This window comes from Cyprinodon tularosa, unplaced genomic scaffold, assembly GCF_016077235.1.
Source record: "Cyprinodon tularosa strain WSP-4 unplaced genomic scaffold, ASM1607723v1 ctg582, whole genome shotgun sequence".
NCBI classification, from domain to species: domain Eukaryota; kingdom Metazoa; phylum Chordata; class Actinopteri; order Cyprinodontiformes; family Cyprinodontidae; genus Cyprinodon; species Cyprinodon tularosa.
Window position 1 is genome coordinate 926358 of NW_024039321.1, and position 71615 is coordinate 997972.

Sequence of the window (71615 nt, forward strand, 5' to 3'; positions counted from 1 at the left end):
AGCCTGATGATTCCTAGAGACTGGTCCCACGAGTCTGATTCCATGTGACTGGTCCCACGAGTCTGATTCCAACTGACTGGTCTCACGAGTCTGACTCCAAGAGACTGGATTCAAAGTGACTGGTGCCTTGAGTCTGATTCCAAGTGACTGGTGCCATGAGCCAGATTCCAAGTGACTGGTGCCATGACACACATTCCAAGTGACTGGTGCCATGAGACTGATTCCAAGTGACTGGTGCCATGAGACTGATTCCAAGTGACTGGTGCCATGAGACTGATTCCAAGTGACTGGTGCCATGAGACTGATTCCAAGTGACTGGTGCCATGAGACTGATTCCAAGTGACTGGTGCCATGAGACTGATTCCAAGTGACTGGTGCCATGAGACTGATTCCAAGTGACTGGTGCCATGAGCCAGATTCCAAGTGACTGGTGCCATGAGCCAGATTCCAAGTGACTGGTGCCATGAGCCAGATTCCAAGTGACTGGTGCCATGAGCCAGATTCCAAGTGACTGGTGCCATGAGCCAGATTCCAAGTGACTGGTGCCATGAGCCAGATTCCAAGTGACTGGTGCCATGAGCCAGATTCCAAGTGACTGGTGCCATGAGACACATTCCAAGTGACTGGTGCCATGAGACACATTCCAAGTGACTGGTCAAATAAGAAGGATTCTAAGAGGCTGGTCCATTGAGAAATTTCCAGTTACTGGTCCAATGTGTGAAATTCCCAGTTATTGATCCAATGTGTGAGATTCCAAATTATTTAAAGTGTCTGGTCCCATGAGTGCAATTCCAAGTGATGGTCCAATTAGCCCCCAGTGAGTGGTTCAATGACCACCATTCCTGAGCCTGGTGCAATAACGGTTAATCCAAGGTTTTGTTCCAACGAGAGATCCATGGTGACCGGTCAAATGACATCAATCCACGGTGACTGGTCCAATGAGAATGAATGCAAATAAGTAGCCATGTTAAACCAATCAAAAGCAACTAGTGCAATAAACTGATCCCAATTACCTGGTGTAAAATGACAGATAAATGAGTCTTATCCTGAGGGACAGAATCAAACACTTATCTAGAGTGACTGCTCCAGAGAAACAGATCCAAGGTAGCAGGTCCAATGAAACAGATTCCATGTTAATGTTCCCAGGAATCCAGAGTGCCTGATCCAAAGAGACTGATCCAAATTAAATGGTCTAAATTGGACTACTCCCAAGGAAATTCCCCCAGGGAGTATGTACAAAAAGCATGAAGAAAAATGGCTGACCCCAAAAGTCTGAAGATTCCTAGAGACTGGTCCCGTGAGCCTGATTCAATGACAATGATCTAAAGTAAAATGTGCAATAAGACTGACCCAGAATATGTGGTCCAGAGAGATTAATTCAGGGTAACTTGTCCATTGGTCCAAATTAAGTTGTCCATTGAGATTATTCCAGAGTGACAGATGCCATGAGCCAGTTTCCAAGTGACTGGTCCGATGAGACGGATTCCAAGTGACTGGTCCGATGAGACGGATTCCAAGTGACTGGTCCCAAGGAGACCATGTGATTTGAATTAAGTGCACCAATGAGACTAATGAAGAGTGAATGATGCCATGACACTAATCCAAAGTACCTGGTCCAAAAGACATAACAATGAGACAGATCCAGACGGACAGATGTAAAGAGCATGATTCCAAGTCAACAGTCCAATTAGACTAATCCATGGTTAGTGGTTAAATGAGATTGATCCAGCATGACTGATCCAATGAGACAGATTCGAAGTTACTGGTGGGCGAGATTCCGAGTCATTAGTCCAATGTGAGAGATTCCAGATTATTTGAAGTGTCTGGTCCCATGAGCCCAATTCCGAGTGATGTTCCCATTAGCCCGAGTCCAAGTTATTAGTCCAATGAGACTACTCGTCAGCCAGGACCCAGTGAGTGTTTCAAAGACAGCGATTCCTAGTGAATGGTGCCATGAAATTGGATCAAAATCTCTAGTTGAATGAAAGTAACTGATTGTCACTTGTCAGGAGACTGATCCAAATTGAGAAGTCATACTGGACTGATCCAGAGTTATTAATCCAATGAGATACCAAACCAATGAGAAAGATACAAATTACCTGGACCAAAATAAAAGGTTCAGAAAGACTCAACCAGATGGACAGATCCCAAGACTCATCCAAAGCGAATGGCTATAATAGAGATGGAGGGCTACTGTTTAAACAAGAATGATTGGAAATGAAGTGGTAATCAAAGGTTTTGTTGCAATGAGAGAGATCCACAGTGACAGGTCAAATGACACCAATCCACAGTGACTGGTCCAATGAGAATGATTGCAAATAAGTAGCCATGTTAAACCAATCAAAAGCGACTAGTGCAATTAGACTGATCCCGATTACCTGGTCCAAAATAACAGATAAATGAGTCATATCCAGAGGGACAGAATCAAAGAAACTTATCTAGAGTGACTGGTCTAGAGAAACAGATCCAAGGTAGCTGGTCCAATGAAACAGTTTCCATGTTTATGTTCCCAGGTATCCAGAGAGCCTGATCCAAAGAGACTAATCCAAATGAAATTGTCTAAATTGGACTACTCCCAAGGAGATTTCTCAGGGAGTATCTACAAAAAACATGAAGAAAAATGGCTGATCCCAAAAGTCTGATGATTACTAGAGACTGGTCCCATAAGCCTGATTCAATGACAATGATCAAAGTAAGAAGTGCCATAAGACTGACCCAGAATATGTGGTCCAAAGACATTAATCCAGAGTAACTTTTCTATTTATCCAAGTTAAGTTGGCCAATGAGATTAATCAAGAGTGACAGATGCCATGAGCCAGTTTCCAAGTGACTGGTGCCATGAGACTGGTGCCATCAGTCTGATTCCAAGTGAATGACACAATGACACTGATCCAAATTAATGGGCTTAATCACACTGATCCATAGTAAGCTTTCCATTTAGAATGATCCAGATTGACTAGTACCGTTGAGCCCAAGTCACTGGTCCAGTGAGACCGAACCAGTTAAAATGATCCAAATCACCTGGTCAAAAGTGTTCAAAATCACTCATCCAGGTGGAAAAATCCAAAGAAACTTAGCCAGAGAGGCAGATCCAAAGATACTCATCAAGAGGGACAGCCCCGAAGAGACTCATCCAGAGTGACTGCTTAAATGAGAGTGATAAAGAGATACTGATCAAAAGAAATGAGCCACATTAAGAAGTTAAGAGACTGTTCCCAGACAACTGGTCCATTGAGACTAATCTAGTTACTGGTCCCATGAGCGGATTCAAATTGTGAGGTCCAATGAGACAGATTCCAGATTACTGATCCAATTAGACACATTCAAGTGACTGGTCCCAAGTGGCCAATTTAAAGGAACTGGTCCAATGAATCTGATTCAATGAGAATGATGCAAAGTGAGATGTGCAATAAGACTGACCCAGAGTATTTCGTCCAAAGAGATTAATCCAGGGTAACTTGTCCATTGATCCATTTAAGTTGTCCAATGAGATTAATCAAGAGGGATGGATGCCATGATCCGGACTCCGAGTGACTGGTTCAATGAGACAGATTCAATGAGAAACCAAGAAAGCGTGTCCTACAGTGATCCAAGAATGAGATTCATCCATAGGTACATATCAAATGAGACTTGTCCAGAGGGACTGGTTAATGAGCGTATTGAAGAGTTACTTTTCAAAAGAGAATGATCAAAATTAAGAGGTTAATTTTGAATGTTTCAAACTAAGTAGTCCAATGGGACAAATTCCAAGAGGCTGGTCCAATGTGTGAGATTCCCAGTTACTGGTCCAATGTGTGAGATTCCCAGTTATCGGTCCAATGGGCAGATTCCAAATTATTTGAAGTAAAGTGTCTGGTCCCATAAATGCAATTCCAAGTGATGGTCCAATCAGCCCCAAGTTATTGGTCGAATGAGACCAGTCATCCAGGACCCAGCGAGTGGTCCATAAAGGGTGATTCACAGTGAGTGGTCCAATGACCGTGATTCCTGACCCTGCTGCAATAACAGTTAATCCAAGGTTTTGCTCCAATTAGACTGATCCACGCTGACTGGTCCAATGAGACCGATTCACAGTGACTGGTCCAATGAGAATGATTGAAAATAAGTAGCCCTGTAAAACCAATAAAAAGCGACTAGTGCAATTAGACTGATCCCAATTACCTGGTCCAAACGATAGATAAATTAGGCTTATTCCAGTAGGAAAGAATCAAAGACACTGAGCCAGAGTGACTGTTCCAAAGAAACAGATCCAAGGTAGCTGGTCCAATGAAACAGATTCCATGCTACTGTGACCAGGAGGTTGCTCAGAAGTGCCTGATCCAAAGAGAATTATCCAAATTAAATGGTCTAATTAGACTGCTCCCAAGGAAATTTTCCAGTGAGTATGTATAATGAGCATGAAGAAAAATTACTGATCCCAAAAGTCTGATGATTCCTAGAGGCTGGTACCGTGAGCCTGATTCAATGACAATGATCCAAAGTAAGATGTGCAATAACTCTGACCCAGAATATGTGGTCCAAAGAGATTAATCCAGGGTAACTTGTCCATTGGTCCAAATTAAGTTGTCCAATGAGATCAATCAAGACTGACTGGTGCCACGAGACAGATTCCAAGTGACTGGTGCCACGAGACTGATACCAAGTGACTGGTGCCATGAGACTGACTCCAAGTGACTGGTGCCATGAGACTGACTCCAAGTGACTTGTCAAGACTGATGCAGAAATTCAGATCCAAAAGACAGATCAGATGACTCAAAAGAGACTGATCCAGAGGGACAGATCCAAAGAGACCATCCTCGAGGGACAGATCCAAATGAACTGATCTAAAGGGTCAGATGCAAAGACACTCTTCCAGAGTGAATGACAAAATGACACTGATCCAAATCAATGGGCTTAATCACACTGATCCAAAGTAAGTTTTCGATTGAGAACAATCCAGATTGACCATTGAGCCCAAGTCACTGGTCCAGTGAGACCGAACCAGTGAGAATGATCAAAATCACCTGGTCATAAATAAAGTGTTAAAAATCACTTATCTAGGCAGAAAGATCCAGAGAAACCCAGCCAGAGAGGCAGTTCCAAATACACTCAGAGTGACTGCTTAAATGAGAGTCATAAAGAGTTACTGATCAAAAGAATTGAGCCACATTAAGAAGTTAAAAGGGACTGTTCCTAGACAACTGGTCCATTGAGACTAATCTAGTTACTGGTCCCATGAGCGGATTCAAATTGTGAGGTCCAATGAGACAGATTCCAGATTACTGATCCAATTAGACACATTCAAGTGACTGGTCCCAAGTGGCCGATGCAAAGGGACTTGTAGAATGAATCTGATTCAATGAGACAAAGGGCATTTCGTCCAAAGAGATTAATCCAGGGTAACTTGTCCATTGATCCATTTAAATTGTCCAATGAGATTAATCAAGAGGGATGGATGCCTTGAGCCAGACTCCGAGTGACTGGTTCAATGAGACAGATTCAATGAGAAACCAAGAAAGAGTGTCCTACAGTGATCCAAGAATGAGATTCAGCCAGAGGTAAATATCAAATGAGAATAGTCCAGAGGGACTGGTTAATGAGCGTGTTGAAGAGTTACTTTTCAAAAGAGAATGATCAAAATTAAAAGGTTAATTTGGACTGTTTCAAAGTAACTAGTCCAATGGGACAAGTTCCAAGAGAGTGGTCAAATAAGAAGGATTCTAAGAGGCTGGTCCAATGTGCGAGATTCACAGTTACTGGTCCATTGTGTGAGATTCCCAGTTATTGGTCCAATGGGCAGATCCCAAAATATTTGAAGTGAAGTGTCTGGTCCCATGAATTCAATTCCAAGTGATGGTCCAATTAGCTCCAAGTTATTGGTCGAATGAGACCAGTCATCCAGGACCCAGCGAGTGGTCCAAAAAGGGTGATTCACAGTGAGTGGTCCAATGACCGTGATTCCTGAGCCTGGTGCAATAACAGTTAATCCAAGGTTTTGCTCCAATGAGATCGATCCACGGTGACTGGTCCAATGAGAATGATTGAAAAATAAGTAGCCCTGTAAAACCAATCAAAAGTAACTAGTGCAATTAGACTGATCCCAATTACCTGGTCCAAAATGATAAATAAATGAGGCTTATTCCAGAAGGACAGAATCAAAGACACTGATCCAGAGTGACTGTTCCAAAGAAGCAGATCAAAAGTAGCTGGTCCAATGAAACAGATTCCATGCTACTGTTACCAGGAGGTTGCTCAGGAGTGCCTGATCCAAAGAGAATGGTCCAAATTAAATGGTCTAATTAGACTGCTCCCAAGGAAATTTTCCAGTGAGTATGTACAATGAGCATGAAGGAAAATTACTGATCCCAAAAGTCTGATGATTCCTAGAGGCTGGGCCCATGAGCCTGATTCAAGGACAATCTAAAATAAGATGTGCAATAAGACTGACACAGAATATGTGGTCCAAAGAGATTAATCCAGGGTAAATTGTCCATTGGTCCAAATTAAGTTGTCCAATGAGATCAATCAAGACTGACAGGTGCCATGAGCCGGATATCAAGTGAGAGGTGCCATGAGACAGATTCCAAGTGAGAGATGCCATGAGACAGATTCCAAGTGACAGGTGCCATGAGACAGATTCCAAGTGACTGGTGCCATGAGACAGATTCCAAGTGACTGGTGCCATGAGACTAATTCCAAGTGACTTGTCAAATAAGAAGGATTCTAAGAGGCTGGTCCATTGAGAGATTTCCAGTTAATTGTCCAATGTGAGATTCCCAGTTATTGGTCCAATGCGTGAGATTCCAAATTATTTGAAGTGGCTGGTCCCATGAGTGCAATTCCAAGTGATGGTCCAATTAGCCCCAAGTTATTGGTCGAATGAGACCAGTCATCCAGGACCCAGTGAGTGGTTCAAAAAGGGTGATTCCCAGTGAGTGGTTCAATGACCATCATTCCTGAGCCTGGTGCAATAACGGTTAATCCAAGGTTTTGTTCCAACGAGACAGATCCATGGTGACCAGTCCAATGACACCAATCCACGGTGACTGGTCCAATGAGAATGATTGCAAATAAGTAGCCATGTTAAACCAATCAAAAGCGACTAGTGCAAGTAGTGCAAGACTGATCCCAATTACCTGGTCAAAAATAACAGATCAATGAGTCTTATTCAGAGGGACAGAATCAAAGACACTTATCTAGAGTGACTGGTCTAGAGAAACGGATCCAAGGTAGCTGGTCCAATGAAACAGTTTCCATGTTAATGTTCCCAGGTATCCAGAGAGCCTGATCCAAAGAGACTGATCCAAATTAAATGGTCTAAATTGGACTACTCCCAAGGAAATCCCCCCAGGGAGTATGTACAAAAGGCATGAAGAAAAATGGCTGACCCCAAAAGTCTGATGATTACTAGAGACTGGTCCCGTGTGCCTGATTCAATGACAATGATCCAAAGTAAGATGTGCCATAAGACTGACCCAGAATATGTGGTCCAAAGAGATTAATCCAGGGTAACTTTTCTATTTATCCAAATTAAGTTGGCCAATGAGATTAATGAAGAGTGACAGATGCCATGCGCCAGTTTCCAAGTGACAGATGCCATGCGCCAGTTTCCAAGTGACAGATGCCATGCGCCAGTTTCCAAGTGACTGGTCCCATGCGCCTGATTCCAAGTGACTGGTCCCATGAGCCTGATTCCAAGTGACTGGTCAATTAAGATTGATGTAGAAATTCAGATCCAAAAGACAGATCAGATGGATCAAAAGAGACTGATCCAGAGGGACAGATCCAAAGAGACCATTCTAGGAGGGACAGATCCAAAGGAACTGATCAAAAGGGTCAGATGTAAAGAGATGTTCCAGAGTGAATGGCACAATGACACTGATCCAAATTAATGGGCTTAGTCACACTGATCTAAAGTAAGTTTTCCAAATGAGAATGATCCAGATTGACCAGTACAGTTGAGCCCAAGACACTGGTCCAGTGAGACAGAATCGGTGAGAATGATCAATATCACCTGGTCATAAATATAGTGTTCAAAATCACTCATCCAGGCGGAAAGATCCAAAGAAACCCAGCCAGAGAGGCAGATCCAAAGATACTCATCCAGAGTGACTGTTTAAATGAGAGTCATAAAGAGTTACTGATTAAAAGAAATTAGCCACATTAAGAGGTTAAATGGGACTGTTCCTAGGCGACTGGCCCATTGAGACTAATCTAGTTACTGGTCCCATGAGCGGATTCAAATTGTGAGGTCCAATGAGACAGATTCCAGATGTCTGATCCAGAGTCAAGTGTCTGGTCAAAAGTGGCCGATTCAAAGGGACTTGTACAATGAATCTGATTCAATGAGAATGACCCAAAGTGAGATGTGCAATAAGACTGACCCAGAGTATTTCATCCAAAGAGATTAATCCAGGGTAACTTGTCCATTGATCCATTTAAGTTGTCCAATGAGATTAATCAAGAGGGATGGATGCCATGAGCCGGACTCCGAGTTACTGGTTCAATGAGACAGATTCAATGAGAAAACCAAGAAAGCATGTCCTACAGTGATCCAAGAATGAGATTCATCCAGAGGTACATATCAAATGAGACTCGTCCAGAGGGACAGAATCAAAGAAACAGATTCCATGCTACTGTTACTAGGAGGTTGCTCAGGAGTGTCTGATCCAAAGAGACTGATCCAAATTACATGGTCTAATTAGACTGCTCACAAGGATATTTTCCAATGAGTATGTACAATGAGCATGAAGAAAAATGACTGATCCCAAAAGTCTGATGATTCCTAGAGGCTGGTCCCTTGAGCCTGATTCAATGACAATGATCCAAAGTAAGATGTGCAATAAGACTGACCCAGAATATGTGGTCCAAAGAGATTAATCCAGGGTAACTTGTCCATTGGTCCAAACTAAGTTGTCCAAGGAGATCAATCAAGAGTGACAGGTGCCATCAGACAGATTCCAAGTGACTGGTGCCATGGAGACCATGTGATTGACATTAAGTACACCTATTAGACTAATGAAGAGTGAATGATGTCATGACAAAAATCCAAAGTACCTGGCCCAAAAGACATAACAATGAGATGGATCCAGACGGACTGATCTGATGATCATGATTCCAAGTCAACAGTCCAATTAGACTAATCCATGGTTAGTGGTCAAATGAGATTGATCCAGCATGACTGATCCAATGAGACAGATTCGAAGTTACTGGTGGGTGAGATTCCGAGTTATTAGTCCAATGTGAGAGATTACAGATTATTTGAAGTGTCTGGTCCCATGAGCCCAATTCCAAGCAAGGGTCCCATTAGCCCGAGTCCAAGTTATTGCGCCGACGAGACTAGTCAGCCAGGACCCAGTGAGTGTTTCAAAAACAGCGATTCCTAGTGGATGGTGCCATGAAATTGATCAAAATCTCTGGTTGAATGGGTGCAACCGATTGTCACTTGTCAAGAGACTGATCCAAATTGAGAAGTCATACTGGACTGATCCAGAGTTATTAATCCTATGAGATCAAGAGCGGCTGGTCCACTGAGACCAAACCAATGAGAAGGATACATATTACCTGGACCAGGTAATATGGATCACAGAGGTTCACAGAGACTCAACCAGATGCACAGATCCAAAGAGAGTCATCCAAAGTGAATGGCTAAAATAGAGATGGAGGGTTACTGTTTAAACGAGAATGGTCCAAATGAAGGGGTCCAATGAGACAGGTTCCAAGTTATTGGTCCAATGAGATTGCTGCATATTAAGTGGTGGTTTAATCCGACTGCTCCAGAGGAACTTATCCAAGGAGAACCAGAGTGACTGGTCCAATGAGACAGATTCCATGTTACCATTCCCAGGAGGTGGATCCAGAGTGCCTAATCCTAAGAGACTGATCCAAAATTAGTGGTCTAATTAGACTACTCCCAAGGAAATTTTCCAATGAGTCTGTACAATGAGCATGCGGAAAATTGGCTGATCCCAAAAACCTGCTGATTCCAAGTGACTAGTCCCATGAGCCCGATTCCAAGTGACTGTTCCATGAGCCCGATTCCAAGTGACTGGTAAAATGAGATTGATGCAGAAATTCAGAAGCAAAAGACAGATCAGATGGATCAAAAGAGACTGATCCAGAGGGACAGATCCAAAGAGACCAACCTAGAGGGACAGATCCAAATGAACTGATCTAAAGGGTCAGATGCAAAGAGACCAAATTAATGGGCTTAATCACACTGATCCAAAGTAAGTTTTCCAATGAGAATGATTCAGATTGACTAGTACCGTTGAGACCAAGTTCTGGTCCAGTGACACAGAACCAGTGAGAATGATCCATATCATTTGGTCATAACTGTTCAAAATTACTCATCCAGCTGGAAAAATCCAAAGAAACTCAGAGAGGCAGATCCAAAGATACTCATCCAGAGTGACTGCTTAAATGAGAGTCAAAGAGTTACTGATCAAAGAAATGAGCCACATTAAGAGGTTAAACGGGACTGTTCCAAAATGAGTAGTCCAATGGGACAGATTCCAGTAGAAGCGGTCAAAGAAGGATTCTAAGAGGTTGGTCCAATGAGATAGATTCCAAGTGTATGGTACCAATATGCCCACAGGAATGATGCCATGAAACTAAGGTAAAGTACCTGGTCCAAAAGACAAATGAGATGAAACCAGACTGAAAGATCAAAAGGGCCTGATCCAGTGGGGAAAGATCCAAAGAGCATGATTCCCACAGAACAGTCCCAGCTAGACTAATACAGGTTTAGTTGTCCAATGAGATGGATGCAGTATGATTGGTCCAATGAGTTAATGAGCGTGTTAGAGAGTTACTTTTCAAAAGAGAATGATCAAAATTAAGAGGTTAATTTGGACTGTTCCGAAGTAAGTATTCAAATAAGACAAAATACAAGAGACTGGTCAAATAAGAATGATTCTAAGAGGCTGGTCCAATATGACAGATTTCAAGAAGCTGGTCCATTGAGAGATTCCCAATTACCGGTCCAATGTGTGAGATTCCCAATTACCGGTCCAATGGGTGACAATCCCAGTTATTGGTCTAATGGGACAGATTCCAAATTATTTGAAGCCCAATTCCATGAGCCCAATTCTAAGTGATGGTCCCATTAGCCCGATTCCAAGTTATTTGTCCGATGAGACCAGTCATCCAGGACCCAGTGATTGGTCTGATGAAACAGATTCCATGCATCCAAGAGATGCATCCAGAGTGCCTGATCCAAAGAGACTGATCCAAATTAAGTGGTCCTATTAGACTACGCACAAGGAAATTTTCCACTGAGTTTGTACAATGAGCATGAAGAAAATTGGCTGATCCCAAAAGCCCGATGATTGCTAGAAACTGGTCCCATAAGCCTGATTCCTAGAGACTGGTCCCATAAGCCTGATTCCTAGAGACTGGTCCCATGAGTCCGATTCCAAGTGACTGGTCCAATGAGTCCGATACCAAGTGACTGGTCCAATGAGTCCGATTCCAAGTGACTGGTCCAATTCCAAGTGACTGGTCCAATGAGTCCGATTCCAAGTGACTGGTCCAATGAGATTGATCCAGAAATTCAGATCCAAATTCCAAGCCCAATTCCAAGTGATGGTCCCATTAGCCCGATTCAAAGTTATTGGTACAGTTACTCCATGAGAGTAACTTATTGTCACTTGTCAGGAGACTGATCCAAATTGAGAAGTCATACTGGACTGGTCCAGAGTTATTAATCCAATGAGATCAAGAGTGACTGGTCCATTGAGACCAAACCAATGAGAAGGATCCAAATTACCTGAACCAAAATAAAAGGTTCAGAGAGACTCAACCAGATGGACAGATCCACAGAGACTCATCCAAAGTGAATGGCTAAAATAGAGATGGAGAGTTATTGTTTAAACAAGAATGATCCAAATTAAGAGGTCCAATGAGACAGATTCCAAGTGACTGGTCCAATGACACAGCCCTGTGACTGATCAAAATGATCTGGTCTACAGTGATAGGTACAATTTGAGTGATGCAAAATTAAGGATCCAAATAGACTGATCCAGACTGACTAAGTGAGAGTAAATTAGTGGTACTGGTGAAATTGGACCCAGTCACACAGAGGTCAAATAGAGTGGTCCAATGGGACAGATCCCAAGTTAGTGGTGCAGTGAGACTGATCCAAATTTAAAATACATTGCAAGTATTTGGTTCCTCCTCCTTCCCCAGTATCTTTGGCAGATAAAGAGCAAATCTCTTCATTTTCACAGGACATGTCCACAATGGGAGGAATAAACATAAAAGACTTGGTGGTAAATCAACTTGTTGCCATATTATGGAGGGGGAACAGTGTATTTTAATGGATTGACATATTTGGTACCCCCATGTAACAATATACATGTAAAAATGCCTCTAATATCACAAGGATGTACAGTGAATAGATGTGGGTGTAAACAAGCCAAATATAAAAGTTGGTCAATCCCTTCCACATCGGGTGACAAAACATTACCATATGTGAATTTGAAACCGAAATATGTCCAGAATTTCCCCCCCTCTCTCTGTTTCAAAGAAACCTATGTTCTCATATGTTAAAGAATGTTTTTTGGGGCACTTATTTCCTCCAGCCAGTTTTGATTATTTTAGACCAAAAAACACTGACCAAATACAAATAGCTACTGGAAATACAATACTCCAGCGATGTGTCAAATTACTTCAGTGACTGTCCAGCGATCAGTGGAGCTTTCATCTTTTATTATAAACAAAAATTTAACATTTAAAATTAATGACTTGGACAACTTTTGTTGTAATTTTGTATACCCAGAGTATGTTTTGTACAGCTTTTAGAACCCTTTGATTTATAAAGTGCAGAAGTGATCAAATTACAGTGTTTACAAATTACATGGTAGATAACTGAATAGGCTACAGAATATTAAAGCTAGCCTACATCTGTTTTGTGTTGCGGATCTGCTGTGCCGCAAAAAGAAATCACTTCACATATTTATCCATGGTTCCCTGGATCAGAGTGTTGTCCAACACAGAGTTCATTTCTTTTTCAAAATGATGTAAAAGGTCAAAGTTTTTTAAACCAACATGCAGGATACATCTCATTAAGGGACTCCAATCTCAAAATGATGACTTAATGATATGGAGTCTGGCGTGCTATTGTTTGGCTGGAAATAAAAACCTGCAGCCACACGGCCTTTTCTGGAACCAGTTTGACACCTGTGGATTCATATATTCTCAAACTAAGCAGGTGATGCGTTTTTGGCAATGCACATTTTTAGGCTGCTGAATCTTGTGTTTAAATCTTTTTAAAGTCAGTTATTGAGTGATATACAATAATGATCATTTTTGGTATTTTTGTATTTTAATTTTTAACCTCAACAATTTTGCAGTTTTTTCTATGTTCTAGAAACCCAAAAGAAATGATTTACACCAGAACCTTTACAAAGGTTTTATTTTAATATAAAAAGCAATTGTATGTAAAATTAACGTGATGAACTTCTTATCAGTGATATGAAGTCAAATTTCTTACTTTACAAAGCAATTACTTGCATAGCGTGATAAAAAGAAAAGTGTTTAGATAGTGAAATGCAAAATTCTAAAAAATTATTTTTAATAAAAGGAATTAGCAGAAGAGGGATAGATTAAACTACATAAGAGGTGTTACTATCAAAACATGGGAATTGCTTCATATTTCACAATTCATATTTCAATCCTTTTTCTCACTAATTTGCCCAAGTTAAGGGCGATGCACATTCCCATGTGAGGGAATGCATTTCTCTGCAGACATGAGAAATTGTGTTCCACTGTGAAGGTTTGCATCCAGAGAGGCACATCATTCAGTTTGTACAGCACTTTAAAGTTAAAAGTTGATAATAATTTAACTTTATAGATCTCACATCGGAGAAATGTAGGCTACCTCTGCATTTAAGCCATCCCCTGGGGAAGCAGCGGCCTGCCACTCTGCTCAGGGACCCACTGTGGCAGTATGTGGGAGTAGGGCTCGAACTCAGAATTCCCAGCACTATGCCTCCACTCCCCGATTACAGCTCATTGTAAAAGTAACTCAGAAAAAATAGACCAAAACGTAGTTTTATTTGCTTTTTTCCCCCTGTACAGTTTCGTGTGTTTTGTAACTCGTCGGGAAATAAAGTCTTTCCCAGCTAAATGTGTTTTGACACACCTTTTTGACAACCTGACCAATATAAGTCAGTTACTTAACAGTTTTCCAGTGCTGCGTATCTTAAGTTTTAAGTTAAGGCGATGCAGTTTCATATATTTCGTTATTGGACCTACTGACTGCAGTAGGACTTCTCCATTTTTTCCTTCAGATTTATTGCCATGTGTAACCACTCTTATTTCCTACCAAAGGGTTTTCTCTTCATAGATTCGTCCTTCATCGTTGCTTACCCTACCGGTGCTGATGTCCCACGCTGCAGCGCGTGGAAATCCCTCAACGCCAACTTCCAGACGTCCAACAATGCTGTATATCTCGTTCTTCGTCCTCCACATTTCTTCTTCTTCTTCTTCTTCTTCTTATGGGATTTTATGGCGGTTGGCAGACTTGTGAATTGTGCATTACCGCCACCAACTGATATGGAGTAAAGCAAGAAAACAGGAAACGATTCACCCCCCCAAAAAAAAAAAAAAAAAAAAAAAAAAAAAAAAAAAAAAAAACCTGTGTAACTTAAACCAACATAATACTAAATCACATTTGCCCATATAATTTTAATTTACTCTAGGTCATCTTAACTCTGCCAGTTTCTGATGGTCCCATCGGTCCTCCCATCATACTTCCAACCATCTCCCAGTTCAAATCTTTAATGTCCAGATATTTTTCTGCAGCCTTCACTATTATTTTGATTTTTTCCGTTTTTTTTGTTGTCTGTGCAGTACAATTAATAACTTCTACCATGAAAAGAACAAAATTTGTCTTTTTAACAATAAGTGAGTCTTCATCAATTTTTAGAGATTTCTCTAGAGGTTTGGAATTTGCTGTGTGTTGAACTGTAGGTTTGGGTTTTTCTGACTGAGATGGGATCCTTTTTGCAGCTTCAGCGTAGGTTATTCCGAGCTCAAATTTCATTTTTTTAATTTCCTCAGACCTTTTGCTTGCTTCACAGCCGCGATAGGCAGCAGTATGTTCTCCACCACAATTACAGCATTTTATTTTAGCTTCTTTTCCACATTTTCCGTACTCATGTTCTCCTGCACACCTTCCACACCTCTGTTTCCCTTTACAAACTGCTGCAATGTGACCGAATTTTTGGCATTTGAAACATCTCAATGGTGGAGGATTGTAGATTTTGACATTATAGCTTATGTAACCGATGAATACTTTGCTTGGTAATTGCTCTTCTTCGAATTTAATTAGCACAGATAAACTGTCAGATCTTTCTCCGTTTCTTGTTGTTTTTAACCGTTTTACTTCTTTTACTTTTGCACCTCTTATGTTTTCCAGAATCTCTTTTTCAGAAATTTTTAGAGGAACTCCTCCAATGACTCCCCTGCTGAACTTTTTGTTCTCCATTAAGCTGCACTGAACTCTTATCCCGTCAATTTTGTTGATCCGTATTGCTTTGCCTTGCTGGGCGCTGTCTCTGCAGATAATTAGCAGGTCTCCACTGTACAGAATTCTGGCACCTCTGACTTCTCCGACAAGTTTATTGATGGTTTTTGTTAAGTGAACCGGATTCCAATTTGTAAAAGAGTCTGCCTGATTAACGACTTTGAATATGACTTTGAATTCATTTTGTTGTGCTGTGGAATGTATGGAATGATCATCACTGGATTGTTCTGAACTAGATTCCCCTTGAACTGATCTCTGTTTTTTCCGCTTTTTCTCATTTTTTGATGTTGCTATCTTCCAACCTTCATTGTCACTATTTCCCTCTTCCATCCCACAAGAATCGCTTCCTGTTTCCTCACTACTCACGGCCCAAGACATTTCTCCATAAGCAGCTTCAAAACACGCGCCATGCACCAAACGACCATCCACATGCACTCCACATTTCTTCTCCTACTTTCATGTTTCTTAACAATCAATGATATTTTCGTGACCGCTACCATCCCTACTTCACCTGCAGACCAGCAGCCACACCTGAAATCAATCGGACTAATGGTGGGTTAATGAGGCGTCTTGAAGCGTTTCGACACATTGCAACGATGTGTTATTTCATATTAATGTTTAAATTGAAAATATCTTTGACGTCTTTTAAACATATGTGAAATTCAGGGGGGAAATGTGAATTTTGTGGACTAGGATATTAAATTATATTTTTAAAACAATAAGTAAAGACAAAAAATGTAAATAGGGAAACAGGGAAATAGGGAAATATGATGATTCAACGAGGAAATTAACGGATGAAACGTTCCTATTCCTTTTAGGCTGCTACAAAGTTATAGATAATTTGAATGATAAACCGCAAAAAATAGATGTTTTTAGCAGATGCATCATGTTGACAGGTACATTTTTAAACACAGTTAGTTGAATGCAAAAATATATGTGAGACTAAAAAAAAAAAAACATTTGAACACTGCTTTTCTATGATTGAAAATGTTTTATTTGATAGAAGTGCAGTCTTTTTTGTTAAAAGCAAATTTTTTAATTGAAGTAACATTGTTTTTAGAAAAAAAATCAGTCAAAGAGCAAACCGTGCAAATGCAAAAAAAAAAAAAAAAAAAAAAAAAAATTACCCCATGAATAAAATGTTTTTTTTTTTTTTTTGAAGTGAAAAAAATATATATAATTTATTCATGGGGTATATATATATATATATATTTTGCATTTGCATGTGCACAGTTTGTTCTTTGATTTATTTTTTTTATTTATTTTTTTTTTTTTATTGAAACAACTTTTGGGGAATTGAATGATTAAGACAAAAATGTCCTACCCATGTATGGCCCAAACAAAATAGATCCCTTCAACCAAAGAGAACAATAAATAAAATGTTCAAATGCAATTTTTTGAGTCTCAAATATTTTATTTGCAATTCAAAAACTATTTTCTATGATTGAAGACGTTTATCTTTTCATTTAAGTTACTTTTTTTTATTGATTCTGTTGTTTGTTTGTTTGAAGCAACTTCTTTTTTGATTGAAGACACAAATGTCCTACCCATTATATGGTCCAATCAAAAACAATGTTACTTCAATTAAAAAAGTAGCTTTAAACAAAAAAGACTACACTTCTATCATTGACATTTTTAATCAAAGAAAAGCAGTGTTCAAATGTATTTTTTGAGTCTCAAATATATTTTTTCATTCATATACTTTTATTCTTTGATTGAAAAAATGTTCTTTTCATTGAAGTGAAGGTTTTTTTTATTGAAAAATATTTTTTGATTGAAGCAACCTTTTTTTTTTTGAGTGAAGAATAAAGAAACAAGTCTACCTTCATACACAGACCGATGGCTCTGTTTGAATTTATGGGCTGCGTCTTCCAAGGACGCGACTGGATCCTTTGAAGTCTTTGAAATTAAGGAGACCTGAAGAGTTGTGGCTCTGAATTCAAACAGGTCTACCCTTCAGCGGCTTTTACAGCAGTATGCTCTTTTCTGACGCCTTTTTTACCATGTGGCTTAAAGATCTGGACGTGAAACTAAAATAAATGGTCCCTGCTACAGCAACATATCAATGAATAACCTCAACCAATTACAAAAGACAGTCCGTTGCACACGATCTGTTCTTGAAACGTCAGTCATGGTCGTCTGCTTTTGGGGGGTTGGGGTGCTGCTGGGGCCGCTGAGTGGACCGGCCTTGGAACCCCGGCGGCCATGGACGGAGCAACCGGACCCGACCCGGTGATGGTAGCCTGGACCGTAGTCCATACTTTCCTGTGTTCTTCTCAAGAACATGCTTGGCAAGGACACAAGTCCATACTCGTTTTTGTGAATTGAAAAAACTGCCTGACTTTTTTTTTTAGAAGTTGTACATGCACAGTAGCTCCTCTGCAATAGAAGTAGAAGTCCTGCACTTATACAAACAGAAGTAGGCTACAGGAGAGCTAGGAGCTAGGAATTGTCATCACATATCAAAATTGATCAGCAGTCCAAAAAGACGGAGATGGAACATTCTGTCTTTTTCCAGGACCTGGTTTAGCTTCACGGCTTGGGTAACTGCATGCAGGGAGGCTAATGCTTTATTCCGCTTTCCCTGCCTCCTTTTTCAAACGTCAGGATCAGCATGAATACGGACAGGCACTTTTTTATAAAAGGCAAAGAAGAATGATCAATCTGGGATTCACATGGAAAATAATATAATATAGTGTACTTTTTCTAGATGTTGGTTAATTTGCATTGTTGCTCTTAAATAAGCACATTATCAGAAAATGCTTAGTTTTTATATATTAATAAAGTACAAAGCTGACTAATAGCTTCTCCATTATTAAACTTGTACATAATTATTGGTGTCACATGTTAAATGAGAAAGCACAAGGAAAGTATGGAGAATATTAGCATAGGATATAACAGTATAATGAGTAGAAGAGAGGAAATATGGATAAACAGGTTAAGGATTGGGCATACTAGTTTAAATGCAGGTCTAAAAATAATAGGGAAACATCCAACGGGTAATTGTTGTTATTGCGGAGAAATCGAAGGAGTAGAACATGTGTTGATCTATTGTAGCAAATATACAAAAGAGAGGAAAGAACTGGAAAGGGTAATGGGGAGTTCAGTAAAGATGGCAGATTTATTAGGGAAGCATCAATCAGATAAGATAATTAAAGCACTTATTAAATATTTAAAAGATACAGAATTAGCTGGGAGAATTTAGTGTGTATGTGCGTGTGTGTAAGTATAGATAGAATTTAGTTTCATGAAGATATAAAGATATACAGACATTATATTTCTGAATTACATCTCCGTCCAGTTGATGGCGGTAATGCACACAGGATGCAAACTGCCAGAAAACTCAATAGAAGAAGAAGAAGAAGTATGGAGAAGCGGCGATTCGAATTCACCTCAAGGGGGAAGCAGCGTAGCAAAAGTGAGCAGCGTCCGTCCCCTGGTCGGTCGGATGTGGATGGTCGTTTGGTGCATGGCGCGTGTTTTGAAGCTGCTTATGGAGAAATGTCTTGGGCCGTGAGTAGTGAGGAAACAGGAAGCGATTCTTGTGGGATGGAAGAGGGAAATAGTGACAATGAAGGGTGGAAGATAGCAACATCAAAAAATGAGAAAAAGCGGAAAAAACAGAGATCAGTTCAAGGGGAATCTAGTTCAGAACAATCCAGTGATGATCATTCCATACATTCCACAGCACAACAAAATGAATTCAAAGTCATATTCAAAGTCGTTAATCAGGCAGACTCTTTTACAAATTGGAATCCGGTTCACTTAACAAAAACCATCAATAAACTTGTCGGAGAAGTCAGAGGTGCCAGAATTCTGTACAGTGGAGACCTGCTAATTAACTGCAGAGACAGCGCCCAGCAAGGCAAAGCAATACGGATCAACAAAATTGACGGGATAAGAGTTCAGTGCAGCCTAATGGAGAACAAAAAGATCAGCAGGGGAGTCATTGGAGGAGTTCCTCTAAAAATTTCTGAAAAAGAGATTCTGGAAAACATAAGCGGTGCAAAAGTAAAAGAAGTAAAACGGTTAAAAACAACAAGAAACGGAGAAAGATCTGACAGTTTATCAGTGCTAATTAAATTTGAGGAAGAGCAATTACCAAGCAAAGTATTCATCGGTTACATAAGCTATAATGTCAAAATCTACAATCCTCCACCATTGAGATGTTTCAAATGCCAAAAATTCGGTCACATTGCAGCAGTTTGTAAAGGGAAACAGAGGTGTGGAAGGTGTGCAGGAGAACACGAATATGGTAAATGTGGAAAAGAAGCTATAATAAAATGCTGTAATTGTGGTGGAGAACATACTGCTGCTTATCGCGGCTGTGAAGCAAGCAAAAGGTCTGAGGAAATTAAAAAAATGAAATTTGAGCTCGGAATAACCTACGCTGAAGCTGCAAAAAGGATCCCATCTCAGTCAGAAAAACCCAAACCTACAGTTCAACACACGGCAAATTCCAAACCTCTAGAGAATCAAAAAATTGATGAAGACTCACTTATTGTTAAAAAGACAAATTTTGTTCTTTTCATGGTAGAAGTAATTAATTGTACTGCACAGACAACAAAAAAAACGGAAAAAATCAAAATAATAGTGAAGGCTGCAGAAAAATATCTGGATATTAAAGATTTGAACTGGGAGATGGTTGGAAGTATGATGGGAGGACCGATGGGACCATCAGAAACTGGCAGAGTTAAGATGACCTAGAGTAAATTAAAAATTATATGGGCAAATGTGATTTAGTATTATGTTGGTTTAAGTTACACAGGTTTTTTTTTTTTTTTTTTTTTTTTTTTTTTTTTTTGGGGGGGGGGGGGGGTGAATCGTTTTCTGTTTTCTTGCTTTACTCCATATCAGTTGGTGGCGGTAATGCACAATTCACAAGTCTGCCAACCGCCATAAAACCCCATAAGAAGAAGAAGAAGAAGAAAGTGAGCAGCCCAACCGGAAGTGAACCTCGCAGAGAGAGCAAAGGCTGGCAGTGAGTGGAGAGATGGCAGCCGCGGCTGTGGCTGAGTTTCAGAGAGCTCGGTCTCTTATTGGAACCGACCGTAACGCTTCTATTGATATTTTACACTCTATAGGTAAGTGGAATGAACACTTCCCGGCCGTACGGGTAGTTTACATTTTTGTTTCGACGCAAATTCTGCACTTTTGCCCAACTGTCGTAAGCTGTTTAGTTAGCAGGAAAGCTAAGCTACACACGTTAGCACGATGTAGACCGTCACACTTTCTGCGCTGTTTGGACAGTGAGTCAGCAGCACCTGGCTAGCCGGTTAGCAGCATGCCGGCTAGCTTTGTGTGTACGCTAATGCTAGCTAGCCGGTTTCATTGATTTAGCTGTAAGTTGGATGACAGCTAATGTTGTTAGCGTCTACCTCTCCCGTTTCTATCAGCTGGCAGGGCCGTCAGGGAAATTACAAACACTCATTGTCAGCCATCAAGATAATCCAGACTAAATTACTTTTAGTTTTTGTCAGCGTTTAATCTTATAATATGTTGCTTCTTATCTCGTAGCGAATGATATTTCTATTGCTTTCATATCTTCTGTGATAATTTGCAGCTTTGTTAGCCTTTGGCTCTTTGCCATTTATATCTGCCACTCCGGGATTCAATGCTTTCATTTTACTCTGCTGTGTCATAAACTGCGATTTCAGCTTCAGGACGTGTTGGTGCATAGCCATGAAACGGGACGCTTTACATCATTGGTGTGTTTGTGTGTTTTAGTGAAGCGGGACATCCAGGACAACGATGAGGAGGCGGTGCGTGTTAAGGAGCAGAGCATCCTGGAGCTGGGCGGGCTGCTGGCGAAGACCGGACAGGCAGCAGGTAACCAGAGCAGGATTGTCAGAACACAGAACATTTCCTCATTCAGTCACACTGAAGAACCGAAAGCAGCATAGAGGCTTTCCTACATTGCTGATTGGTTCAGTTCAGCTGTTTTCATTATGTCCAACTAGAACACAAAGTGCCTTAGATTTTTGCATTTCAGATTATTTTATTAAAGTCGTGGGGAAATCTTATTTAAATGTCAAATCATTCTGGCTTAAACATGTATATAAATTTATTCTTTATCAGACCATTTTGTCCCAATAGTTAGAAAATTTCTATAAAAAAAAAAATCCTGTCTTAAAATCTGTGTTTTTTTTTTGTTTTTTTTTCCTTATCTTTTGCAGGCCAGTTAATTATACGTCAGCTTGTACACCTTAATTCGGCCAATCTGTAAATTTTTTTTCGGTCATAGCATCTTGATTCATTTGTCGCAGCTAATATACGCAACCGTTGAAATAAGAATAATTTCCTTTCCCATTGAGTTCCGTCCCAGTGTTCACAAGGATGGACGTCTGTGTCTTCAGCAGGCGTAGAGCTTACAGAACTGGCAGCGTTGCGAGGCAAGGGCTCAAAACATGTACGGCTGTAAGCCTTCTACACCAAACCACGAGAATGTTTCCCTAGGACTTGAAGTGTACTAAACATAATTACAAACTGTAAAAGGAAATCTCAGAATGGTGTAAAATATGGTGTATAGGAAAGACGATCCCAGACTACTTGTGTATTATGAAAATATACGAATTTTATATCTACCTAGTTTTTAAAAAATCCAATAGTTCTCAACCTTTGCTGAGGTTGTATATACTATATTTCTACAATTATATTTATTCTTCCTATAGATCATATATCCTTCTGTCATCCTTTTTGACATTTTGCTGTCTATCCATTCTTGCAGCCATTCATACGTTCATCTATCCTTTCTCTCTCAGCCATTTTTTGGTCGTCTATTTGTTCCCCCCAGATGGCTGATCATTTATCTGATTTCCTTCTCTATCTGTTCACCTTTTTTTTTTTTATAAATCTATCCATTTGTACACAATTTTGAATAAAACAAACATGCGAGAACCCTTTAATCATCTGTGTGCCAACTGTCTTTCCAGAGCTTGGAGGCCTCTTGAAGTATGTGCGCCCTTTCCTCAACTCCATCTCTAAGGCGAAAGCAGCTCGTCTGGTCCGCTCGCTGCTGGACTTGTTCCTGGATATGGAAGCGGCTACAGGGCAGGAAGTAGAGCTTTGTCTGGAGTGCATTGAGTGGGCGAAGGCAGAGAAAAGGACCTTCCTCCGCCAGGCGCTTGAGGTGAGACTCGGTACTCTGCGGCTCCAGCTGGTTTGTTCAGCTGCTTAATTGTAGTGTTTGGTGTTATGTACACATTCATTTTGTAAACTGTTTTTTTTTATTTTATTTTTTTTATTAATTTGTTAAAAGTTCTGTTAAACCTCAAACTCAACCCTATTCCTGACATTTTGAATTGAAAAAGCTTCCTGAATGGGAAGCGAAACATCTTCAAACTTGGAGAAAAAAAAAGTCCAGTGGACTGTTTTTAACTTTTTTGTTTTTTTTGGAATACAAGTTTGGAATACAAGTATTTTTGCTCCAAGCTGAACAAACTTTACACAAAACTAAGGTTATGAATTAAATCATCAAGCAAACAGCCTGTTTCTGTTGATTGAAACAAGGGGGATAAAAGGTTAGCAGTCGAAATATTTTGATACTAATTAGTTTCTTAAAGGGGATGAGGTGATTTTATCATTAATAAGAGGTAGTGTTTTGGACAAAAACAAAATGAGTTGACTTTAATGTTATTAGCATCTTACATGTAGAGTAACTAACCTTTCAAAAGTATGTTTCTATGTATCCTCCTTACTACAATCTCACATTTGGTCCGGGTACAAAACCATGATTATCAGTTGTTTCATTTTTGTCAGTTAGTTGAGCAGGAATAGGAAAACCGACTGTTAATAACAACTTGTTTTACATGCTCTTTTTATGCAATTTAAAGAAATTGTAAACAAAATCCAATATATTTTTCAACTCAAACTAAAACAAACAGTGGCCTTGATCAGTTTTTATCCACTGAGTAAAAAAAGACAAAAGCATTCAGGTTACTTTTTCTTTCTTTTTTTCCCCAGCTTTTATTTTCATTATACTGTTACAAATACAGAGCAACAAAATTCACACTCTGCATTTAACCCACCCCCTTGGGGAGAGCGTGGGCTGCCATTGTGCGGTGCCCGGGGAGCAGTGTGGGGTTAAGGGTCTTGCTCAGGGAGCCAGAGTGGCAGTCTGTGCAGGTGGGGCTTGAACTCAGTCCCTCAGGATTCCAAGGCCAATGCCCTAACCACTATTCCACACTCCCATTTGTGCCTGGCTGGCTGGATTTCTGATCTGACAAAGATGCATCATATTATCTAGTATTTAGTCAAAAGATAGTAAAAAAAACTTGCAGGCGCAATGCACCAGGTATTCAGTCACCAGGACAAATGAAATAGTGCTGAAATGTTTAATTTAGGAGATTAAAATTTTCAGACTGAGCAGAGTGATAATACAGAATAGCAGGACGAAGCATAAGAGCTTGAACTTTTATTTATTTTTTCACAGATTATCTGTGTCATATCAGGACATAGCAAAAGTTTCTATTTTTAAGACACATCCTGTAGCTTTAAGGAGACATTTGTTGTGAGACTCCACTTTCTGGTAGAGCTCGAACGTCGGAAATATTTATTCCCCTGCAGCGGTGCTGCTGCCATCAACACCTTTGTTTATAGATGTTGGAGATCGGCATGTTTTTCCAGTGTAGTCCTGTTTTTCTGACTGACGAACTGGATGTGCTCTCTTCATCCTCTGACATGGGAGCTGGCCCGGAGCTTGTCTGCCTGGCTGTGTGTTTCCTGGACGGGGCCGCCTTTTACAGCTGCCATTTGTGTCTCTGCTTCTGTCTCCTTGAACCCCAGTCGGCCTCAGCAGGTGGCCGCTCACACTGAGCCTGGTTCTGCTAGAGGTTTCCTCCTGGGAGTTTTTCCTCTCCACTGTCGCTACAAACATGCTTAGTGTGAGGGATTGCATTCAAGTCAATCAGTCGATGCAATCTGCTGGTTTTCCTTAGATAGAAAACTTTGAATCAATTTGACTGTATGATCTGCTGACTTGTAAAGTGCCTTGAGATGACATGTGTTGTGAATTGGGGCTATAGAAATAAACTGAATTGAAAGCGGTCCAACACACAGCAGTCGGTGGAACGCAGAGCCTTTCACTGCTGCTCCTTTACATCTCCGGTTTAAAAATAATGCACATTCACAACCCTGTACCCGCTCCCGAAAGGGAATGCCTTTTAAATGTGTACGAAAGTGTGCACAAGCCCATTTCTCCTTGTGCACGCACTGTTTAAAAGTTGCTGTTTGCATCTCTCATACAAGCTTACTTTCCCACTATGTCAAACTTCCCACCGGTAAGTGAAAATGGGGACGAGCACGTTGGAAGGCCTTACGTAAACATATAACCAGAATGATTAACAATTAGGAGGACCACTTATTTTGATGGTCCAGCCGGACAAAGAAAAGAACATCGTCCACCTTTAAATCATTTTTTTTTTTTTTTTACCATCATGCTAATCGGGGAGAGTTTTGGCAATTGTGTGTATTTCTTTCTACACTGCGCCTCAAAAAACACCATACTCCACCAAATGCTTGTTTTTAAACATAATTTTTTCGTCATATTGATGCATTTTGACATGCTTCACCTCAGAGGAATTTTTCTATTGCAAGATGAAATCTTCACTTTCAAAGCACAAATTTTCCACATGGCAGTGCTTAGCACTGTGTGGAAAGTTAGAAGAAAGAGGTGATTGTTTTTTGCGATTGGTAACTAAAGACCATGATCAGAGATTGTGTATTACATACTTCTTCATGAAAATCGGCCGATTGTGTTTGGTTTCCAATCGTTCGGCACACCACTAGTGCAAACGCGTAACGTGTAGAAATAATTGTCTAAAAGCTTTACTATGTTTTAGGTGACTTGTCAACAACAGATATAGACTAACTCAATTTCCTTCCTCCTCAGGCTCGACTCATCTCTCTGTATTTCGACACAAAGTGCTACCAGGAAGCACTACAACTAGGTAACTACCGCATCAATGTCTGAATCCTTCAGTCTATATTTTAAAGGAAAAGTCCGGTCAGCAAGGAATAATCAATGGATCATTATCTATACCTAAAACTAACATGTTTGCTGTGTTTTAATAAACTTAGCCTTAACCAGTAAAAACATTTTAAATAATCATTTTTGTCGCGATGGGAACTGCCATTTTGGCCAGAATATAGTAATGCCTCACTCCTGCCATCTTCCAGCAGTGATGTCACAGTGCGGTAAGCCTAGCTCCATTCTCCCCGCTTTACAAGCAGAGTCAGTGGGAACTACTAGACACATCTGCAATCAACAACAATTAATAAAGTTTTCCAGAAGACTTCACCATTGAAATTCACCAGAGCTATAGTGAAACTGACAATGCCCACGTGCATGGCAGCTGGATGTTGTAATACATTGGGTAAAAGTGAAAAAGAAATGAGTTATTTCACCTTTGCCAATTTGAAGAGGGAGGATTTGCCATTGAACTTCTGGACAGAGAAAAAACACGTAATGTGTAGCAAACATTTCGAAGAAGAATGTTTTCATGATGACTTCGATAATAGCGCATTGTGACAAACACCAGATACAGCACTGGGTCTTGATCAACAGCCGATACCGCACCATGATGTCACAAACCGGTAGGTGGCAGTAGTGTTCACTGACAAACATGGATGTGTCCGGTAAAGCACATTCAAATGAAAATTGCTCTTAATTTAAAAACACTTATCATTTTTTGAACAGCGTGTAATCATTTCGTATTTAAAGTACTTTCAGAAGTTTTAATTGTGAACATGACTGGACTTCTCCTTTAAGGGTAAAAGGAAACCTCTATGAAGTTTAAAGCCACCACTAAACTTTAGTTTCAAATTCCACCAAATATTTAAAAACTAAATTGACCTCAGTGTTTTCCTCTTTCGGTCTGCAGGCTCCCAGTTGCTGCAGGAGCTCAAGAAGATGGATGACAAGGCCCTGCTGGTGGAGGTCCAGCTGCTGGAGAGTAAGACGTACCACGCGCTCAGTAACCTGCCAAAGGCGCGTGCAGCGCTCACCTCTGCCAGGACGACTGCCAACGCCATCTACTGCCCACCCAAACTCCAAGCTGCTTTAGACATGCAGTCAGGTCTGCTGAGAAATTCCAAGGTCCTGATTTCACAACCTTGCTTTGAAACAGTGAGATGATTATCCATCTATTCATCATTCCAGGGATCATTCATGCAGCAGAGGAGAAAGACCGGAAAACGGCGTATTCATACTTTTATGAGGCCTTTGAGGGTTATGACTCGATCGACAGCCCGCGAGCCATCACAGCGCTCAAATACATGCTGCTCTGCAAAATAATGCTCAACACGTAAGTCCTACACTTTATGGCAGGTTCTTCAAGCTGTCATTTTTATTTTCAATGAATGATTTTAACTGATGAAGAACTTAAATTAGGTTTTAGTGGAAAATAAAAGATTTCTGCCTTTTAGCCCCGAGGATGTCCAGACCCTGATCAGTGGTAAACTTGCTCTGCGGTACGCAGGCAGACAGGTAGGACTAAGTTCACAATTTAAACTTTCCCTGATTACTTTGAAGGGTGTTACAAAGTATTATTACTGTTTCCCAACTCTTTAAATCCTAAATACAAATTTTAGGATCATTAGGAATTATTTGATAGACCAACACAAAAATCTTGTCTGTTGTTTTATTTCCTTTATCTCTGGGTTGTTTTAAGTGTTTTCTCTCATCCAGCTTTGCCTTTTTTTTAATTGTATCATGTCATTTATGAAGAAACGCATCCCCAAAGAATGATGCTGCCACCTCCATGTCAGAGGATCATGTGTGCTGTATCATGCTATTGTCTTTACTGCTCTTAGAGCTAAAAAAGATATCTTTTTTTTTTTTTTTAGAGAACTTTTCCATGAAAGTAAGATTTCCAAAGTGATTAGATGATTTTGACCAGTTAAAAAAAAAAGTCCGGTCAGCAAGGCATGATCAATGAATCATTATCTGTATCTAAAACTAATATGTTAGATGTGATTCATTTGAATTTAGCCTTTATCTGTGAAAAAATAAAATAATAATTTTACGTCTTGATCACAGAGTCTGGGAGTGGTAATTTTATCCCAAATATAGTAACACATCACTCCTAACATCTTCCGGCAGTTACGTCACATTGAGGTTAGCCTAGCCCCATTCTCCCCTCTTTACAGGCAAAATCAGAGGGAACTACTAGATTTTTTATGATTTCCAGAGGACTTCACCATTGAAATTCGTGAGAGCTATAGTTAAACTGACAATACCCGCGTGCATGGCAGTTGGATGTTGTAATACATCGAGTAAAAGTGAAGAAAAAAAGTTATTTTACCTTTCTTATTCATGAGCCTCCACGGACGCGTTCATCGCTGGATTGCCAACTTGAAGAGGGAGGATTTGCCATTGAACATCTGGCCAGAGAAAAAACACGCCATTAATCCGTTACTCTTTGCTTCGCATAGCGCACTGGTCTTCGCCATCTTGGCTAATGGCGCTTTGCGACAAACACCAGATACAGCACTGGGACTTACTCAACAGCCGATACTGCACCTTGACGTCACATACTGGCAGGCGGCAGTAGTGTTGTTTGACAAACATGGATGTCTCCAGTAAAGCATATTGAAATGAAAATTACTTTCAATTAAAAACGGTTTGTAATAATTTCATATTTAAAGTAAAGTTGTATTCTGCATATGACCGGACTTCCTTTAACAAACTCTTCCACGTGAACTGTGGATCTCTGCAGCTCCTCAAGAGTTACCGGGAGCCAATAGGCTGCCTCTCTTTTTAATGCTCTCCTCACGCTGCCTGACGGTTTTCAGGTATATGTTTGCTCTTTCATAGTTGACTCAGTGACATCTTTAAACCTTTGAATTTAGTTTTTTTTTTTTCCTAAAATTTGTTTCAAATTTCTAGTCGGTGTAAACCTGGACCAATTTTTTTTCAGTTTCTTGCCTTCCATGATGCATTTAGTTAAGTTAAAGGAATAGTACACCCAAAACATGATTAGCCTTCATTTTCTACTCACCCCCATGCTGAACAACACTCTGGAGTACTTTTTTGATATCTCAAATGCATCTGGAGATCTGGGAGGCTTCTTGCTGTCTGCTGACATTCAAATAATGGAGGTCTATGGTGACCGAGACAGAAAGGTCCATAAAAGTCCACAAAAAACGTTTCAATATTCCTCCATACTGCTCGTCCAATGTATTCCAAGTGTCCTGAGTGGGTAGCATCCAGAATTTACTCGAAACGAAGTCATTTAGAATGTTTTTAGAGCATAAACAGTAGTGTATAGGATTTCCTGAAAGCGCGCACATGCGCGCTCCCGACGCTACGGAAGCCGGCAGACCAAACCAGCGCATTCAGCTCGGCAAAGAACTCATGCTCTTCCTCAACACTGAAGTCCTCAGACATTTTTCTTTCGTTGTTTCTTTCTTTGCACAGGTAAACAGCACATTTCTTCTTCTACGCTTGCATTATTGGCAGAGCAGACGCTGAATGCGCACTTTCATCTGGCTTGGTCTGCCGGCTTCCGTAGCGTCATGAACGCGCCCGCGCGCGCTTTTAGGAAATCCTATACACTACTGTTTATGCTCTAAAAACATTCTAAATGACTTCGTTTCGAGTAAATTCTGGATGCTACCCACTCAGGACACTTGGAATACATTGGACGAGCAGTATGGAGGAATATTGACACGTTTTTTGTGGACTTTTATGGACCTTTCTGTCTCGGGCACCATAGACCTCCATTATTTGAATGTCAGCAGACAGCAAGAAGCCTCCCAGATCTCCAGATGCATTTGAGATATCAAAAAAGTACTCCAGAGTGTTGTTCAGCATGGGGGTGAGTAGAAAATGAAGGCTAATCATGTTTTGGGTGTACTATTCCTTTAAGGTTCGCGTTAATCTCGACTAAGTGGATTCTGCTTACTGATGAGATTATTCCTGAGAGAATTGGCTGTGTTGGTCTACGAGTGAAGGTTGTAGAATGCTGATGCACACCACACTTTTCAGTTTAAAAACTGATCTGTTTTCATCCTTCTTTCCCGTTAAACAGTTTGTGTTGGTCTATCACAAAATCTCAAAACAATTTTTGGCTGATGTCTTCTGGCCCATATTACTGTTTGGATGTATATTTTATTATATCTGTGAACGTGTTCATGTGTTTGCCGATTTATTAGTGCATTCAGCAGCCATGCCTTAAGATCACCCAAGGAGCATTCATTGCCTCTTGTTCAGTTTTCTATCCGTTGCTAATGTTTTATTTGATTTGTTAATAAAAATATTTTGTTTAAACTAGGAGGTGTGTAATTTTTTTCATTGTCATTTTAATCATGTAAATGGAGGAAGGAAAAACTATATCAGCTTAAAGCATTGGAGCAAAAATATCAGCAGCAAATATCAGTGATCAATTAGACTGATGTCAAATTAATCGGCACGGGCCTTAAAAAATAAAAGCATGGGTCGATCTCCAAAGTGTTTGTAGAGCAGTGATTTAAATCAAACATTCATTGCGGTGTATTTTGTGAATCTTGTCTGGAAGTTAGACATGCTTTTTCCTGTGGTTTGTTTTTGTGTATAGACTGCTTTGTTCCTAAATAAATTATTTCATATTTTTTTTCCTCTAAAGACAGACTCCCTCAAATGTGTAGCGCAAGCCAGTAAGAACCGGTCGCTGGCAGACTTTGAAAAGGTTACTTTGGAATTATTATTATTTTTTTGTCTGATTTCTTTGTTTAAGGAATGTTTCCCCCCATTTATGACTTTTCTTTCCTGACCTTTAAGGCACTAACAGAGTACAAAGCAGAGTTGAGGGATGACCCCATCATCAGCACCCATCTGACAAAGTTGTATGACAACCTGCTGGAGCAGAACCTCATCAGGGTCATCGAGCCTTTCTCCAGGGTGCAGGTAGTCATCAGAAATCAGACAGGACATGTTAACTGGTTACTTGACACATTTTTATGTAGTTATTGCTGCCAAATGTGGTGAAACTTTGTGGGGTTTGTCTTCTCTCTAAAAGATCACGCACATCTCCTCCCTCATCAAACTCCCTAAGGTAAACAACCTCTCCTGATTCCCAGATCTCTTCCATCTCCAAATATCAGCTTATTCTGTACTTCTTGTGGTTTTGTTTGAGAAATGCCCACATTGAGATTTTATGCTTTGCAGGGAGACGTAGAGAGGAAATTATCTCTGATGATTCTGGACCAGAAGTTTCATGGTATGATTTTTATTTTACAGCTGAATTATCTCTGAGAAACCAAACGTTTCGGTTTTTGTTGTAGAAATCCTCTCAGCTTGAATGAATTTTCTTTACGCATTTTTCCTCATGCTGTGTCTCCTCCATCTCACAGGTATTTTGGACCAAGGCGAAGGTGTGTTGATTGTCTTTGATGAGCCAGTGGTGGATAAGACGTACGAGGCAGCTCTGGACACCATTCAGAATATGAGCAAAGTGGTTGACTCGCTTTACAACAAAGCAAAGAAGCTCACATAAGGTAAGATTCATGGATTCATTGTTCACAAATATTTACATCCAGGGACATCTAGACGTTTTATCCTGTTGCAACCCCTAACTGACATAGATGATATTGTGGGAATAGGAAAAGGGTTTTTTGTAATGTTTCTTTGTCATCTATTACAGGGTTTCTGCGGATCATTAAAAGTCATCAAATTATAATTTTTTTTAAATGAAGGCCTTAATTGGCATTAAAATTCATTAAATGTGATTATCATGGTCTTTAAAATGCTTTATTAAAAAAAAAAACATTTTGTCAAATATATCAGATTGAACTGGTTCCACTTGTTTGCGTGGAACTGCTACTGGTTGATCCTAAAGCTATATGTTCGGAACAGAAGCTCGAGGCACAGAAAAAGCTAGAGAATGGGAAAATGCAAATTTTAACATAAGTGGCTGGAAAACAAGAAATTCGGGACATGGTTGCAATGTTTTTATATATATATATATATATATATATATATATATATATGAGAGTAATGGGTACTTATTGATGGCATTAAAATTATTTCTAAGAGCATTAAAGAGCATTAAATTAGAGTTCATCCTTCCTGTATAAACCCTGTATTAAGTCTTTTACTCTGTACAGAAATGTGATACTACAAATGACCTTCTTTTGGTAATTAAGCCCTGTATAGCCTATTTCTGAACGAAAATGCAGTGTTTACGCATGTTTTTCAAACATGGATCAACACATTGACAATCGGCATTTGGCTCATTTCCCACTGTCAAAAAAGCTGGGGAAAGCTGTGTTGCCCGTCCCACCCCAGCTACTATGTCAGGTGTTTTAGCGTGGATGATGTCAACAGTGCAACAGAAATCACTAAAGTAATCAATGGAGAGCAACATGGGAAGCCAGGGCTTGGTCAGTGTGCTTTATTGTTTTGCTCTATTATCTTACCAGCCCTGTGCCATTTTTAACAAATGTAAACAGAGTTGTTTCTGCTTGTTAGCTCAGAAGCGACTGGTGCGGTGTGTTGAGGTCCATAAGTAGCGTTCAATTGTGTCACGTAATTTAGCGGGTCAACTCTGTGCTAGTGTTCCCACAGCATGCCGATCAGAGCTGAGGTGATTTTAACAGGGGACACGTGTCAGTGAGCTGTTCCCACTGCCACTAATTGCCAGCAATTGTTTCCGGGTTGAAACAGGTTTTTCAGCCAGTGGGGAAGGGGTATATGAATCCTGCTGCTCTTGTGAAAGAATCAGAGGGTATGTTAAACAATATCAGTAAACAAATCATGAGAACCAAGGAACTTTGAAACAGCTGAGAACACATTGGAAGTCCTGCTTATATTAAACCACGGCCCATTTGGGAGAAACAGCATGACGATGGACCCGGGTTCAAGGAGACTTCAATTAGCTTTGTGGGAAACAGCTTGTGGCTGAAACTTAACAGCATAAAGCCTGGATTAGAGATCGATGCAAGGAGTTTTGTGATATCTGGTATTGCGTGGGTCCTCCTTGTGGCTGGCTCCAAATCCATTCGGAGTTCCCCCAACAGCTCCAAAATGGCAATGCTGGATAAACGATATGTTTTGATGATCGTTTCCTCGTTCATTCCAAAAATATTCACACGGAGTGAAAAAATGCGTTCTCTGCGTCTCCTTTCTTCATTTCGATGTCTCCTTCTTGCGACAATAACTGCTGCCATGTGTGCGCAATTACGCATACAGACCATTTGCACCTTCTTTTGAAACGTGTTAAATATAGTCAGATACCGTTAGCAAAATTGCTTTCAGGTTTAATAAATCACTTTGCGAGTGCTAAATTAATATATTTACATGTTCTCCTCCCACAAGACGCACTTTTGCGTGTAAACGCCCCATATTGCATATTCATTGCAGAAAAAGTACTAAATCGATAAGAGGCGCTATTTAGCACGTTTTAAAGACCAAATCCTTTTAGCACGCTGTTCATAGATCAGTTTGTACATTTTTTAGCGTGCGCAGTGAAATAGCTCACGTTTTTATACACGCAAACCTTTGATAGATCCGGCCCAATGTGAGAACAAACATCATGAGCTGTCAACTCAAAATACAACAAAAACCTGCTGTTTCATCATACAGTGTCAGTTGTAGCTGCATGCAACGATTGAAAATATCACACAGCTTTGTTGAAACAAGTTGGCAAATAGCTCAACAGTATGTCAGAGCAACATATCTTGTCTATTGTTTTTACATCTCTGTTCATTGTAAATTATTTTTCACATATTTAATTCACAGGAAATCTGATTTATCCCTTACTATAAAGCAAATATCCTCCTGAAACTCTGAGGAAAACTCGGCTTATTTTAGAAAATTTCCACTTTCTGATTGTTATTCAATCAAGAAAACCAGTGAACTTCAGGTTAATTACATACTTCTCTAGTGGTAAAACAAAAAATGTTCAGGCCTTTGCCTGAAAACTTTGTTTGGGCAACACAGCCTTAAAATTTATCTCAGTATATTTGTCAGTATCTCAATAATGGATGCTTCGGTATTATAAACAGACTATCCAAAACGAAACCGTGTGTTGCATAATCCAGTGAAACATTAACAGTGAACCACAACTCAGACTTTGATCCCTCCTAAAAGCATCAGGATCGACACAAACTCAAGAGCAGTTTCATAAGCTGTTGCTCTTTCAGTTAAGTTCACTTTACAGAAGTTCAAGAATTGTTTACATTAGGGCTGCAACAACGAATCGATAAAATCGATAAAAATCGACTTTTAAAAGTGTTTCAAAGAATTTCATCATCGATTAGTTGTGTCGCGCGATTAATGCGTCATCCGCCGCCGCCGTCATCACATCCACTTGACTGAAACGGGGGGAGAAAAAAAAATACGGCAGAGCGAGCCTGCGCCGCACCGCAGTGTTGCCAACTCAGCGACTTTTCAGACCCCTCCAGCGACTACTTTTCAAGAAAGCGACTAGCGACAAATCTGGCGACTTTTTACGGTGTCACTGGCGGCTTTTGGAGACTCTTATGTGAAAGCATGTATCGTTCCTACTCTGCCGTGGGGCGCCTCCCCCATCCCAACTCCTTTCTCCGGCTCCCGCATGAGTCCCTCTCAGCACTTCAGTCAGAGCCGCAGGACTGCATGCGCCGGGATTGACGGCGCAAATTGATCACAATAATTAAAATAGCCTGCGCTTTGTACAGTGAAAAAAGTCGTAACATGCAACTTTTGTCAAAACAAACTAACATGGCACGGAACCACCATGTTTGTTTCGTTTTAAAGTGGGGAAACGTAACGTTAGTTTCTCAGGTAGCTCATCTGATGCTTTCCTTACCTTGTTAGTAGGTTACAGACAGTGATAAGGTTGGCTACTTATTTTACTTTTAATTTCATTTGAATTAGCTTAAGCAGCGTTTATATTTACTTTATAAATAAATTAACTTGCAAATTATGAAGGCAAGGCTTTTAAAGTTTAAATCCTCTGGCAAAGATAAAGTAAAGAAGATCCTGCAATTTATGGAAGTAAAGCAGAATAAAATCAGTAATATGTCAATTAATTATATGCCACATTCCCATGTAAATATCTGTCTTTGGAGGATGTGTTTTTTAGCACACCTAGTTCTCTCATTTTTATTCCAAATACAATTTATAATTTGAATCACAGGGCTACTTTTATCTCTATGGTTCAGTATTTTCTCAAGTAGCAACTTTAACTGCTATACTTTCCTGTCTTAAAAGGCAGAACTCTTCTAGTAAAAAAACAAATTTGTTGAAATGGGGGGGCCTATTGTTTGAACCCCTTAGGGGCTTTTAAAAACAAAAATGTCTTTTTTTGCACTTTATGAAACAAAGTACCCTATATTTTGTGGATGTACAGCCACATTTCTCATGTAAGTTTGTGTAGTTTTAACACAAACATTTATTTTTCATATTGCACCAGTACAGTTAATGAGCAACCTGTACTTGTGTGCTTGTTTGTTCTGTCTAAAATGTTTATTTTGAAATAAAGAGGTTAATATAAAAAATATTTTTTGTCCGATTAATCGAAAAAATAATCGGCCGATTCATCGATTTTTAAAATAATCGTTAGTTGCAGCCCTAGTTTACATTCAACTGTTTAAAACTCACATGGATTTCTTTTGTACTACTAGCTTGTTAGTTGGCCAACCGCCTTGGTTGTGATGCTGCAGCTGCAAGCCAGAAAGTATCACCTTTATAGTTAGAACAGCTGCATCACATCAGACGCCTTGACTATTTTTTTTTCAAAAAAGTAAAAAAACAATCCACTGGACTTTGTTTCCAAGTTTGAAGATGTTTCGCATCTTATCCGGGAAGCTGTTTAATAAGAAATGTCAGGAATAGCTTTGAGTTCGAGGTTTTATACAGTAGCTCAACAAGCCCTTGTTTTTGGTTAGAAAACATGCAAATTGAAACGGACGAACTGGTCCTTCCCCTGGAATAGGGGTTGTCTGGCTTCTTTTTTTAGCCTGCAAACCCTGAAAGGGGGATTGTTTAAGGGAATTGTCAGCCTGGCTTAATAGGCAATGTCTTTTTTTTTTTTTTTTTTATTCCCCTGTATCACCGCAACTGGTGGAAAAAAAAAAAAAAAAGACCTTGCCTATTCAGCCAGGGCTTGTTGGGCTACTGTATAAAGCCTCGAACTCAACGCTATTCCTGACATTTTGAATTGAAAAAAACTTCCTGGATGGGAAGCGAAACGTCTTCAAACTTCCCTAAAACAAAGTCCAGTGAGAAGCTTCCCAAGCACTTAACCGTTTATGTAATGTCATAATAAATAACTGACAGGTAGCTCACTGTATATGGAATACAGATTATATGACTTTAGGAAAATATGAGGGCAAATTATCTTACCTTAACAATAACTAGATTTTTTTTTTTCATTGATGTGCTGCATCTGCATGACTGAAAGAGATCTATTTAAAATTAAATAACGTGTCTTTGTCTCCTCAGAGAGGATGGAGCGTCTGTCCACCTGCCTGGAGATTTGGGCCAGTCGGATCTCCTTCATTCTCCCACCTCAATATAGAAGGGACAGGGGGGAGGAGGAGGAGGAGGAGGAGGAGGAGGAGGAGGAAGTGACTAACTTTCAACCCAGCAAGCAAACCAACAAGTTGTACAGATAAGGATGACGCCCCCCCTCATCCCCACTCGTCACACACAGAAGAAGAATCGGGCGGGGTGGACTGTGTGACTCTCCCTCCTCGATTAGCCGTCTGTTCTCCCTGCTTCTTCTCTCTCTCTCTTCCTTCTTTATCTGACTGGGATTGATCAGGCGCGCAGTGCTCCTCCTAGTGGATCTCTTGCAGCACTGCACTTGTCTTCTCTCCTCCCCTCCCAGGGCTGGTTTCTACTGTATGTAAAATTGGACAAGCCTCTCCCCCAAGTCTCCGTCTGTGCTGGTCATCAGGGAATCTTGTAAAATAACAGTAGATGATAAATATACATTACCTATACACACATGTATAATAAACATTGAAACAAGATCTTTGTTCTGAAAGCGAGAGAAAAGGCGCTCCGTTTGTCTGTATCTGTTTTTAATTGCCAATTGGCGCTGAAACTGAAGGTTTGCATTTATCTATAGCTGTGGAACACCAATTACAGGCCAAGCGAGAAATCTTTGTGAATCAGCAGGGCATTAGCGCAAACCCCTTACCTTTTATTTCAGACCCTTCCCTGTACATACCTGAGGATGTTTCTCATTCATTCACAAGGAATATTGGACTTGTGGATAACAGGGAACTGTGTCACTGTTACCTGTTTGTAAATACAATTTTGCCCCTGAAAGCTTGGCTGCTTCCTTTTCTGGCTCTGGGGGATTGGTCAGTTTGACAAAAAGGCAGGTTGGCTTGAGAAAACTGAGCTGTAAATCTTTTGGGAACTGAATTTTGCAAAGACTTAAGGGTTCACAATGTATGACTTGGACAAAGACTAATAAAAAAAGAAACCTTGAAGTTGTCATAATTTAAAGTACTATAAACGGACTGTTTTAGCTGATCTGTGGGTTTAACTAAACTTAATTTGTGTTTCATACTCTAATGCAGGGGTTCTAACGTTTTTAGAGCCATTTTTGAACCAGAGATGAATCATGTTATGGGATTAAGATGAACTTCACAAACCGCATTCAAGAGTTTATAAAAGAAAAAAAATATGAAAGATATCCACCTTAATTGTATGTATGCATACAATTAAGGCTAAAACATTACCTTAAAAACCTGTGCTAATAATGTTGGGTTGCTTTAGACATTCTAAGCAGATATTGCATGAAAACAGAACTCTTTCTTATGGCCTTGATAATTAAAATAACTTTGTATCAGCTTTCGCTTATTGCCTCATGTGGCTTCAGTGTTTCAGGCCGCAGACCCTTGTAAAAGGTTTTTATCTGCTTTTTTTTTGTTTTGTTTTTTACTTTGAAGAGGAGTCTGAATCAATGATTACTTGGTTAAGTTTATTAAAAAAAAATTCTAAAGTTGGAGTTGGCAAAACTGTTGGAAAATCCTTTGTGTAACTCAAGGGATAATAAAAGGGATTTTAACTTGTGTTTAAAGGACTATATTGGCACATGAATTGGACTAATTATTAGACACTGGTGTACATTTTTAATTAAAAGAAATTGTATAAGTCAGATTGGATAAAATTATTAAAAAGCAATTAAGAGTTAGAACATTGGTATCAGCTTAAGGAGGAAAAAACCCCCAACTCATTTCAAACCTCCAACCTAAAAAGGGGACATTTCTGAGGTTTAAGTCTAATTTGATTAAAGTCTGAATTGAAACATTCATCCATTCATTACTGTAACCGCTCATTCCCTATTGGGGTTGCGTGGAGACTGGAGCCTATCCCAGTAGTCCATGGGTGAGAGGTGGGGTACACCCTGGATGGCCCCCCAGTCCATTGCACACAGACATACAAAGATGAACAACCACTCACTCCTTAAGGGCAGTTTGGAATGTCCAATCAACCTGTATTAAAACATTTGAAAAAACGCTTTAAAACTCAAAGGGCTAAAGTAAAATTTGAATTCTATGTAAAGCACAGTGAGAAAAATCAAACTCTGCAAACCTAAATGTAATGTGTTTCTTTTGAGCTTTTTCAATTTACACAACACATTTTACTTAAAAATGAATTTTGTTAATATGCAAAATATTCAACGTCAAAAATCGTCAAGAGAGTCTAGTTGCAGACCTGCACTTTCAGGCCAGTGACATCGTAATTTTTACACATTATGGAAAACAGACCTCAACAGACCGCTCTTATACAGGAAAATGCGTCCCTGTCGAGAGATGCATCCCCAGTCGCGGGAGCGCGCCTCGCTCAGTACAACTATGGCCAATGGAGCTACATGTTATATAAATAATATAAAAACGTTTAAATATACCTCTCGTGGGAAAAATTGTGGTTATTTGGCAGATTCATTTACAATAGTACGGCTGTTATGAACAACATTAAAACCAAAGATTTTGTTCGAGGTACGGCTGATTTATTTTGCAGTCTCTTGTTATTCACACACAAGTGATGCTGACGTGAGTTTGGAAACAGCTTTGGCTTAAGCGGAAAATGAAACGCGCAAGGAAAGAGACATAAACGGAACAGAACTTAACTCGTACAATAATGTATTTATTCAGAAACAGTTTTGGCTTTCTTATAATACTGAATGCTCTATAATTGTATTGCACATCTGCTAGCTTTTTATTCCAAAAAATCTATAATATTACAGCAGCAAATTATCAAAGTTTTTTCAAAAGCCTGTTTAAAAGCTCCAAATGAGGCCTCAGATCATACAGCAAAAATTGCGCTGTCATTGTTTTACAGGGCAGAATTTGCATTTGCTGACCCTTGTCTTTTAACTACTGATGGATATACAGGAATACAGTCATACAAGTGTCTACTCCTCTCAGATAGCATGGGATTCCATTTTTGGCTATTTCTATTTTTTTTATTTAAAAATTCAGTGTATAAAATGAATGCATAAATACCTCATGTTAAATTCTGTTTAAAGTAACAGATCATTAAAATGTCTCTGGATCTTTACTGGTTGATGAATTTCTTTATTCGGACCCCACTGGTTTTTAATTGGTTACCCCTGGTTTAATGTTTATAAATACTTATTTCACCTCATGGGCGCCATCCAATGCAGATCATTGGTGCCATCCACATCTAGTGAAAACTAGTGTAATTGGATGAGTCATATAACGCAAACACTCATTGCTTAGCTAAAGGAAATCATCAGAAGCAAGCAGGTGTTCTTCATACTGCAAACGTGAATTGTCTCTGCCATGCTACAATGTCGGATTCAGAAAAAGATGTTGAAAGGTCAGACACAGGTGAGAACGTATCGGGAGATGGAGACGGAGATCAACAAGACCTCCCTCATCCTTGGCCCTATATCAAAGAATTTTTCAAAATAGTTGAAAAATTGAGCTTTCAATTCATATAGCAGCATTTGGTTGTTTTTTTAAAGGTTACATTATACTTTTATACTTTAAGTAGTTTTTGGAGCACATTTTTTTTTCACTTTTACTTGAGTAAAGAGGTCAAGTTGATACTTCAACTTTTACCAGAGTGTTTTTAAACTGCATTATTTATACTTCTGCTAAAGTAACAAATGTGTGTACTTTTGACACCACTGGTCTGTTTTAGAAAAGGACACAGATCAAACCAATAACATGAGATTAGAATCTCTTGTGGTTAATGAATACATAACCAGAATCAGCTGAAACCTACATATTGTTTTTAAACCTGGGCTTGGCTTTTTTTCATACGCATACATTCATCAAGAACACTGCGTAGAAAATTTGAAAATTTTTTCCACAGAAAGTTAGGGAACAGTAATGTGGCTTAAATAAAGCAGCAGTGTCTGCAGTGTTCTTTACAAATTTCTCTGTCGTCGGATAACATGCCCTATTCAGGTATTTGATGTAAATTTGATCCTGTTTTGTAATAAGTTTACCTGACAGCTTGTAAGAAATTCCCTTAATCCTGGTAGAATTAGGATCTAACTACCATGCTTTATATTATCTCAGTGTATCTTAGTGTATTTTCAAACAACAGAGGGCAGCCTTCATCACTTTGCGTCCATAAGGCCTCTAATATACAGTTGATGAGAAAAAAATACTTTTTTTGTGTTCACATGTGTTCCTTCCCTGTTATTTTTATTCTTTTCTTTTTTTTTTTTTGGATCATTCTTCTTTGTTCGTTCATGTATTCCTTCTCTATTCTCTTATCTGTCCTAGTTTAATTCCTTTATTCAGTCATCAGTTAGTTCCTCATTCCTTTGTCCTTCAATCGTTCCGCCCTATAATCTGCCATTGCTCTGTCTTCATTCCTTCCTCGCTTCCTTTCAATATTTCTGTCTTCCTTTTGTCCCTTGTTATTTACTACTTTCAACGGTATTTTCTTTCTATCTCTGGCTTTTTCAGGAAACAAATAAAAAGTTTAAGCAGTGTAGCAATTATTGTTATAAGTTGTTGACTTTTTATATTTATGTGAATTTCGACCAAATGCCTGATAGCTGTGAGAATTTGTATCTGTATTAGTAATGCAAGAAAAATAAAACAGGTTAAGATTATCTTTACCAAAAGAACAGTTCTTTTTGATGATGAAAAAAAAACATCAAAATGAGAAACTCAATTTCACTAAAGACTTGAGGTTGTAATTCAGTTTATTTCTAATAGTGCTAATTCACATGTCACTTCAAGGCACTTTATAGACTGAATGGTTATAAGTTTTGTAGCCAACAGTTTGCATCAAGTCATTGATTTAGCAGAAAACGGTCACTCTGGATGAGCATGTAGTGACATCAAACATTAGCTTGCATTGTATTGTAGACATTTCAGCAATCCCTCACACTCAGCATTCATGCAGCTACAGTGGAAAAACTCATTTTGAACAGGGAGAAACCTCCAGCAGAACCAGCCTCAGTGTGAGCAACCTTCTGCCGAGGCTGGCTGTTGGTTCAATGAGAGAAAACCAGAGAAAGAAACTGTGATCAAATACTTGCAGTAATACAGTAAACTAGCTCCATAAGTGGCTCTGTGTAGGTAATAAAACAGTTGATGAGCTCTGTGCAAGTTTTCATGTCAAAAGGGATAGACCAGCACATCAAATTAAAAGCTATAATCTACAACCCTATAGGTTATTCAATTCAATTCAGTTTATTTATATAGCTCCAATTCACAACACAAGTCATCTCAAGGCACTTTACAGTTCTCAAGATCATACAGTCAAATTGATTCAAAGTTTTCTATCTAAGGAAAACCAGTAGATTGCATCGACTTATTGACTAAAATAAAATCCCTCACACTAAGCATGCTTGTAGCGACAGCGGAGACGAAAAACTCCCTTTTAACAGGAAGAAACCTCCAGCAGAACCAGGCTCTGCTGAGGCCGACTGGGATTCAAAGAGACAGAAGCAGAGATACAAAAAGCAGCTGTAAAAGGTGGCCCCGTCCAGGAAACACACAGTCAGGCAGAAGAGCACCGAGCCAACTCCCATGTCAGAGGATGAAGAGAGCACATCCAGCCAGTGACGGTTAGAGAAACAGGACTACACTGGAAAACAGGCTGATCTCCAGCATCTATAAACAAGGGTGTTGATGGAAGCAGCACAGCTGATATTCCTCTCCAGGATGGCGTCACAGCCAAACAGGAACAGACGAGGCAAAGCTACTATGAGAAAAAGAAGAGAGAGCATAACGTTAGAGATTGTACTAAAAGATTCTGCAGATTAGGAGGACAGAGATAGAATGAAGCAGAAGCAGGTTATAGCAATAACCCTATTCCTATAACCATGTCTCAGAAAGAAACAGGACTAAACACTAGAAAACAGCCCAAACTTTTATCATCTACATTCAAATATGCTGATGCCAGCAGCCCGGCTAATGTTTCCCTCCAGAATGGAGTCATAGCCAAACGGAAGCAGACCAGATGAAACTACTATGACAGGAACAAACAGAGAGAAGAAAGGTTTTGGAGGTAAATAATTCAGAATAGGTGAATTGAATCAGAATCAGACATAATTTAGTAATCACAGAGGGAAATTATAAATGTTTAAATTACAGTTTCAGTACAGCCGTTCATCAAAATACATGGGGGGTGGGGGGGCAAGCTGCTGGGTTCCCACAGGTTACCTGGCTGCCCAGGTCCCGGCGGTTACCTAGCCCTGCCATTGTCTCTGTGGAAAGATAGGAGCCACATTGGGGAATAGAGATAGAATGAATAACAACAATGTAAAGTGGTCCCTTTGTCCTCCAGGAGCCTAAGCCTATAGTGACATAACCAAAAGATGGCTTATGGCTCAGGATAACCTGAGCCATAAGCCAGACACAGGGTGTCTGTCTCACAGACTAAAACTGGTAGTTGGTTCCACAGGAGAGGAGCCTGATTAATAAAAGACATGTCTCCCATTCTACTTTTAGAAGTTCTAAGAACTACTAGTAAACCTGCAGATTGAGAGTGACATGCTCTGTTGGGAACATAAGAAACAATTGGCCCTCTAATATAAGATGGATTTTGTTATGAAGGGCTTCATATGTGAGAAGGAGGATTTTGAATTATATTTTATCAAGACAATCTACTCCAGTGGAGGCTTCCTATAGGTCTATGGCAGAATCATTTACATACAGGCTACATGAAAGCAAAGGTTATAAACTATTTAAGAAAAACATCAAGGAATGACTAAAAATCTTAAATAAGAACACTATTGGAGAGAAAAGTGTTTATTTCTAGTTGTTTGTGGCATTAAAAAAAAAACATTTTGTCTGCAGATTTGAGAACTATTGACACCTTACTCTAAAACTGGGAGCAATCTGCAGATTTTATTATCTTTGGGTTTACCCGAATAATGGAGCACAGTACTCTTAAATTATAATGAAATGATAATAAAACTGAATGATCAAAACTTTCAATTTCTTGCGTTTGGAACATCCCTGATGGTTACAGTGCCACCTGGTGTTAATTCCCAGCCCATGGTCTTTCTACATGGATTTTGCATGCTTTCCCTGTGCATGTGTTCGATCTCTCTGGGCACTCTGGCTCCCTCTCATAGTCCAAAAACAGGGCTGATAGGTTTATTACCTTCTCTGAAAATGTATATATATATATTTAGGGGTAACTGTCTGTGAATGGTTGTATGTCTTTGTGTGTCTCTGTATTGCCGTGGGATAGACTGGCAACCTGTCCAGGGTGTATCCCACCTCTCGCTCATAGACTGCTGGAGATAGGCACTAGCTCCACTGTGACCCTGATGGAATAAGCAGCAGAGATAATGGATGGATTATAAAAGCTTTATATTTATATATGTCTTAAGGTGGAGGTATTGATCCAAAGGACAGCATGTGGTAGGGAAAAAATGTAGTCTTTTACAGTTTTTACTTTCCTGTTTAACCTTAGCTAGACCTGCAACAGATTGAAATGTCATACTTTTGCAGAGTTCATAGGATCCCCATCAACATAATCAGGAAAGGTTTCGCTGGCTTACATGCCTAATTAATGTTTCATGTGAGATCAATAAAGTTCAATTATTATTATTATTATTATTATTGTTATTATTATTATTTATTATTATTATTATATATGTAGGGCTGTGAGATATAACTAATTTCTCAAGTTCTACAAGGTTATTACGTTCCCATATTTGCCTTTTAGTATAGAATAGAACAAAACCATTAGTAGGAATTGTTTGACTTCCCTCGGGCATATGGCAAAAAGAAAAGTCCATTAAAGAGACTCGATTAACTTTAAATAACTCCCAACAGCACCTGGTTTTAGTTTTGCATCTGAATGAGAGGCAGCACCTTAAGCCTAGTGTGCAAACACCTGTTATCAGGACATCATTACCTTTATCTGCCTCACTGAAGTTCAGTAGTCCAGGCTTTTAATACCGTATACATTTCCTTGCAAAAATATTCAACCTCTGAGGATATTTTTCACCATTTATTGTTGTATAATCCAAGGTGTTTGTATTTATGACAGAGACAAACAGAGGACAGTGTGGAACTGTTGAGTAAAAAAATAATTAGTTTTGAATATGCTTTTCAATATAAATCTATAAAGTGTGACATGCATTTTTCTTCGGCCCGCTCAATAGTGCTATTAGTTTTGTAATTATTGTGGGGAAAGTCTCTACCAAGTTTGCACATATAGAAACAGAAAGATTTTTTCTATTCTTTCTACAAGATAGTTTACATTTGGTCAGATGAAACAAGAAAGTCTGTAAACAGTAATTTTCAAATCTTTCCACAAATAGCTTTAATCTTGTTGTCTCTATCCTGCTGAAAGCTGTAGCTCAAAGAGCTGGGCTGAAGTCTTTGCAACTGTTTTTTTCTCCAGGATTACCTTGTATTTATGTTGCTCTCTCCATTCTTCCATCAACTCTGAGCGGCCTTTCTTCAGCATGATGTTGCCACAGTGTTTTTCACTCTAGCAATGGTTTGTTCATGCTGATGTGTAGTGCAAATTCCCTGCAACAGATACAGTTTCTCAAAATGTAAAGGTTGCACTCTAAATATATATGATAGGCCTGCTCCTTGTAACTTTTTGAGCACTTTTCCTTCTATCTTGGATAGTGTGCATAAAAATGTTTTCTGCTGTTTCTATGATTAATCAATCTAATGTTTTGGAGTAAAACCATGCCCTTTAGACATGTGCACACTTTCCAGTTTCAAAGGATGGGGCAAACTGTTCCCTGTGAATTGTTTCAAGCTTAACATTTCTAATCCTGCCTCAACCCTCACCCCATCTCGTGGTGCTGTTTACTCACTAGTTTACTTGTGAATATAATATTTCTTCATGTAGTAATTCATTAATATGTAATATACCAAATGACGAAAGATTGAAGCCTATGGGATTTTGCATAATATCTTTCTTTAAGTTTTGTCAAGGGTTCATGCGCTGAGATTCAAGCTCGTGAAGAGGCTTATGTGCGTTTCTGCGGGGAGGAGAGGGGAGCCAGACAGGCGACAGTGAACACTGTCTTGGCTTTAGGGCACAGGCTCGAGAGCCAATGAGAAGGAGACATCCACTCCTCTCTGTCCTGCCTGGCTTGGCTCAGCACGGCGCGCCCTGTAATTAGGAGCTCTTGCTGGTTTGGGCGCCGCCCGCCACGGTGGACAGCCTGGCTGGCTGCTGCGTCAAGGGAGTTTGGGAACGCCAACTCCACAGTGAGTGAGGGTAGCAGGAGTTTAGAGCAAACAGGGCCGACTGCAGAGAAAGTTAAAACAACTGAAGCTATCAGTTCAACATGAACGAGCAATCTTCACCTGCCTTTGAGGAGAAGAAACCTTCCCTGCCTTTGGCTGCGGGGACCCCGATCTCCAACAAGGACTCCCCCCCCAACCTGTCGGAGTCCTCCGCTGACGCGGGCTTCTACAGCGGGCAGAGCGCGCTGCACCACGGCACGCAGGACTTTTACGCAGCGCAGCAGCCGTACGGAGCTTCTCACATGAACCCGTACACCTACCACCACCACTACAACCTGAACGGGATGGCCCCCAGCGGCGCGTACTCGGTGGGGAAAGCGGAATATCCGTACTCTCATGCGGCGTACAGGGAGCATGGAGCGTTCGGCCGGGAGGTGCAGTCTGCGCTGCAAGAAGGTGGTGAGAAAAAAAATCCAGACAGAACCTCTGCAGCATGAAACAAAAGTTTGCTTTGATAGATTTCAATATTTTATCCCCATCAGTGTATCAAACCTATCCTCACTAATCATCTCAGACAGACCCGTAACATAATAACTAACTTTTAAAATCAGAAAGGAGAAAAAAAATCCCCAACATTTTTGAGGAAAGAACAACGATTCACTGAATGTTTTAGTTATTTTAAATGTAATAATTAAAACATTTTTATCTATTTGTCAAATAAACATGAATGAAATACTTAAACATAAAAAATAGAAAGTATATATTAAATTGGAGTTTCGTTTGTTATGAGTCGTTTAAAGTACGTTTTTGTTGTTAATACGTCATGTTACAAGCTCAAAATTGCGAATCCGAAGAGTAAATCACTACTGAATTGTTCTTTTCTAAATAAAGTTATTTGTGATCTGGTAGGCTACATTCACGTTTGCCTTTTGGAGTTCAGGAAGCGCTTTTCTCAGGTACTTATAGTGAAGTAAATACAGGGCATACAGGACATCTCTTAATATTGGTTAGTTTAGCGCCAATATAAAACAGTGAAGCTTAAGTGATTAGAAGGGGTGATGCAGTTATACGGCAGCTCACAAGGTGAAGATAGTTCTAATTATTTGTTTCACAGGAATGAGATAAAAAAATATCTCAGAATTCTTGGTTTTGAAAAACTAAGAATCATAATTTTTTGTCATCATATTTTACAGAACTTAGTCGCTGTAGAACATTTCAATCTTGTGAATATGTTCTTTTCTAATTTTTATGAATCAAATAAAGTAATCAATCTGAAGCTGTCATGTAAAGACTCTCTGTTAGATCTAAAAGTGTTCGAGGAACATGTATGAGATTTTAAAAATTTGGGAGGAACAAAGCAGTCTAGTTTCCTCCAAAGCTGTGAAATAGGACTTTGGTGTAGCACTAAAGAGGCTCCCAAGAGATGCTGACTTCAGTAATTTTACGGGCTATGTAACACAATATGTTTATAACATTTGTAAGTCATTTGGATCTTATATTTCACTCTATCACTGTTCTTTTTGTTCTGATGAGAATCCACATTTCTTCCAGTTAAACCGTTTCGGGCATCCTAATGTGCAGTCTGCTTTTTCAGTACCATATTAACCCAGGAAAAGCTTAGACCCCCCCCCCTCCATTTTCACCTTCTGAATAAACACCAACTATGTGAAAACCTTAACTTTGATGAGAAATGATTCTCATCAAAGTTAGTTGATAAAAATCTTTTATAGTTAGAATTCATATATGATGACATCCATTCCTACCTGCTGTAGAAAGCTCTCCTGGTGTCTTTTTTTTGCCTTTTAAGACTGAAGCTAACAGCTAGTGAGAGAAGGACCAATAACAAAGTCGTCTTCTACTGTATTAAAAACAACCTCAATCTTTATTAATAATAAAATGAATTAATGTTTACACTACATGGCTTCCTTATCAGATGTTTACTTTGGAAGAACAACTTAAATCAGTCAATTCTTTTTTTTTGTATATATAGTAGTAGTAGAGCATCAGCTCCTGGGTCTGTTTTAAGTGTAAAAAAATCACTATGACTTAATGTTGGTATAAGGATTCATTTGTTAGTTTTCTAATAAACAGCAATGACATTTTTATAAAAATGAGTTGTTTTTTTTATTTGACTTCAGCCCTTGTTGGACCAGCTTTAGTGACAAATAGAAAGCAGTTTCTATTAATTGAAGAAGCCATGAATGTTAATAAGTTTTGGCAAGATATGAAATTATTCTAGTAGTACTAGTTGATGATATATGATGCCATATCAGGTTTGTTTAAAGACTGTAATTTGGAAACAGAGGCTGCGTTACACTGCCTTTGTTACTGATTTGACAACAGAAAATGAAATAACTGTTTCCGATCACATTTATACACTGAAAAAAAGAATGCAACCATTTTCGAAATTTACTTAATCCTGGTTAGTTACTTTAACACAAGTTAGCTGAGTAAGACATAAAACTATTTTGTTAAAGTACCTAAATATTCCATTCAATTCAGTTTATTTATATAGCGCCAATTCACAACCCATGTCATATTAAAGCATTTTACAGTTCACCAGATACTACAGTCAAATTGATTTAGTTTTCTATCTAAGGAAAACTAGTTGATTGCATCAACTCATTGGTTTGAATGCAATCCCTCACACTAAGCATGCTTGTAGCGACAGTGGAGAGGAAAAATTCCCTTTTAACAGGAAGGAACTTCCAGCAGAACCAGGCTCAAATATGATTAAGTAAATGCCAAAAGAGGTTGCATGATTTTTTTTCGGTTTAGCCATGTTTATTTATTGGGCCAACTCTTAAGTTTGTCTTTCAGCGAACATTTACAAATTGATAATCAAACTATTTGATTTTAAGTATAAATTAAATGCATTGAATATTTTTGCTGTGGGAAGATGTTTCACTTGAATGGAGTCTGAAATAACAACAATAAAAACTAACAGTAAAATATGTAATAATGGTTAAAAGGACACTAGACATCTACAAATTTAATAGTTGTAAAATTTTACTATTTTCATAAAGTGCTATTAAGAATGTAGTGTCATGCAAATTTTTGAAAAATACATTTAAAATATTATTTTTGGTTATTATAGCTGATACCACCTATCTATGTTGAATACTCTTATTTTTTAGTATGATAGGAAGTAGGTTTTGGAAACTGACAGCACTTAGGATTCTGAGTAGAAGAAGAAACTATTAAATAGTGAGAGAAAGGATACAGATCATTTCTAACTATGGCGATAAAATCACTTCTGACCTCATAGCTTCTTGAGTTATTAAACTAAATTGCTGTCTCACATATTTGATTTTAGTTTGGTCCAAAATGTAAAATATTTCTACCATTAAAATAGATTCCTGAAAACACAGTCCTCCTGAAAACACAATCTGAGATTGACATATTTACAGAAAAGACAAAAAAGTAGAAATTTTTTTTTCCAGTAATGTCTTTTTAATGTGGTCGAGCCAAACATGGACTGTATTTTTATTTGGTGGTTTATAGATGCCTTTATTTTAATTGTAGGAGATTTTAAAAATGAGAAATCTTACTTCTTTTTTATAAATAGGGTTAAACTAATCTTGTTCTCACAAACTCACTATTATGTTGACTTTGATGAAAAAAAAAATTCTTATAATCGGAAGGAGGAGGAAAACCCTGGCCAGACCATTATTACCTATGGTCACTGAATCATTGTCTATTAATGCAACCATTTTGATGGATTAATAATTTAGGGGAAAATGGCAGAGCAGGCCATCACACTAGATTATATTTATCGGATAGACGAACTATTGATGTTAATGCATTCCATTTAAACAACAGTATTTGATAATAATACTGATGTCCTCAATTACGTTACAGAGCAGAAACCGATTTTAACAATTCTCAGATGTCAGTCCAACTCTATATATTATATTATATATATTATATTACTCTTCCTCAAGCTTTGTTGGGCTTCTGTGCACACTGAGTGGGGAAAACAAACTCGACAGGCTGGTGTTCTGTTTTTGGCATTCCAGTTGGGAGTTGACTCCTGGAAATGGCCCCGGGGGACTTTGGCCCACAGCCACGGCACATCACGTGTCATGGCATGTCAGCCAGCCTTGGCCTTTGAATCATCCACTGTCAAAAAGTTCCTTATCACGCAAGGCTAAGGAGCCACGCCCCAAAAAAATAAATAAACAAACAAGGATACCAATAATCTCCCATGTTCAACTTTGTTTTTACATAAATTTAATAAACATTGGTTTAAAACAATTTACAGCACTTTAATTACAATTAAATTACACCACATTTGATATATATATATTTTTTTACTTTGCAACATTAAGTAAGAATTTAGGTTTTAAAGTATTTCTGCAAGTATTCTGACATACATACTATTCAGTCATCTTCGACCAACCCTCTTACTTTATGTATTGCTCTAAATCTTTCAGACTGTCTTGTAATGTGGTTTTCATATCATGTTTTCATTCAGGCTTTCTTAAATGTCACCCTTTCACACTGGTTATGCCCATTTCCCGATCAGATTGATTTGATTAAATTTTTTTAGATTATATGTCCAACTCTGATTTTAACTCAAAAGAGTATTCAAATGTTCCAATGCTTTTAACATATACTGTAAGCACCATCTCAGCAAATAAATAATTTTGTTGTGCAAACAATTAAAACATCCATCTATTGTCACTACTTGTTTGTCTTCATGGCAAGAGTACAGGTGATCTCCAATGACAATAGGCAGAAGGTGGGATAAACCTAAGAACAGAGAAATACAAGGACACACAGGACAAACCTATAGCACACACAGCCTCCCATCAATGGCAATTTAGAGAGACATATTAACCTATAATTCATGTTTTTGGACTTTGGTAGAAAGCCAGAGTGTATGGAGAAAACCAACAAACACTAAGAGGAAACATGAAAATCCCCATCCTGGGACTGAACCCAGAGCTGCAAGGCAAGGCACTCCGCTGTGCCACACTGCAGCTCTAAAATAATTTACAATACTCAACAATTAACAATTGACTCATCATTAAAAACACTTAAGGCTAAAAATAGAGGCAGATAAAAAAAAAAAAGAAAAAAAAACTTCTTTCTATGTAGATAATAAACTTGCATGTTCTAGGGTTTTCATGGAGGTCTTTGTTCCTGTGTTCTGAAACAGCCTTTTTTTTGCTGGCTTAAAATACTCTTTTTTGATTATTCCCTTAGTAGTGTAATATATATCTTATATATATCTCTAATTTTTCATGAGAAATGTTAACTTGTTTTTTTTATGCTTTTATTAGAGTTACTCATGCTGCTTCTAAACATTTGCAATTTATAAGTTATTGCTGCTATTATGATATTATCTCTATTTTGTATTCATAGTTATTTTAATTTTAATGCACAGAGCTGGGTGGTTTTTACAAGATCTTTTGGGGCTGAAAAATTACCTTTTTTGTTGTTCTGCTGTTTAGTGAAACGGGTTAGAGGCTATGCTGTGCGTAGCTCATTAACAGCGTCATTTAAGCACCATCACCCAAATAAAAGCAATGATTAGTGCACATTCAGGTTCCACACCATGAATGTCCTTGCTTTTCAAGGTTAAAAATAACTAGAATAATCTAGTATGTCCTTCTTCTTAGCTAGGAAAAGTGATCCTCTTTCAGCCATCCCCCTAGCAGTGAACAGCAGCATGTTAGTGATGGGTAGCTCTGCATTACCTTAAGGAGTTAGAATAATCACAGGTTGCGCTTTCATTTTAATGGAATATTTTTGGCAAATATGGATGGTAAATGAGTGCTCCAGTCTTGCCTATGTAACCTATCTGAATGAGTCATGTGACCTAAAGCACTGGTTTGCAGCAGTCAGAACTCCGCTGTGCAATCTGAACGTCAGAGCTAAAAGTTGTTGTTTAGCAAAAAACAAAAATTGTTTTGACACTAACCTGATTGGTTATATTCTTGTTCCCTGATGTAGGATTTCACCTAGAGGGGTAAGTGGCAAAGTAAGTTTGAGAAATCAAACGGCAAACTTTTGTCGCCATGATTTCTCAGTCTGTTAGTCTGCAGTGTTCTGATATCAGACTTTAAGACATAGAGAGAGACTATATAATTTTGTGACATGCAGCATTGAAAGTGGCTTAGGGGGCTCTTAACCTTAGATGTATAGATCCGGCACCCTTAGTGGCTAAAAGGTACACCGAACAGAGGACTTTATGTATTAATGCAAAAAACACAATATGTTCTAGGACACAATGCTGCCCCTCCCCCATCGATTGCTGTGCACAGGGACTGCACAGCAATCGATGGGGGAGGGGCAGCATTGTGTCCTTAATACAGCAAAAACAATTTGATAATCACAAAACTTTCTCTGAAATTCATTTAAATAAACGTAATATTGTTATTTAATACATTCAGCTTCCTAATGTTAGTTTATTTTTCAATTAAGCAAAACTGTTTTCTTTATTCTGCTAATATTTACTGAAGAATCTGTTCTTCATGCAAGATTTACTGCAGGAATACCAGTACAAATTGGGAGTGTACTACAGAAGCAGGCCTTCAGGCTGCAGCAAAAGTACCTATAAATCTCTGTCTCCTTCCCGCAGTTGTGGGAAACTCTGAGACCAAATTATAAGTTCACAGTGGTGGAGGAATTTCTTTGAAAGTTCTGTTACAAAGGCTATGGCTATTTCTGCACTAAAAAATCTCAGCTCAAACTTTCCTCTCATAAAAAATGTTGACAAATCATTGGAGGGAATATCATTTTTTTTTTGTCTTTTTCCCTTACCACAGTGAAAGAGGAACCTGACCTGGAAGTCCGTATAGTGAACGGGAAGCCCAAGAAGGTCCGCAAACCCCGGACCATTTACTCCAGTTACCAGCTGGCTGTGCTGCAGAGGAGATTCCAGTCTGCCCAGTACCTGGCCCTGCCAGAGCGGGCTGAGCTGGCTGCGCAGCTGGGCCTCACCCAAACACAGGTAAGCCTGCAAGGCAACCATCTTCATTGTGTTTCTGTATAAAAATAAAATATGCTTCTGAAGAAAATTGTGCAACAAACAACTGTTACTGCCTGAGAGGCGCCTGATGACATTTTTACCCGGTTAGCAGAGGTGTCAAGTAACAAAGTAAAAATATTTGTTACTGTACTTAAGTACACTTTTTAGGTATCTATACTTTACTCCATTACTTATTTTTCTTCCTACTTCTGACTTCTACTCATTACATTTTCACACAAGTATCTGTGCTTTCTATTCCTTACATTTTTAAAACAAACATTACTCGTTACTCTTGTCTTTGGTTTAATGCAGAGGTGACGGATTAGAAGACTGCGGTCTAAATACGGACCCACCTGCTGGCCTATCTGTACCTAACCTGATTTAAAACATTTATAAATTACCGCAAGTTGTCTGATGTCACTTGCTCCTGTTACCCCGAAATCCCACATCCTCTGTCTTAGCTCCATCTCCACTCCGCCCAGCAGTGCTCCAGACCTCATGCGCAAAGCAAAGCCTACAGCCTCTGCTGTTCCTCCCATATTGCTGCGCTCCGACTTACCCTCAGAGCTCGAGGAGAGCATGCGTGATATATATAAATTTGTAGGAGCAAAACATGCAGAAATGAATCAGCATCCAGCATATGTACGGTTTCTGATGGAGATGATAAATCTGCTTCCTGGTTTGTTGAAGTACCAATAGTTTGCATCCAATCTTTTAAATAAACGGTTTTAGTTTTTAAAAAATATATACAAATTATGCTCTAATTTGTAGTTACCGATCTGTTGTTACTATATTTTAATTTGACGGATCTTCTCGCCATGCTTTTTCATGTTTGGTGGATTCCAATAGCGGATCTTGACCTGGACGTACCAGAGCGAACCCTGCACATTTAGAGTATGTTTGGCTCAACCTGCTGCTGTGTAGCAGGATTCCCCACTATGCACAGAATCAAAAATAAATATCAATCCGGGCTAGCGAATGAGCACTTTGATGTGTGCTTGAGAATGGCTTTGTCTCCATTCAAACCCAGGTTTAAAGTCTTGCAGAGCAGCCTAAATCCCACTACTCTCATTAAGCCAGAAAAAAAAAAAAAAAGAAGTGTGTTTTATAAAATATGTGAATCAGGAAATTGTCTTTATACCAAACTAAAAGATTGCTGTTCTCTACTTCAAAAAACACTTTAGATTTTAAAGTGGGAAAATTTTCTATTTTTTTATTTTTTATTTTTAGATTTTTTTCTATTTAAAAAATTTATTTATTTCAGTGTTAATTTTTTTTTTAAGTAACAGGTCATGAAAAATGTCTCCGGGACCTTTACTGGTTGATGATTTTCTTTATTCTGACCCCGCTTATTTTAAATTGGTGACCCCTGGTTTAATGTTTATAAATATATGTTATTTCCTATCATGTGCTCCATCCAATTCAGATCATTGGCGCCATCCACATCTAGTGAAAACTAGTGTAATTGGATGAGCCATATTACACAAACACTCATTGGTTAGCTAAAGGAAATCATCAGAAGCAAACAGGTGTTCTTCAAACTGCAAAGGCGAATTTTCAATGCCATGTTACGATGTCGGATTCAGGAAAAGATGTTGAAATGTCTGAAAGGTCGGACACACGCAGAGCGTATCGGGAGATGGAGAGGGAGACCAACAAGACCTCCCTCATCCTTGGCCCTATCACAAAGAAATTTTCAAAATAGTTTAAAAAATGTAGCTTTCAATTCATCTAGTGGCATCTGGCGGGGTTTTTTAAAGGTTACTTCATACTTTTATACTTTAAGTAGTTTTTGGAGCACAAACTTTTTCAATTTTACTTGAGTAAAGAGGTCAAGTTGATACTTCAACTTTTACCAGAGTGTTTTTAAACTGCAGTATCTATACTTCTACTTAAGTAACAAATGTGTGAACTTTTGACACCACTGCCAGTTAGAGACTATTGAAAAGATCTAAGGCACACTTAAGCAGGAAGTGTTCACTTTCAATGTCAAGTTCTCAGATAATTCAATAGCTAAACTTTTAAGCTTCATAACCATGTAGCAGGATATTTTTTAAAATTTTTTAAAGTAGATTTCATAACTTAACAGGAGATTTTAGACATTCAAATCCTTTCACAGCTTTGCTTAACTTTTCCTTTTAGTTAAAATCTAAGAATTTAAAAGATTTGGGGACTGTACATACACAAAGACAAATTTAACAAAGCTACATATATGCAAGACACAAAATGAAAGGAAAGTGTCTGTGGTTGACATTTAACAGTTGTCAGTTGTTGTTGTTTTGTCTTGTAATCTAAAATCATAATCTCTGCACTAATGATTTACTACCAGTCATCTTCACTGGAGTGATAACGTCCAAACTTGAGGTATGGTTTGTTTTATTGTGGCTGTGGTAGATCATTGTTCAGCGTTATCCTTGAGTGACTCTCACAAGCATATAATTTACTCTGGTCTGCTTTTATATATGTAGAAAGCATCCATGAAATAATGTACTCGATTTGGTTTGATTGGTAATGCAAGCCAACATACAATGAACCTTTTAATTGTTTTCTTAGAGAGATCCACGGCAAGTTAAATCTGTTGTCCCAGTTATATTACAGTTTTCCTACTAACTTAAAAAGTTATGTGATGTATAAAAACTCATTAGATCATTTATTATCAACCTTTTTTCTTATAACTCCTTTTGAGCCCCGAATTATGTTTTTTTTTACCGGATTATTAAGTGTAATAATTATCTTAAAGGGATGGTTAGTATGTTGAAATAAGGCTTTTGGATAGTCCATATTAGGTCTCATCAGGGAACTTTGGGTTGTAAGCTCAAATATTTGATCTTTTCTCAGGCCTCACATTTATTTCAAAAACGCCCACAAGCAAAATAAACATAATCGCATGTATGTTAAAATACTTCTGCGCATGGCTTATCTGCCACTGCACAACAAAATCACACTTGCGCGATAAACTGCTGCCATGAGAGGAGAAAATCGAGCGAGTCAGCTCGTTTTATTATTTTTTTTTAACCTTCATTTAACCAGGAAAAAAATCCCATTGAGATTAAAAACCTCTCTTTCAATGGAGTCCTGGCCAAGAGGCAGCATTAAGCATAGATACATGGCTTGGCCCCCTCTTACTTGTCTGAGATTTTAACTTTTTGCAATTGTGGTAGAGCTTTACGCTCCTCGGGTCAGCTTCTGTTAGAGGTCCCTAGGTCAAGATTCAAACAATGGGGCGATCGTTCTTTTGCCGTCGCTGCTCCCAGACTGTGGAACAAAGTACCCCCTGACATCCGCACCACTACTGACCTCAGCCTTTTTTAAAAAGAGCTTAAAACCCACTTTTTTAAATTAGCATTTAATTCTGACTAGGATAATACTGTCTCTTAGATGTCCTCTTTCTGTGTGCTCCTTTCTATGCACCTCTGGAAGGCTTTTAATGTCCTGCAGCGCTGCACCACTACAGCACTTTTAGTTGTATCTGTATGTTTTGTATGTGTTATGTATTGTTTTATGGCTTTGTTGTAAAGCACTTTGGGTACCATTTGGCTATTGTAAAGGGCTATACAAATAAATTTGATTGATTGATTGATTGATTGATTGATTGATTGATTGATTGATTGATACATTAAAATAAATGACAGGTACATAAAAAAACATCAAGTAAAACAATTACAGATCATTGAGGCTGCTTCAAATTCTTTCACTTTTAACTTAAAAGCATTTAATTATAAAAACTCAGTGAACTTCCAATTTCTTTGTAAAATATTCCAGTCAGAATGAGCTGCGTAGCTAAAGGCTTTCTTCCCCAGTTCTGTTCGGGCAAATTGAACAGTGAGCAACAGCTGATTGTTGGATCTCAGGGCAGAAGAAGCCATGCTTTTCTCTGTAAGTAAGGTACAAATGTAAGAGGGCAGTAATCCAAGAAGGGCCTTGTAAATAAAGGTGTGCAAATGACACTGCGTTCTCGTAGAGAGGGAAGGCCATCCCACCTGAGATTAGAGGTCACAGTGATGTGTCATGGCTCTACAGTTTGTGATGAACCTTAATGAAGCATGGTAAACAGAGTGTGTGATAGAGTGAATCATAGTGTCAGGAAGCCTTTGACCGAGAGCTCGTTATCCATAAGTGAAGATGGAACAGTGGTGGAGGCTTCTGCAACGTTTGCATGGGGTAAGTGGTAAGCCTTAGTCAAAGGTTTCGTGAGAATACTTCCCGTGTGATCGTGTCTGCAAGGCCCAATCAGGAGGAAACTCACAGAAGAGGTTTGTCTCCGCACAACCTGTCAAAACACATTTTCCTTCGTGCACGGAGAAAATAGTCTGAGGGCACAGATACTTTCGTGAACAGTGCAGCCTGCGAGGAGCGGAGGTGCGCGATTTTCTCATCTCGAAGCGGCAGTTTCTGGTTCATGTATGCTTTTGTTGTGCAGTGGTAGATAAACCAAGGGCAGAACCAGATTAACTTACATGCGAGTATGTTTTTTTTGCTTGTGGGCATTTTGAAATAAATGTAACGCATTATTTTCTCAGTCAGTAAACACACCATATCTAAGCACTAAAACCCTTTGGTGTGGAAGCTGTTACTGTGGGAAGCTTTTATTTCCAGTATCACTGAGGTTTATACATTTTTTTAAAGAGGGAAAAGAAAATCTGTAAGAGTTCCTTGAAACTAGACTTTACTTCCTTAGGTTTAAAATTGGGAATAGTTTGCTAGAATTGATTGGTTTATTTCTCTTATTATATGAAAAGGTGATCTGTGTTTATCCAATGTGTGATACATGATTGGAGATGAGAAAAATACATATCTACTGAAAAGTAAAATAATGTTGGCTCATAACCTTTTAAAAAATTAAGAAAAAAACAAAAAATCAGTACAAACGAACAAAATATCTCTGAACAATCATAAAGAAAGCTGTTGATTTTATGTTTTCAACTACTTAGACCTTTAACAGAGTACGTTACACAACCTAGCTCTCATCCTCAGTATTGGGGGCACACATGTAAAAGAGGAATCTCTTATCAGGCCAACCAAATCAAAATAGAGACTTTTGACATCCAAAATATTGGATGCACATGACCGTAGGCTCACAGTCTCACAGAGAAACATGGTGGTGCTGGCATCATGGTGTGGGAAGGTGTTTTCATTAGAGACAGAGGAGAATGAAAGAAGCTAAATATTCAATTAAATTTGCGTTCAGTTGAGTTTATATATGTGCATAGCACCAAATCGCAACATGCTATCTCAAGAAAAGGCAAGGTCATACAGGTAGATTGGTTTAAGTCCAGATGAACTAGCTATAACGAGGACAATCAGAGAAAACATAAAATCTGGGGTTGAACTAAAAAAATAATGCAAAACTTGAGAATATAATTAGAATCTAGTAGAGAGTGGAAAGTGATTACCTTGCAGAAGCCAATAGATCCATTAGCGTTGATACAGAAATGTTTCAGTCCATTCAAATATAGTGACGTCTTTGACTGCAATGCGTCAGCCAGAGGCGGAAAGCCAAAGCAAAACAAACATGGCTGCACTGCACTCTTGGAATACCCTTTTTTTCTTTTTGAAAAACGAGCTGAATGACTAGATTTTTGCCTTTGTGGATTGGAAGATATTTGCGCATTCATCCCAGACAGATTTGGTAAGAGTAACTCTGCCAGTTGTAAAACAAATCAAGAATGCGATACGTCACAGCTGCTACTGCTGCTGTGATTGGCTAAAAGCTAGACATGGGAGCCATGTGCCATATGATTTAAATCTAGATTCCTAGGCTTTACCCTCCATATTCCTTCTTGAAAATGGATCTCTAATCATCTGTATTTAGGCATTTTCCTCACTATGAATAAGATTTATTCACCAATTACTTTCTGAGTGGGATAAACTATGCTTGAACCAGAGATCCTTCTCCCCAACAGCATTTTACTTCAACTATGAAGCCCAAAGTTTAAAGGCTGTTCCTATTCTCTGAGTTAACAGTATACCATAAAACCATTCTGTTTCATACAGGCTTTAAGCTTTAAGCCTATAAGTAGCAGGAGGTTTTGAAGACATTGGGATCTCTATCTCTGTGTGTCCACCCGGACAACAACTATAAAGCATTGGCCCGCTCAGAGTGACTTCAGATTCAGCCTTCAGCAAGAATTATTACTCACTCAGAGGCAACTGAGTAACTCAGAGGAGAAATGATCTGTGGTCATTGCAGTGGCTGAGATCACACACCTACTGCTGAGTATAGTGAAGACAAAGGTTAAAAACTATGACAGTATGGAAGAGCAGAGACGTTGGAACAAAGGCACAAAATCAGCATCTGGATGATAACTCAAGCATTAAATTGAGGTGAAGAAAAGCCAAGTTGTTTTTGCTGATTAGTTAATCTGATTTTTCATTTGTCAGATTGTGCTCTTATAGTTAACTCTAATAATTGCAGTTAAGGTCAGAAAAATGAATGTTTGGTCATTAAGTTGTTGATCCATTTTTTGCTTGGTGAACAAAACATTTTCCAAATTCTTAAAAAAAAAAAAAAAATCTTTACACTGTGTTTTTAAATGTTCTTTGTTTCAGGTCAAAATATGGTTCCAGAACCGACGCTCCAAGTTTAAGAAGCTCTACAAGAATGGAGAGTTTCCACTGGGGGAAATCCCTTGCGAACATAGCCCAGATGCCAGCGATTCCATGGCCTGCAACTCTCCCCCATCCCCGGCTGTGTGGGACACCACCAGCAGCAACAACACAAATGGCAGCAGCAACAGTATAAGCAACGTCACAAACGACAACAGCCTGAAGAATAACTCAATGCTGGATCCTGCCAGCAGGGGCCAGGGGCCCTATCAGCCTCCAGTTAGTTCCTCTTCTGCTTACATGGATGAGTTTGCACAGCATAACTGGTACCAGCAGCAGGGGGCACATTTAGGTCTGGCCCAGTCAGGCCAGATACATCACACACCACCAACAGCACCCTCAGATGCTCAGAGTATGCGAGCCATCTACTGAGGCTACAAATCTGGACAATCCAAGCCCTGTGCTGAAAAAACTTTTAGGGATTTCTTTTTTCCTTTTTTAAGGCATTTCAGCTTTGCTGTGACCCAAATTACTTGACAGAGAACATCCACAAGCAATGACTTGTAAAAAATACAAAAGGGGGCTGAAAACAGTGTCGCATCATTGTGCTCCTTACCCACTCCCAGTTGGACTCATAACCTTGGGGGAGATTACATGGATTGAAGTGTTTTGCACTGCATAGTCTGATGACATTTTGTGATTTCTATTCTTTTTTTTTTCCCTTTGAAATTTCTCCATATTTAACTTGCAAACATTTAATTATTTGGTCATTGAAATAAATTATGTTGTAGACACGTCATCTGTCTTTTCTCTAATGAAACGTTGTGCTACTGAAATCTTCGTTGGACTTTACCAAACATAAAGATTATCAAGGTTAACCAGCTTCATGTTGGTTTAAAAATAAGATCAGTTTGATAAACTCTTTCTCTTTTCAATCTGTGTGTTAAATCTGACAAAAAACTGGTGTTGCACCAGTCTTTCTGATACTCTCTTCTATGCTCCGAGAAACAGAGCAAAATCCAAAGTTAAAGTGTTGCACTTTTAAATTATTTTACTGATAAACAGTGCCGACAAGTTTTCATCTTCAAATTATTAATCAGAAACTAAAAAAATATATTTTTTCTAACCACTTCAATAACTTTTTTTGTAGGTGTATGCTAATACAAAATACTTAAAGCTACTCATTTTTAGTATCAGTTTAAGTGTTGGTAATACAGTAATATCAGGGAAAGCACAGAACTGTTAGACTATTTAGAAGGAACTTCTGAAAGTACATTAAATATGAAATTATTACATACTGGTCAACAAATGATAAGTGTTTTTATGAAGAATTATTCATTTCAATGTGCTTTATTGGAGACATATATTTTTGTCAAACAACACTACTGGTTTGTGACATCATGGTGCGGTATCGGCTGTTGATGAAGTCAGAGTGCTGTATCTGGTGTTTGTCACAACTCGCTATTATCCAAGTCATCTTGAGAACATTCTTCAAAATGCTGCCTACATAGTATGTGTTTTTTCTTTGGCCAGAAGTTGGATGGCAAATCCTCCCTCTTCAAGTTGGCAATCCAACGATGAACCCGTCCTTGGAGGATTATGAATCGGAAAGGTGAAATGACATTTTATCCGATGTATTACAACATCCAACTGCCATGCACGCTGGTTTAACTATGGCTCTTGCGAATTTCAATAGTGAAGTCCTCTCGAAATCAGATGTTTGTAGTAGTTCCCATTGATATTGCTTGTAAAGCCTGGAGAATGCCGCTAGGCATTTTCTGGGTTCGCCCCCTACACCCCCACCCCACCCCCCCTTGCCTCTTCATCGTTACATCATTCTATACCTTTACTAGACATGGATATACTTTTGTATATTCTGCTGTAAAATCATTATTATCAAGTTTAGTACTTATCTTATATCTGATTTTGGTTTCTTATTTTTAGACCTTAGACTTTAGACAGATTTTATTTGTCATTTTGTTTACACAAGTGTTAAACAAAAATAATTTTTGTTTGAAAAAAAAAAAAAAAAAAAAAACATATATATATATATATATATATATATATATATATATATATATATATATATATATATATATATATATATATATATATATATATATATATATATATATATATAATAATAAAATACAATACAATAACCCATGCTACAAAACATTCAGTGGGCAGTGGGGAAGAAACTGTTATGGAATCTGCTGGACCTGCATTCAATGCTTCGAAGTCTCTTCCCAGAGGGCAGCAGGGAGAATAGTCCATTGTGGGAGTGTGAGGGGTCATTTATGATGTTACGCGCTCGGGACACGCAGTGCTGGGATGAAATGTCTTTTATGGAGGGAAGAGGAGCCCCAATGATATTCTCTGCTATTCTCAACACTCTTCTCACTTTCTTCCAGTCTGAGGTGCTGCAGCCTCCACACCACACAGTGAGACAGCTGGTCAGAACGCTCTCTATGGTGCTTTTGGAGAAGGTGGTGAGGATGGGTGGGGGCAGGTGGGCTCTCCTCATCCTTTGCAAGAAGTGCATGCACTTCTGTGCCCTTTTGACCAGTGAGGTGGTGTTTACATTCCAGGTGAAGGTGTCTGTGATGTGCACCCCCAGGAATTTGATGCTGTTGACCACCTCTACAGCTGAGCTGTTGATGACCAGTGGAGCGTGGTTAGGACGGTTCTTCCTGAAGTCCAAGATGATCTCCTTCATCTTCTCTACGTTCAGGATCTGGCTGTTATCTTTGCACTAGTCCACCAGCTGCTCCACCTCCTCTCTGTAGTCCAGGTCGTTGTCATCCCTGATAAGGCCCACCACCGTGGTGTCGTCTGCAAACTTCACAATGTGGTTAGTGGTGAACCTGGGGTCGCAGTCATGTGTCATCAGGGTGAAGAGTAGGGGGCTATGGACACAGCCCTGAGGGGAGCCTGTGCTTAGACTGACATCAGAGGTGTGAAAGTCTAGCAGCCAATTGCGGAAGCGTGTTTTGAATCCCAGCTGTTTCAGATTTCAAATTCAGAGATTCAGAGACAGAAGCATGGTTGTGCAATGGGATCTCCAGTGTCACCAATTGTAGCCAATCGTTACATGGAAGAAATGGAAAAGAGAGCTTTAGACACTTTCAATGGAACACCACCAAGCCACTGGTTTAGATATGACACATTCATCAAAATACAGCAAAAGGAAGTGGAAGCTTTTAAGAGACACATCAACTCTGTTGACCACAACATCAAATTCAGCAGAGAGGATGCCAAGCACAACAAACTACCTTTTCTGGACTGTCTGGTGACCATAGAAGGAGTTGGAAGCCTAAACACTGAAGTGTAGAGGAAACCTACTCACACAGACCAGTATCTTGTTTTTGACTCACACCACCCACTGGAACACAAACTCTGTCATCAGAACTTTACAACACCAGGCAGAACATGTCCCTACTAAAACAGAAGGGAAACATAAAGAACAGAAACACATCAAAGATGCTCTCCAAAACTGCGGATACCCAAACTGGGTGTTTATCAAATCAGCAAGGAAATCCAAAAGGCACGCAGCAGAAGATAGCGGTGAGAAAATTAAACGCAAAAAAATCACAATCCCTTATGTTGCTGGAGTCTCTGAAAAACTCAAGAGGATTTTTTCCAAACACAAAATCCCAGAAAATTTCAGCCCACACAGACTAGTGCATCCTAAAGATAAAACCCCCAGACTGAATATGAGTGGAGTGGTATATGCTGTTCAGTGCTGGATGACTGAGAATCTTCATCAGCATCCTTGATCTTCTGACTGTGGTTCTGCTTCGCTGATCTGAAGGCACGGTTTAAGTTGGCATGCACTGTTATTAGTGCCTCCTTATCACCAGACTTGAAAGCTTAGTTCCGTTCTTTTAGCAATTTCCAAATCTCTCCATTTATCCAGGGTGGTTGGTATGCCTGGGTGATGATGTTCTTTTTGATGCTGACGTCCTCAATGCATTTGTTGATATAGGCTGACACAGTCATGGCATACTCATCAATATTTAAGAAGTTATCATATGTTGCTGCAGCCTTAAAGATATTCCAGTCAGAGCATTCAAAACAGTCTTGGAGTGTTTCCATGGCGCCCTCAGACCAGACTCGGAACTCTTTAACTGTCAGTTTAGCCCTGATCAGCTGGGGCTTTTGTGCAGGGATAAGCATGACAGATAGGTGATCTGATGAACCAAGGTGGAGGCAGGGGGCTGCTCTCAATGCATCTTTGATGTCAGAGTAAACTAGGTCTGAAGTGTTTTCACCCCGAGTTACAAAGTCCACATGTTGTCATGATGGGTCTCTGTGTTTAAACCCACATGCAGAACACCACAGGAAACGGAGTAAAAGTTTAACAGTTTATTAAAGAGAAGCACAGAAATGTTATGAATGAGCAGGTTCTGGTTCTGGTCCGGGACTGGAATCACAGAGTAATCTGAAGAGATGAATAGTTTGGTTAGCCAGGTAACAGTGATGACTTGTCAGGGGTTTGATTCTGGTTTGTACCTGATGAGGTTCAGACTGATCGCTTGAGAGAGGGAACCGGTTGGGTCCAGAGACTGCAGAGACAGCAGAGAGCTCAGCAGCGGCAGCGTTCAGCTTCAAGCTTACAAGGTTCAGACCTTGAGTAGTCCTTCTAGTTCTCCCTTGAGAACTAGCTGGGGAATTCAGACTGATAGTCTTCAGGTTTGGCTTCCTTGGGCAGGCAAGCAGGTTTACAAGCACAAGCTCCTCCAGAGCTACAGACTTCAATCGGGTTCTCCTGTGAACAGAAAAGACAGAGGCTGGTTAGAATCAGGTTGCTCTCTAGAGCAGACAGAGATTCTCAAAGTTTAACTGAGGCTCAGGTTCCGCTAACCAAAACTGGTCAACTCTCCGGCGCCGAAGACAGGTCTGGCTGCTGCTTATGTAGGAGGTCTCCTGATGGGCTGATGATCCTCAGGTGTGCGAGAGGCTCCAGCCCAGGAGACCCACAGCGCTCTCTGCTGGAGACAGGTGGTAGATCTCCAGATCCCAACACATGTTGGTAAAAAATGAGGGAGAACAGTCTTCAAGTTAGCCTGGTTAAAATCCTCAGCAATGATGAGAACACCATCTGTGTGTGCAGATTGGAGCTCAGAGATAGGCTGGTATAGGGTCTTCATGGCCTCTTTAGTGTTAGCACTGGGGGGCACATAAACAGCAGTGATGCTAACCACACTGAACTCTGGGCAGATAGAACGGCCTGCAGTTAACAGTTAGATACTCGATGTCAGGAGAGCAGAAGCTAGCGACTGATCTACCACTTTTCCACCACTTTTCCACCAGCTGCTGTTGATGTAAACCCCCCCCACCCCCGCCAGAGTCTTACCGCTTAGTTCTTTGTTTCTATCGGCGTGGTATAGCGTTAGCCCCTCCAGGCTAATAGCATTGTCCCGTATTGGGCTTGGGATCCGTGATGCATTGTGGGACGTGGCGGCCATGTTGATGGCTACGTGAACGTAAACATAGCTCTGATGCAACGTTGTTGTTGAACGAAGAGACGTACAATTACAGAGAAAAATAGATGTTAAAGTCCCGAAAAGGATCTGGAATTTACCGGGACACATTAAATAGAGAAGCCAGGGACCGGTATGTTGACAAAATCAGCATTATTAATAATTTGGATCCATATGAAGTTCTTAACAATGAGTGGAGCACCGATGAGTGAGCGCCTATACTTCAAAACAGTTCCGAAGCTACAAGTCCTTGGAGTCTCGTGCAGTTCACGAATGGTTGGGTTCAGGAGCTGCAGATCATAAAGCCAGCAAACAGTGGGAACACAGTAATCCGTACAAAGGTAAGCTGTGTTTCAAAGGTGTAGTTAGTAACGTTCACTGCCAACCCTCCCTAAACCCTCTGGGCTTCTCACGTATTTGAGCCTTTTCCCGCTGCCATTTTTATTATTTTTCCGTAAAAGATCCCAACCTTGAAGGAAAGAAACAATGTAGGCTGTAAAATAAAACCGTGCATCTTTAACTTACCAGAATGAAAATGCAGGGAACATACTCTCATTGACATCGGGATACTGTGAAAAATTATGTTCGGTCGTCTTACAGCCGCGATCCAAGCTAGCCGACGACTATTTTTGTCTGACACTTGGTCTCCGTGGTTGCGCCTCCAGGCAGGAAAGCTGTAGAAAGTTAACCCATTTTCTATGTTTTTCCCATGGCGATCATGTGTTGCGCTGTTACAGCCCACAATACAGCAACGGTTTACCATGGTTGAAATCAAGTTAAGCTGAAATTAATCAAATTAAAACACGGCTGAGAGGGAGTACAGTAAGCGGTAGTTGTAGGCAGTAGTCTGAGCAGCGGTAAAGGAGGCCATCAACATGGCGGCCACGCAAAGTAATTACGTCATGACGCCCAAGCCCTATTGCTGGATGCAACCAACCTGATGGTGCAGCAGTTACAAATCCCCTTCCTTGGTGAGAGTTCCAGTCGAAGATTACTATTCTTTTGTTATCCAATGAACTGGTGTTGGAGAGCAAGATTAATGGAATTGGAGGTCTGTTGGGATTCCTCCTTAGCTTCACAGTTACCCCCCTTCTGCATCCTGGCTTTCTCCATCTCGCACGTCTCTTCCTCCGGCAGTTACATTTCGCTGTTGTTTTGTTGACATCTGTCCGTAGCACCCCACACCGTTTTAAACGGTCAAAAGTGTCTGGTTTTAAAACATTGTGTGACCGGAGCTCCAGCAGGCGTTGGCGATCATAGATGCGGGTTAGATGTCTAGTCTGTATGGTATTAAGCTGCATATTATGTAAACTTATCGAAATTGTCGAGAGGAGCTGTTCTTGGCCGCTGCTTTGGAGCACCGCCATGGCAACCAAAAAAATATTATATATATAATTGTTATATATATTTATTATATATAATAATATATTTTAATAATGATGTAACAAGGTAATTTTTTCTTTACTGAAATTAACGATTGTTTATCTTGTTTTTATTCATCTTTTTAGTCCAGTTACAAGTCCTGAATAGATTAAAAATGGAATATAAAGACCACTGTTTGACAACCATCCAAGTGCCTGGTGCCTAGGCAGGGTTCACCCTGGACAGGTTACAGATCCATCACAGAGCAACAGAGACACACAATTATGCTCACACTCAGCAAGGGGCAATTTATAGTTACAAATTCACATAACAGTTATGTTTTCGAACTGTAGGAGAAAGACAAACTATATGAAGAGAAGATGCAAACTCCATGCAGAGGGACCCGAGGCAAGGGATTGAACCCTGTAACTTCTTGCTGCACGTCACCAGTGCTCCAAATTGTGCTAATCTGTAGCCTCGCTGTCAGACCTTTATTTTCTAATAAGGACTTTTCATTTGTGTTTTTATTCAATCGAAGGGAAATATATATTGTGAATTATAATTCAGAAGTCAAATTTTTTTCAGTACTTCCTAAGAATAATGGATGTCAAACATTGGTATTAAAAGGCTTAGTATCTATGCTTGTCTGATTTATTCAAATTTCTAACATGTTCAGAGACTTCTGTGTTGTTAAAAACAATATAATTTATCCTGATGATAAGATTTAGGATCTGGTCTTACAAATTCTATTCACATTACTGATTTATTTAGAATTAGGTTGTCATCGTTACTGTTTATCTCTTTTTCATTGCAGCTTGTTTTGTTCTGTTGCAATAACACACAGTAGTGTCTAAAGTCTGCTAAAAGCAGAGATGGCAAAAGTACTCACTTTCCGTACTTGAGTAAAAGTACAGATACTTGTGGTAAAAGTGGAGGTACTGATTAAACTTCTTTACTCAAGCAAAAGTAACAATGTACAGGCTGGCAAATTTACTTAAAGTATAAAAGTAAAAGTAGAAACCACTTTTTTCATGCCGTTGCCTACATTTTAAATGGATGTCTGCCAATAGGACTAGATCTCCGTTGTGTTCATTTTCAATCATCTCGTCGTCCATACTATTATTCAATTCAATTCAATTCAGTTTATTTATATAGCGCCAAATTCACAACACATGTCATCTCAAGGCACTTTACAGTTCAACCAGATCAAATTGATACAAAGTTTTCTATCTAAGGAAAACCAGTTGATTGCATTGACTCATTGACTCAAATACAATCCCCCACACTAAGCATGCTTGTAGCGACAGTGGAGAGGAAAAACTCCCTTTTAACAGGAAGAAACCTCCAGCAGAACCAGGCTCAGTGTGAGCGGCCATCTGCCGAGGCCGACTGGGGTTCAAGGAGACAGAAGCAGAGATACAAAAAGCAGCTGTAAAAGGCGGCCCCGTCCAGGAAACACACAGCCAGGCAGACGAGCTCCAAGGCAGCTCCCATGCCAGAGGACGAAGAAAGCACATCCACTCAGTCACGGTCAGAGAAACAGGACCACACTGGAAAACAGGCCGATCTCCAACATCTATAAACAAGGGTGTTGATAGAAGCAGCACAGCTGATGTTTCTTTCCAGGATGACGTCACAGCCAAACAGGAACAGACGAGGCAAAGCTACTCTGAGGAAAAGCAGAGAGAGCAGAAGGTTAGAGATTGAACTAACAGATTCTGCAGAATAGGAGAACAGAGAGAGAATGAAGCAGAATGATGAAATGGGGGTCCCTATGTCCTCCAAAAGTCTAAGCCTATAGCAGCATAACTATAGAGATAGCTCAGGATAACCTGAGCCACTCTAACTATAAGCTTTATCAAAAAGGAAAGTTTTAAGCCTAGCCTTAAAAGTAGACAGGGTGTCTGCCTCACGGACTAAAACTGGTAGTTGGTTCCACAGGAGAGGAGCCTGATAACTAAAAGATCTGCCTCCCATTCTACTTTTAGAAATTCTAGGAACCACTAGTAAACCTGCAGATTGAGAGCGAAGTGCTCTGTTAGGAACATAAGGAACAATCAGATCTCTGATATAAGATGGAGCTTGGCCATTTAAGGCTTTATATGTGAGAAGGAGGATTTTAAATTCTATTCTTGATTTAACAGGAAGCCAATGAAGAGAAGCCAGGATAGGCGAGATATGATCTCTCTTTTTAATTTTCATTAGAACTCTGGCTGCAGCATTTTGGATCAGCTGAAGGCTTTTAACTACAGTTTGTGGACTTCCTGATAGTAAAGAATTACAATAGTCCAAGTAACAAATGCATGGACTAGTTTCTCAGCATCACCCCTGGACAGGATATTTCTAATTTTTGCAATGTTCCTCAGATGAAAGAAGGAAATTCTAGAAACCTCCTTGATATGGGACCTAAATGACAGGTCCTGATCAAAAACAACACCAAGATTTTTTACTTTATTATCTGAAATCAGTTTAATCCCATCCAAATGAAGTGACTGGCTAATCAGTTTCTTTTTCAGAGACTCTGGTCCAAAGACTATAACTTCTGTTTTGTCTGCATTCAGAAGCAGAAAGTTAAGAGTCATCCAGGTTTTTATGTCTTCAAGACATGCCTGTAATCTATGTAATGGGTTAGCTTCATCTGGATTTATAGACAGATATAGCTGGGTATCATCAGCATAACAGTGGAAATTAATCCCATGCTGTCTAATAATTCTACCAATTGGGAGCATGTATAAAGTAAAGAGAATTGGTCCTAGCACTGATCCCTGTGGTACTCCACAGGTAACCTTTGAGCGTGTTGAAGATCTATCATTAACATGAACAAACTGAATTCGATCAGATAGATAAGATTTAAACCAGTCTAGTGCTGTTCCTTTAATTCCAACAAAATATTCAAGTCTTTCTAAAAGAATATTATGGTCAACTGTATCAAATGCAGCACTAAGATCCAACAGGACGAGCACAGATACAAGTCCATTATCTGAGGCCATGAGAATATCATTAGTGACTTTCACCAGAGCTGTTTCAGTGCTATGATGAGCTCTAAAGCCAGACTGAAACTCTTCAAAAAGTTCATTATGGTGGAAGTGATCGCAAACTTGTTTGGCAACTACTTTCTCAAGAATTTTGGATAAGAAAGGAAGATTGGATATAGGTCTATAATTGACCAAGTCATCTGGGTCAAGAGACGGTTTCTTAAGCAGAGGTTTAATTACAGCAACCTTAAAAGCTTTAGGTACATATCCCTGTAACAGAGATAGATTAATCACATCTAAAATGGAGGAGGAGATCAAAGGGAATACCTCCTTAAATAACCTGGTTGGAACTGGATCTAACATACAAGTTGAAGGCTTAGATGAAGACAATAATTTTGCTAATTCAGAGAGTTCAACTGGATCAAAGCAGTCTAAACCCAGTTCAGATTCCATGACTACCTCAGGTACAATCGCGGATAGAGGAGTGCTTATGATCTTATTTTTAATAAGATCAATCTTATTTATAAAGAATCCCATAAAGTCATTGCTGCTAAGAGCAGGTGGAATGGACGGTTCAACAGAGCTATGGCTCTGGGTGAGTTTGGCAACTGTATTAAAAAGAAATCTAGGATTATTCTTATTCTCCTCTATTAATGAGGAGAAGTATGCTGCTCTTGCTTTACAAAGGGTCCTCTTATACAGCAGTAAACCATTTTTCCAGACTAGGAAGGACTCTCGCAGGCCTGTGGAGCGATATTTTCTCTCCAGTTTCCTAGCATTTTGCTTCAAAGTACGCAGCTCTGCATTAAACCAAGGAACAAGCTTTCTATTTTTAACGGTTTTCATTTTCAAAGGAGCTGCGTTGTCTAAGGCAATACGCAGAGAACTAGCAACCCCATCAACAAAATCATCAACCTGTGAAGGGGAATAAGCTAAACTTTTGCACTCTGCAGCACTGCTCAGTGACACAGAGGAGAGAGAAAGTGAAGCAGATTCTTTAAAATTTATAACTGCACTATCTGATAAAGATCTACTAAAATTGAACCTTCTTTTGGGGGTGGAGAACTCTGTTAAAGTAATCCTGAAGGTTATTAGAAAGTGGTCAGAGAGGACAGGGTTGTGAGGAAATACTGTTATTTCTTCACATTCTATGCCGTATGTCAGCACAAGATCCAAAGTATGAAGATGAGAATGCGTGGGACTATTCACATTTTGAACAAAGCCAATAGTGTCTAAGATAGCATTAAAGGCTGCTCTTAAGCTATCGCCTTCAATGTCAGCATGGATGTTAAAATCTCCCACTATGATGACCCTGTCAGTATTTAATACCAAATCAGAAAGGAACTCTGAAAACTCATCTAAAAATTCAGAGTAAGGACCTGGTGGACGATACAAAGTTACAAAAAGAAGAGGTTTTCTTGCCTTGAAATTTGGATCAGGGAAATTAAGGGTTAAATGTTCAAAAGAGTTGTAGGTATTAACTGTTTTGGGAGTAATCAGTAAGTCAGACTGGAAGATTGTTGCTACTCCTCCTCCTCGCCCAGAACTTCTGGGGATGTGAAAATTTAAATAGCTTGAAGGAGTTGCCTCATTTATGCTCACATAATCCTCTTGCTGCAGCCAGGTTTCTGTAAGGCAAAACAAGTCAATGTGATTATCACAAATCAAGTCATTAACTAGTAGACTTTTAGAGGAAAGCGATCTTATGTTAAACAGACCGCATTTAATTGTTTTAACTTTTTCCCCAATTTGAGTTATTTTGATTTTAATTAGATTATCATGATTTACTCCTTTGGGAATCTTTGCTAATTTATTAGATTTTGGTCGTGGGCAAGACACTGTCTGGATGGAGTAAAGAGTGGGTAACAGTAGAGAAGCTGCAGAGATGTGTGTTAAACTACAACTCTGCTTCCTGGTCTGCACCCTGGGTGGTCAGGGTTTTGGAGGACTAATAAATGTGGCCAGATTCCTAGAAAGAAGAGCTGCACCATCCAAAGTGGGATGGATGCCGTCTCTCCGAATCAGACCAGGCTTTCCCCAAAAGGATTGCCAATTATTAATGTAGCCCACGTTGTTTTCAGGGCACCACCTAGACAACCAGCGGTTGAATGACGACATGCGGCTAAACATGTCATCACTGGTCAGATCAGGGAGGGGACCAGAGAAAATTACGGAGTCCGACATTTTTTTGGCAAACTTACACACCGAAGCAACACTAATTTTAGTGACCTCCGATCGGCGTAACCGGGTGTCATTACCACCAGCGTGAATAACAATCTTACTGTATTTAACCTTATCCTTAGCCAGTAGTTTCAGGTAGGATTTGATGTCGCCCGTTCTGGCCCCCGGCAAACATTTGACTATGGTCCCTGGTGTCTCTAATGCCACGTTTCTGACTATGGAGCTGCCAATCACCAGAGTGGGCTTCTCAGTGGGTGTGTCACTGAGTGGGGAAAACCGGTTAGAAACGTGAACGGGTTGGTGGTGACCAGTGGGCAGAGATCCACGACTACGCTTTCTGCGTACAGTTACCCAATCGCCTGGCTGCTCAGGCACTTTTGGAGGACAGCTACGTGGGGGGCCTACTTTAACTCCTGGATGTTCAACAGCCTGAAGCCTGGATTCTAACTCTGACACCCTCGTTATGCTAACGCTACCGCCACCAAGCTGCAATGGTTTGCCGTGAATGAATACCGCCGAATCTGTCGATTCATCTTGTAGTGGTGCGTCAAATGCAACATAGATTCCCATCCAATTAGATTGAATTTGGTATTGATGACGTCAAAAATAATAACGATAACTCCATTGAAATGATTCAAAACTAAAGTAACGAGACAATTTTTTAAAATGTAAGGAGTAGAAAGTACAGATATTTGTGTAAAAATGTAAGGAGTAGAAGTAAAAAGTTACCATAAAAATATGTAGTAAAGTAAAGTAAAAATAACAGAAAAATCTACTTGAGTACCGTAACGAAGTATTTGTACTTCGTTACTTCCCATCTCTGGCTAAAAGGGTGAGAAGTTGACTAGCCACCAGGGGAATGCAATGTTTTTTCAACAAGCAATGTTAAAACAGATTTCAATTGTTGTTGGTTTTTTTTCATCATCTTGAAAAGATGTTATATTATTTACTGGTTACTATTCACTGTTACATAACTTCTATTCACG

The 71615-nt window shown here is 39.4% G+C and overlaps 2 protein-coding genes across 3 annotated transcripts; both read left to right on the forward strand.

Moving 5' to 3' along the window:
• Positions 1-20455: 20455 nt before the first annotated feature.
• On the forward strand, positions 20456-36916 carry LOC119797431 (26S proteasome non-ATPase regulatory subunit 11A). Its single transcript, XM_038306496.1, has 13 exons — positions 20456-20595; positions 21239-21340; positions 22444-22640; positions 25401-25458; positions 26392-26586; positions 26670-26814; positions 26936-26996; positions 30115-30177; positions 30270-30395; positions 30508-30543; positions 30657-30708; positions 30842-30985; positions 35916-36916. The coding sequence occupies exons 1-12, from the start codon at positions 20505-20507 to the stop codon at positions 30982-30984; spliced, it is 1269 nt and encodes a 422-aa protein (XP_038162424.1). The 5' UTR covers positions 20456-20504; the 3' UTR covers position 30985; positions 35916-36916.
• An 8100-nt stretch (positions 36917-45016) lies between these two features.
• Positions 45017-59422, forward strand: LOC119797433 (homeobox protein Dlx3b-like). Of its 2 annotated transcripts, none has more exons than XM_038306497.1 (3): positions 45017-45559; positions 51877-52061; positions 58629-59422. In XM_038306497.1, exons 1-3 carry the CDS (start codon positions 45202-45204, stop codon positions 59055-59057), a joined length of 972 nt encoding a protein of 323 aa, XP_038162425.1. In that variant the 5' UTR covers positions 45017-45201; the 3' UTR covers positions 59058-59422. The 2 variants fall into 2 exon arrangements, with proteins under 2 accessions (XP_038162425.1, XP_038162426.1); XM_038306498.1 differs by having other exon boundaries at positions 45020-45556.
• The last annotated feature ends 12193 nt before the right edge of the window (positions 59423-71615 follow it).

Excerpts from the sequence above, each read along its gene's own strand:
- LOC119797431 (XM_038306496.1), top strand. The coding sequence starts at position 20,505 with ATGGCAGCCGCGGCTGTGGCTGAGTTTCAGAGAGCTCGGTCTCTTATT. Across the intron at positions 22,641-25,400 it reads TCCTCCGCCAGGCGCTTGAG|GCTCGACTCATCTCTCTGTA; the intron begins GTGAGACTCGGT and ends CTTCCTCCTCAG. Across the intron at positions 30,544-30,656 it reads CCCTCATCAAACTCCCTAAG|GGAGACGTAGAGAGGAAATT; the intron begins GTAAACAACCTC and ends TATGCTTTGCAG.
- LOC119797433 (XM_038306497.1), top strand. The coding sequence starts at position 45,202 with ATGAACGAGCAATCTTCACCTGCCTTTGAGGAGAAGAAACCTTCCCTG. Across the intron at positions 45,560-51,876 it reads GTCTGCGCTGCAAGAAGGTG|TGAAAGAGGAACCTGACCTG; the intron begins GTGAGAAAAAAA and ends CCCTTACCACAG. Across the intron at positions 52,062-58,628 it reads TGGGCCTCACCCAAACACAG|GTCAAAATATGGTTCCAGAA; the intron begins GTAAGCCTGCAA and ends TCTTTGTTTCAG.